We start from the raw sequence: 72,089 nt of genomic DNA on the forward strand, positions 1-72,089 counted from the left end.
GTGTATTTAACATAGAAGAGTATGTTGACTCGCTATTTGACCCCTTAGAGATCAACTCTACTGCATGCGCTAATTCTAATTTTCTTAAAGTATCACACACTTCGTTCAAGCTATTTCTAGAGGTCTTATTTGAATGATAGATATACTGATGTGTAAAGCCACGTATGTAAGATTTCATTGTGTCCCATATAATAAATGGAGAGGCAGTATTGATATTAAATTGTAGAAATTCATTAAGAGCCACTTGATTATATGAAATGTATTGAGGGTCAGACAGAAAGTGCCTTGGGAACGAAAATGGCCGACAGCTCTTCTCCTCAGTAGAAAGCTGAAAGCTAATCAAGGGCGGATTGTGATCGGATGTTATCCGTGGGCAAACCTCTATTCGTGATCTATCTAAAAAACTCACAAAAATAAGATCTATTCTTGAATAATGTCGATGGGGTGCACAGTAGTAAGTAAAACCCGGTAAAGTAGGATGTAGTATCTGCCATAAATCTGAAAGCCCATGAAGTCGAGCTAATTCAAAAATTGGCTATTGGACCTTGCCCATTCTAGGGGAAGCAAATCAATTTGTTGAATCAATTGTATAGTTCAAGGTACTGTTTAAATCCCCCATAATAATTATTTCTTCCTGCCATTCAAGCAGCTCCAACATTAAACTTTACTTTTGGGCAGAATTTTCTGGGTGCTTGCAAAGTTTATTAACTGACAAACAACCATATCACGGACTTGTATTAGCACTCGGTGCAGACAGCAAAATGTTTTTGTATAGGATTAATGATCCTAATTATTATAAGAGAGTCCGTTTTAAGACTGTAAAAGATATGGTTGCATATGGTATGAAATTGTGGATTATGCATCACTTACATTTGAAGATACTATCAATCATGAACACCTTAAACTATGGAATAATCCATCTCTCCCGAGTATATTCCACTATTCTATTGCTTGTAGTTGGGCAGGATTTGGAATTGAAAGATTGGGCCAACTGTACAATCACGGCGGTTTCTCTACATTTGCATCTTTGCAAAGCTCTTTTGAGATACCGCAACAGTCATTTTTTAAATACTTACAAATTAGAGACTATTTTCTAAATCGGCAATTGTAACAGTTTCCACATGCCCATGTATTGATAGCATACTTTTTTAATCTGGCTCTTAAAGCTAGAATCTGCACAATATATCCACAACTATGTCATCCGAAAGGTGCTGATATGAATCATCTAGCTGATAAGTGGAGCCGGACATTAGGTCTGGCTTCAGATACTACCGAAATTGAGTCGGCTTTGGATACATTAAACAATTCTATCCATTCTCCTAATTTAAAACTGCAATAGTTTCGTACTATCTACATGTTATACTATACTCCTGAGAAAATTAGTAAATGGCTACAATTATCACAGGGATCTGGTCGAGTGGGCTGGATAAAACAAGATGTCCTAAGTGTGGCAAAATGGCGGCTGACATTCTTCACATGTTCTATACTTGTCCTGAGTTATCAGATTTTTGGGGTGAATGTTATGCAATATTTAGGCCAACGCTTGGGATATAATATATCATTTACTGCTAAAGAAGTTTTTTTTAGGATTTAAGGTATTTGATAACCTTGCTATTAGGAGTTTTCGTTCTATTGTCTTAGTTGTGGCCTGTCTTTGTATAGCAAGAGAGTGGATTACGCCTAATTCTCCTACTTTATTTCAATGGCTGACTCTTATGAAAGATATTTATGAAAGAGAGCGTGCATTTGCTAAAACTAGAACTATTCGCTCAATGAAAAAATTCGAACATATATGGAAATATTTTGAATGAACAAGGATGTTCTTTGGAGATAGCTGATAAAAATATATATATATATATATATATCTTCTATACTAATATAATAAAGAGAGAGCCCAAACCTTTGAGGCGGGTAATCTCAGGAACCACAGCACCAATCACAACACCCAATACAGCGTTGGAAAGGGCAGTTGCAGCAGAAGGACATAGGCTATGCAGACGCCCACTATATATATTTAAAAGGTAAAAGAATTGTGCCAGCAAAGTAGTCCCTTGTGGGCGTGCCTGCGTTGTGCTGTGGGCGTGGCTGGGGGCGTGACAAATACTGGGGGCGTGTGGTACGTTCCGCCCTTCATGCCATGTCTCATATCGTGTGCTAATCCCACCCTGCTCCCTTTAAATACCCCTGCACCCCACAATCATAACCCACCCTTACTACTTAAAATACCCTAACACCCTTAAACACTAACCAATCTTAACCCTATAAATATACCCTGTACCCTGTACCCCAAAACCCAAACCTATCCCTAAACCATAAAAATACCCCTGTACTTCAAAACCCAAAACTAGCCCTGGACCCTATAAATACCCCTGTACCTCAAAACCCAAACCTACCCCTGAACCCTAAAAATACCCCTGTACTCCAAAGCCCAAACCTAGCCCTGAACCCTAAAAATACCACTGTACCCCAAAACCACCCCTGAACCCTAAAATAACCCTGTACCCCAAAACCCAAACCTAGCCCTGAACCCTTAAAATACACCTGTACCCCAAAACCCAAACCTACCCTTGAACCCTAAAAATACCCCTATACCCCAAAACCCAAACCTAGCCCTGAACCCTAAAAATACCCCTGTACCCCAAAACCCATACCTATCCCTAAACCCTAAAACTACCCCTGTACCCCATAACCCAAAACTATATCTGAACCCTTAGAAATACGCAAACACCCCAAAACATATACCTCAATACCCCAAAACATATACCCCTATACTTACCTTATCCAAACATTTAAAAAAACATGCTTTTACCATTCATGCATTTACAACGAATTTCGTTGTAAATGTATGCGTGGTAAAAGTATATAAAATGTAATGCCATGCGTTATAATGGCATTGCGAGTCATGGTACTTTCGTAATGAAAGTATGCGGAGTGATGGTATGCGGAAAGAAAGTTGCGGAATAATGGGTGTTTACCCTCCCCCGGTAAGTACATTGGTGGCACGGCGGCCCACATCTCCAGCAACATACTCATATTTTTTCACCACCCATTCGAAAAATGCACAGGTCTCTCTCATTGATGGCCAGCACCGACATACACTTATAGACACACCTCCCGCCACAAGTTCTAGAATTGCGAACTTTAGAGCTGGGGAGCTACGTTCGAATCTCTGCATCAGTTCAACATCCTGTGATTCCAGGCAAATCGCTTTGTCTCCACTGTCTTCACACAGTTTAGTCACTATCCAATATATTTAGACACTTTAAATTAGTCAAGTAAACAGTCAATCACACTGCTACTAAATCCTCCATCCAGATATTTATATTTATATATCCACTCATTCTTCAATGCAAATTGCTATATATATAATACATATTTAAATAACAAAGCAAACCACATTCACTGGATGATGTCATCAGTGATGTCATTTGAGATGTCATCAGTGATGTCACTGACCATGTCATGAATTATGTAATATATGACATCATCAGCAGTGGATTGCGGGCGCGCGAGATATATTTAGTACAACTAACTATATCGGAGGAATTTCAATGGTTTTGTATGAGTGAAATGTCCAGCTAACTATAACACCCCTAAAATCTACAGTTTTTCAGTGAATTTCTAAGGTTTTTTAAATGCTAATTCCTAACTATATCAGGCCTGAAACCTATGGTTTTTTCAGTGAATTTGCAAGGTTTTTTAAATGCTAATTCCTAACTATATCAGGCCTGAAACCTATGGTTGTTTATGTGAATTTGCAAGGTTTTTTAAATGCTAATTCCTAACTATATCAGGCCTGAAACCTATGGTTTTTCTGTGAATTTCTAATGTTTTTTCAATGCTAATTCCTAACTATAACGTGTGTGAAATCTATGTTTTTTTCAGTGATTTTACAAAGTTTTTTAAGTGCTAATTCCTAAATATAACATGTGTGAAACCTATGGTTTTTTCAGTGAATTTCCAAGGTTTTTAAAGTGCTAATTTCTGTATCAATTTTAATATTTTTTATATATTTATTTTCCAAAAAACTGCCTTTGTATATTGTAATACATTGACTGTATCCTGTAATATGCAACGGCACAGCTAGTTTTTATGATTTGGATAAAGTTAAACAGTATAGTCTACATCTTCAATCAAAATATAAACAGTCAAATTTGTCAATTTTTTTTTCTTCAATATGCGCGCACCTCGACCGCCAGTAGGTAATATATATATGTATTAACTGACCTATTAACTGTCTTTTGTGTAATCAAGTTATCGTACTTATACGGATAGAAAATGAGACAGTGACATTTGATTTTAGTAACGGTGTTCATACTGTTAGTATTTCTTCTATGTCCAATTAGACATGGGATGCACTTGCACTTTAAAATGGGCTGAGCATATTGCATTGTCATGTGACCCAGGCCGCAGGGACGGCCGAAACGCGTCATGACTAGCTGTTTGTTGGGTGAATAAACTGTATGCTGCAACAAGTTGGTCCATGCCTTGTATTTCACCTGAATGGTGGAGCGCTGCGAGGTATTGCAGATATATATATATATATATATATATATATATATATATATATATATATATATATATATATATATATATATATATATATATATATATATATATATATATATATTTTTTTTTTTTTTTTTGTTTATCTATATGAGTCCAGTAATGTGTCTGGGAACTGACGGCGCAAAATGGCGGATCGCGAACGGAGCCACCATTTTTGTTGTTTCTTGTCCTCTCCCTCGGTCAGTTGGACTTCATCCTGCCGACCCTCAGACATTACTCCTCGGCTGGACGGCCTTATCTCTTTCTTCCACCCCCCCAGGCTCCCATCTCTCCTGTCACCTATCTCCTCTCCCTCCCTCCCTCTCTCTACCCCCTTGGTTGTCTTATTTCTCTGTTCACTCTGTTGAAAAGTAATATATAATCGTTTTTAGCCTAATCATTGTGAAATTGGAACCCTGAGTGAATTTACTATTTTGCATAGTTACAACTCTTAACCGCTAGTATATGTAGTAGTTCTTTGTACTTTCCAGCTTGCATCTCACTCCTGAGTGACTCTATAACTTATGCATTTCCTTTTCTGCTATCCGTATTTCTTCCTTGTGGGACTCTTCAACTCGCTGACTCCCTCCCTTTGTCCTCCCTGACCCTTGGCTTTCGTGGATCCTGTCTTTTTCTGGATCGATAATTTACCCTGGTATTGAATGTGTTATCTTTCTGTAATTAATGTGATTTTCTTTTGCCGTTTGTTGCCCTTCTGTTGACCTGCCAATTCCGACCCGCCTCCTAGCCCCCTGTCCCTTGTTGCCCTTTGACTAAGTACTCCTTCTCCCCTTGTTGGGGAAAGATCCAATATTCTTACTATGGAGTCTCAGTGACCCCTATGAGAGAGTCCACAGCGTCAAGGGAACCATGCCCAGCTGAGGCATGGAATTCCCCCTTACCAATACACTCCCTCTCGCCTTGTTGGGGAAGGATCCAGCAGGTAGGCCTTGGAGTCTCAGAGACCCCTCTGAGAGAGTCAACTGCGTAAATGGAGCCTCACGCAGCGGAGATGTGGGAATGATACCACTTCCCCTGGGATCACAGTTTACCGGACCTTGGATGAGGTTTTTACCCGTTTACCGGTTTGTGCCCCCTTCAACCCCCCCCCTTTCATGCTCTCTGTCACCCTCCCCTACCGCTTTCCCTCTTTCTTTCTTTGTCTACTTCCTCTGCCCCTATCCCCTCTCCCCTTAATCTCTCCCCTTGCCTGCTATGCCGCCTAGCCCCCTAACCCTTGTGCCCTTTGACTAAGCACTCCTTCTCCCTTTGTTGGGAAAAGATCCAAATACTTAAACTCTGGAGTCTCAGTGATCTCTGAGAGAGTCCGCAGCGCCAAGGGAGCCACTCACAGTTGAGGTATGGTATGGCTCCCCTTGCCAAAGCACTCCCTCTCCACTTTTTGGGGAAGGATCCAGTAGGTAGGCCTTAGAGTCTTAGAGACCCCTCTGAGAGAGTCCACTGCGTAAAGAAGCCTCTCGCAACGGAGTTGGGGGAATGATATCACTTCCCCTGGGATCACAGCTTACTGGACTTTGGGCGTAGCTATCACTCGTCTGCCGTTTTGTGCCCCCGTTACCCTACCCCTCATCGTTCATGCTGTGTCTCTCACCATCCCCCTCCTCTTTCCCTCCTTCATTCGCTGCCTCTTCCCCTGCTCGTACCCCCTCTCCCCTGAATCTCTCCCCCTACCTGCTTTTTCCCTTAAGCATATTGACCTTATTGCTTGTCTTGACCTAACATGTAACTATGTAGCTATGCTCTAATAACTGTGTAACCTTTGTAACGATGTAACCTGCAACTATGGTCTGATACTCATTCAAAGCGCTCTGATACCCCCGAGTCTAGCTAGCGCTATATAAAACCTTTCAAATAAATAAAGTAAATAAAGATGAGTATATGTATAGGTATTTATGTTTATTCATGTGTTAAGTATGAATACTCCTCTTTAAGATATTTTGTATTGCTTTTACCTTCTTGATGAGATCTGAATCCTCTATTAAAAGAATAAAAATATATATATTAAAAAAAAAAAGAAATTAGAGGAAGAACTGGGAATGTATGAAACAGTCCCAGAGGCTAAGGACAACACAGAGCATCTATCACCTTATGCTTCCTGTAGGGAAGACCAGTGAGGTCTTGAGAAGTGAATTTTAGAGGAGCGCACATTGGGCCACTGATAAAACTGGTGGGCTCACCTACTAAGGGCAATCGTTAAGTGTACATTCATTACTGTAAGGATTAATGAAATATTACACAACAGCTGGCAGCAATCTTTTGGCCCAATTTTTTTTGGTCTTTCCAGTTTATCTTTTCTTAGTTTGCGTCCTTCTGTTGTCCTTGGGTTCCTTTTTGCTGTGTGCCTTACTTGCGGACATTCTCTGAGAAGGTTTTTTCCTGTCACTGTTTTGTTTTCTCTCTTGTTGACAGTTTTCTTTGAGGGCAGCCTCCAGCTCCATATAGCAAGTTCCAGGATGGAAAGTGGCTACCGCAAAGGGCCATCCCACCTTCAAATCTAGGCCTTTTTTTTAACCAAAAACATTGCTGTCTCAAACAGACTTACAGAGATTGCAAAGCCAACTTAGTCTGTTAAGAATGGATAAAACCTGAAGTCTACAGGATACTATTCAGGAACAAAATGCAGATTTGGAATCTCTTCACGATAAAAACACCATTCTGCTGAAAGCACTTGCAGCCAGAATGACCTCTAAACTGCAGCTCTTTTCTGCTGGAGCTTTGCATTGAAGGTGTTTTTAGTCTCCCTGACGCTCCATCTTATATTTCAACCTATTCAATTTTTGGAAGAGAGAACCAAGGTTGAATATTTAATCCGCTTTTACTTGGATTACCCTGTTGGTTACATCTGCAGACTCCAGCCTAAATGTTTATTCTGCCTTCTTAGTGGCCTTTCGTCACAATTTTCACTGACCAGGTATCAAAAATTCTGAAGTAGAAGCTCTCTGTGAGATACAACAGGGTACATAAGATGTATTAACATACAATACCGCTTTAAACGCCTAGCTGCAGAAATGTCATGGATTGAGTGAACCTTGCTCACCTTGGTCCTTTTTTGATTAAAAGAAATAAAGGACAAATTAATTCATGCCCGTCGTCCCATATCACTAACAGAAGTCATTGAATCTTCCTTATAAATCAAAGATCGAATAAATGAAAGAGAAAGAGGGGGCGGTGGCCAGCTACAATGTCGTGAGGACACACAGCTCAGAGCTCTGACCCCCAGGCCCAACACCCGTCCACAAATCTATTTCTAACCTAGAGTGAGCGGATTTACAGGAGGGAGGCCCTTGCTCTGCTGTTGAACCTGTATCTCGTCTGTAGCAAGCCGTGCAACACCAGCAGATGGGTCCAGTGTGGCCACGACCCAGGGCAGGGTGCGGCCTAGCTGCTGTGGGAGTGAAACTGCTCTAGCGCCTGGGCTGCAATACCCCCATTGAGAACTCAGGGACCCACTACACTGCCCCAGGGAATCCAAGAGAGACACATGGAGAAGGTCAGGCAGAGAGTGCTTCCCTTCCACCCACTGTACAATGGAGAGAGGCCCGAAGAACCAGCTTGCAGGTGACTAGTGATTGCAAGGCGGGAACCAGCGACCCCCACCCCCCTCTCCACTGAAAGGGAACACAACTCAGGGGCAAAAATAGGTGCCAATGGACCGCCTATAACGCTCACATCACTTCCAGTGACAGAGAGTGGCCACTATGCAAACCAGCCTAGACAGATACACCAGGGCTGTGGTGCTCCTTGGAGCAGATGAGCAGGAGGACGGTTTGCAGATCCAAGACCCAATACTGCAGGCCATCATGAGGACGAGTCAAGAAACCAGAACCTCGCTGAAATCTAAGGTAGATGAGTTGGCAGTGACCCTGAGCCAGATGTGCAAACCTGCAGACGGTCACAGAGAGATTTGCACAGGTGGAGAAACTAGAGGAGGAGATGAGCCAGAAGGTGACATGGCTGCACAGGAACATGAAACAGTTACTCCGTCGGACAACAGGATTGAACGCCTGAGCGGAAGACGCTGAGGGGTGCTCTCACAGGAACATTATACAATTTGGTAAGCCTCCCAGAAAAAGGAGAGGGGGAATGCCTAGAGTAAAACCTAGAGAAATGGATAATGACCGAACCGACACCAGAACTAACACAACTGGCACTGGATACCAGCAGTGCCCCCCCGCCAGTAGCACCACCTAGGACCCCTATATTTCGTCTCCTCAGCTACAGGGACAAAGATGCCGTCCTGCAGGTAGTGCAAGCCCACAAAGAAATGCGCAGTGGAAACATTTCAGTGATGCTGTTCCCAGATTACACAATACAAGTGCAAAAGCAACACGGATCCTTCAAATGTGCCAAAACAAAGATGCAGGGAACTGAACTTAAAATATATAATGTTTTTTTCAGTGAGAGTAACGTTATTGCAGGGAACAGCTCACATTTATTCACAGATACGCAACCGGCTTGGAATTGGCTGGAGACATTGGGTACACACAGAACTGCACAACGAAACCATGTTGGCATCCAGAGGACATAGAAAGACGAAAACAATGTGGAGTCGGTCGGAATCCAGCAAGTGGCACAGCAAATAAGGGATGAACTTTAAGGGTACTGGGCCCGGGAAGGAGTGAACAAAACTCACTTTCTGCACCTGGGTGACCTTAAAGGAACCTACATCATGTGACTCTTCCATCGGGGGGGCCCAAGTATGTTGGGTCAGTGAAAGCAGGAATTGAGCCCGAACACTCTACCGTTTTTTTTCATGGTTGAATAGACCAGAGTATCTTAGCCCAGTGCAGCATTGATTGGACATGGTGTGCCAGGAAATGTTGCGCCGATCATGAGTGTTTGGGCGCGTGTGTAGGAGCCAGGGTGAGATACAGCTTATGGTTAACTTTGTTATAATTATCAAGGTCGTGGTAGTTCCTCATCTGCCTGGTGGTCACCAAGGGTTGAACCAGGTGGCTGTTACTTCTGTCATAGAGAGACCTGAAGGTCAGATCTTGGTTCCCTCACACACCTGTTAGGGTGTCATGCTTCTTCATTAGGCGCTCGTCATCAGGCCAGTGCTGCAATGCCTGACTGGCCTGAGGGCTCTTTGTCAGAGATCTTTTGATCCAAAAACCCTGTTAAGATGAGTGCAAGTGAGAGGGCTTGACGAGGGTGTAATAATGTGAAAAGTGAGTGGTGTCTACAGTAGGCTTTGGTATCCTAAGGGGAAAGATTTATAAGAAAAGGGTACCAGGACTAAGTAAAAACAGTGGTGCTATTGTATGGTCTTCAAGTACCAAGACAGCTACTAACAAAGTGTGGTCAACATGTTTCGTGCCATGTGAACCCAAGGTTTGGACGGCACTTCGCCGGGACCAAAAATAACAACTTTGTGCCCCTGTCAGGGGCTTAGCGTCTCATTTCTAATAAAGGAAGACCGTACAATGTTCCTACGCCTGTACCAGAATGGTTGTAGGCCAACAATTCCACCCCGAGATCAGAACAATAATGCTCCTTATGCAAGATGGAGGGTCCCGGTCAAAACTGCGGGACACTTGTTAGGCGATCGGGACACTGACGTCTGACCTACTCGCCTCCATGCAGCCATATGCAGCAAATGTATTGTTGTTTATGTAATGTCTGAAAACGTAATAAATACAACTGAAAAAAAAATGAAACCGAAAATGAAACTAGAAGAGTGCAGCCTCAAACTGCTACTATTAGATTGGTTCCTTGTAGATTGGTGGTTCCTCCTCGAAAAACCTATGCAAATTGATGTCACCCGTAGGTGGTTGTCTGGAGTAGAAAAGCAAAGGTGATCATTGATGGTACATAGTTTATATTGTGTACTTGATGGTCACGAGTTATACCTGATGCCCAGTCAGACCAAATAAATCTCCAGGAAATAAGTAAGCCAATGCTTTGAGAAGAAGGAAAGACTTGTCTTCAACACCATAAAATTAACTCCGAGACTGTTCTAGAGATTTGAGACAAAGTGGCAGTATCTCGCGGTCCGACTACTTTCCCCTCACCCAATACTCCCATTGTGCGTAATCCCATGTGCCCCCTGTATTTCAGTCCCGGGCGTTTGGCGCGTGGTCTGATGGGGAATGCCAGGTTGTTCAAGATTTGTGTCAAGTCGACACATTTCTCTCTTTTGATCAATGCAAACGGTCCTTCCATCTTACTGGAAAGAGTCAAATTTAAAGCACTCTGTACAGCCCACAAAATCCTCCTGGGGAAGGGCCCCCCAATACTGAGGAATTTAGTGGTCCCATATAAAGCGAGCAGAACGCTGCGCTCTGATCAAAAACACTTTCTCTTAGTCCCCAGAGTTAAAAGGGCCCGTACCGGTGGGAGAAGGTTTTCAGTTAACACAGCGAAGCTGTGGAACTCGCTTCCTTTTGAATTGCGTGCCGAGACTTGCACTTTGCGAGTCCGCAAATGTCTTAAAACTCACTTGTTTCCTGCTTGACTGCACTAATCTTGCCATTTTTATTATCTGATGGTGTCTGGAAAAGCGCTGGGATGCCCAAGGGTAACTGCGCGCTATATAAAATTTTAAATAAATAAAATAAATTACAGAGAGTGCCTGGATGCAATATTGTCAGTTACGGCATTGGCTGCTTGCTGCGGCCTATGTTCAAGGAGCCACTAGAAAACACACAGAATTTAAAACTCTAGTGCGTCAATTTGCTGGGTCAAGGGGATTGATCTCTTGCACTTACACCGTCATGCAACATTCCCACCAGCCCCTACCTCACACTTACCAAAAGCAATGGAATACTGACTTAGGGGAATACATAACTCCCGAATGTTGGGCCCAGTTATGGCAGGATATCCCGAAAATATACCATAGAATACCCCAGCGTGAATCAGCATATAAGCTTATGTCTTGCTGGTATTTCACCCCGGTGCGACTACACCAGATGCTACAAAACTTCCCCCTGACTTGTTGGAGATGTCAGGCTGATAGAGGAGACTTCCTTCATATTTGGTGGTCCTGTCCGAGCCTTGAAATGTTTTGGAAAGAGATCCTCAGTCATATAAAGGACGTGGTGGGTGACTCGACGGTCACTGTTAGGTTTGGGGGTCTCTAGTTGGCACAGGTAGGTACTTGTGACAAATAGGGACCCTTGCCTCTAGTCTGGGTAAGGGGGTACAATCCTAAAATAACCCCTGCTCACACCCTCGGTAGCTTGGCATGAGCAGACAGGCTTATCTCAGAGGCAGTGTGTAAAACGTTTGTGAACACATACAGTAATCCAGCGACAACACTACAGATGGACACCACACAGGTTTTATATAAAAAATAAGTATTCTTTATATAGACTTAACACAAGAACACAAACAACAAAAATCCACAAAACTGTACTTAAAATGGTAGGTTTAGCTAAATTCTGTTCAGATCTTAAAATGCAACACTTTGAGTCAATGTACCTTACGATGCGTTACACTTCCACAACAAACGTGTTGCAGCGATGAAAATGCGGCAAAGTTTCGGTGCAAAGAAATAAAGACGTGAAGATCTTCCAGATGCGGCACACTTCTCCGATGATGCAAGAAGTCTCGATTCGATGCGTCAGCTGCAGCTGCAACACCCTTTTTCCACAATGCAACGACAACAGCTTTGGCTGCAACACTCTTCTCGGACGTTGCGAGACGCTTCCACACAATGCGACAACTACAGCGGCGACATTTAAGATGCGACGACAGCAGCTCCGACAGCGGCACGCTTCTCTATGGATGCGAGGTGCTTTTCTTGATGCGGTGTAATACGACAGCTACATCGGCGACATCCAAGATGCGACGGCAGCAGCAGCGACACGCTTCCTCTTTGTTGCAAGACGCTTCTCGATGCGATGCAATACGACAGCTACAGCGGCGACATCCAAGATGCGCCAACGGCGACACGCTTCCTCTTTGTTGCGAGACGCTTCTCTCAATGCAGTGAATACGACCGCTACAGCGGCGACACCCAAGATGCGATGGCTGCAGCAGCGACACGCTTCTTCCTCTTGAGACGCGCTTCCAGCTCCTTGCAACACGCAGTCCCTCAGAAGGCCCACAACAGCAGCAGGCGCTTCCCAAGGAACTCTGGGGAGCTGGGGGTTGAAGTCTGTTGTCCCTGAGACTTCAGCAGGAGGCAAGCTCTGTTCCAAGCCCTTGGAGATCCTTATAAGTTGATGAAAGTACATAAAGTCCTTTTTTTCTCTCGTTGGCAGTGAGGCAACCACTGCAGGCCAATCCCCCAAGCAGCACTTCAGCTTAGGGATAGGCTCTCCTCAGTTTCTTCAGGTTCCTCTCCTCAGCAAAGGTTTCTTCTAGTTTGTCCAAAAGTGATCTAATTTCTTGGGATCAGGGTCCCAATATTTATACCCCAAAATCCTTTGTCCTCTGAGGGCAGAAGGGCCTTTGCCCAGTCCAAACCAGTTCTGGAGCACTTTGTTTACATGACTCCGTCTTTCCTTTTGCAGGGCAGAAACATCAGACGCCCCACAGGAGGTGTAGCCAGCATTGTGGAGGAAAGGCACAGCCCTGGGGAACTCTGTTAACATGATTCCTTCTCTCTTTTCACAGTGCAGGGCAGAGACATCAGACGCACCACAGGGGGTGGAGCCAGCACTGTGGGGGGCAGGCACAGTCCTATTCAGGTCCCAGGTGAAACTCCTCCCTCCCATCTAGATGCAGATCTCTCTATTCACCACTGGGCGGACTCACCCTGTCTCCTGGAATCCCCCAGCCCTCTCACTAAAACTCCAGACAAGGAATACACAACCTAGCAGAGGCAGGCTTGGATAGTTGGACAAGAAAATACCTACTTTCTAAAAGTGGTATTTTCAAACACAGAATGTTAAAACCAACTTCACATTAGGCATATTAAACTCTAATTTCTACCATGTTCCCTGAGTCATTTAGGATTATAAAATGTAATAATCTAACTGCCCATTCTGGCCTATGAAGAACAAGTAGCCTTGCAATAGTGAAAAATGAAAATGGCTGTAATTCACTATTAGGACATGCCACACACACCAGGGCATGGCCTACCTTATACTTACAATGCACCCTGCCCTTGGTCCTACCATAGGGGTGTCTGATATGAAGAAAAGGGAAGGTTTAGGGACTGGCAAGTGGGTGCACTTGCCCAGTCAGCATGGCAATACCAGACTGCCCCCAGGCTCTGCAATGGCAGGCCTGAGACACACTTTTAGAGGCTGCTTCTGTGGGTGACACAACAAGTGCTGCAAGCCCACTAGCAGCATTTGGATTACCAGCCCTGGGCACTCCTGGTGCACTGTACTAGGGTCTGACAGGTAAACCAAACCAGCCTATCATGGAATCACTAATTCATATATTTTTATATAATAGGGAGAGCATATGAATTTTAGCACTGATCAGCAGTGGTAAAGTGCCCAGAGTCATAAAATAGCCAACAACAGGTCAGAAAAAATATAGGAGGAAGGCAAACTGTTCAGGAATGACCCTGCAAAAAGGGCCTAGTCCAACAGTCACTATTCTGAGCATTAGACCCCCGACAATGACGGCCATGAAGTATGCAGACTGGAGGTTGATACTGCAGATGGTGGGCGCAGCCAGGCAATCCATTGCTTTGTTTTTGAAGAACCCTCCCCCACCCACCCACAATGGCCACTTGGTTTCTACGCTTGTGGCACGTTTTAGCCCTTGAATTGCTCACTGCACATTTCGATCATGCTGATAGCAAATTCACCCGGGTTTGGCAGCCCCTAATACGACATCTTTTTAATATGGAATATTCTCGATTAGTTCCCCCTAGGTTACGTGCCCTGCAGCTGTTTGAAGACTCTCTTAAACCTTATGTGAGGGGCCAATGCTGTTGGCTGGCGAAAATCTCCATTAGACCTTAGTGTTGTCTATTGCCTCCCCTATGTCTACCCCAAACTCCGGGAGAAGTTATATAATTGTGATGGGATCAGGGGTATAGTGTTGCTTTACGCTTTTCTTCCTCTCTCTTTTCTGAGACCGTGGGCCAGGGAACGTAGTTACTAACTTCTTTATTTCCGTTTTATCTGAAATGCTCTGACACCCAAATTAAGTGATGATGTTCTTTTTATGCCTTTTTGGTGGGGCTACATATATTTCACTGTTGCCTTTTCAATAAAAAGATTTGAAACAAAAAAAATGAACTCAGAGAACAATTATTTATTTCTCTTGCCTGTAACTATCTTTTCTAGAGAATCATCTCCAATATATAATGGCGTTATTAGACTACAAAGCCAGGGAAATATTCATGTAAAAAGATTGGTCCCTAAAGAATAAACTTCCCAGACAAACTAAGAGCAAGGTTTATATAATTCATATGGTTGATGCTACTCCATTTGTTTCTGATCCTGTTACAGATTGTGCTGTTCCCTTGCTGGTTATCTTATTTGATAACCAGGAAGACTTATCATTCGACTTAATAACTACTCCAAATTATGATATGATTTTTGGTGTTCCTTTGTTGATCTGTCACAATCCATGCCTAAATTGGTCTACAAGAATCAGCACTGAATACTGTCTGCAAAGTTAATTATAATCCGGACAGTCTAGGGTTTTAGGGAGATATAATCCATCAGCTACTGTAGGATCTGTGACATGTAATATTTCATTAATCCTAAACCAGTATCATGATTTTTGCTTGGTTTTGAAAAGGTGCGATCAAAGATACTGCCCATCATCCATCTCATTAACCTTGCATGTGGAGCTGATGGTCTGTATGGGATAACATAGGATTTCTCTGAATTGGACAAGAAGGTGCATAGGCAATACTTGGATGACAATTTGAAAAATGGCCTAATCATTCCATCTACCTGCCTGGCTGGCACACCTCTTGTCAAGTGCCCCACAAGCCTTACCTTTGCTTGTGACGCAATTCCGCAGAGACGACAAGAGCACCCGTCCCTGTACCCACCTGACCCTCGTGGAAGGCAATACCCATCAGGGATGAGATGGACGCAGGGATGGGAGCCAGGGTGTAGAACTAAAGAATAGCGTGGAGCTGGTAGGCGTTCCGGTGTCAACTATAACCAAGAAAGAGTGAGATCAGAAGGGGTCAAAACAGAAAAAGAACCACCCCACACATGCACACACAGACCTAGTCACCCTCTGAGGACTCACCAAGGTTTCCGGGAATCGGGTCCACTGACAGGTTCAGCTCCGGAATACAAAAGCTCAGGTAAGGCGCTCCTGCGCGATTTCACCCAAGTCCAAACCAAAAAGAAACGCTCCTGCTCAGTGGCAAATGAACTAATTCAAAACAGGAACACAAGCGCTCTGGCACATGTATCCGGTAATAGTGCGTAGTCCAGCAACACTTGTCTGTTAGCTGAGCTGTTTCCCCAGTAGTGCTCCTGCGCGGTGGGAAACCGAAATGTACAAGACCCAAAAAACAAAACACTCCTGGTAAGGTCTATAAACACCCTCAAGGCGCTCCTGCGCGGAAAGGGTAAAAGAAATACTAACAGGCACTTCCCTGGATCACCCAGGAGGAACTACAAGCAAGCGTGAGGACAGAACAGCGCTCCAGCGCGGTGACTCTGAAGTGACAGGTGAGCCTCAGCAAGCGCTCCAGCGCGAGTAGCTGACGTAACAGCTGAGCAGCGCTCCAGCGCGGCTTGACTCGGAGAGAGACTGGCAGGTCTCGGCAAAAGGCGAAAGCAGTCCGTCTCACGGAAACCTCCAGCACGGAATCCAAAGCACAGAGCCGGCGGGAAACAGATGTCGCGAAGTGTCTCATGATAAGACCGCACAGTGGGCAGTGGGCTATCCAGAGGCTCCTCCCAGGCAGTGGTGCGAGGGTGATGTCCTTGGAGGCAAAAGAAAGGGGACATGCCGATGGCTGAATGCTTGCTGTTATTGTACGCATACTCCGCCATCCATAGCACTTCGGACCATTCCTTTTCGACCGGAAGCAGCAAACAGCGGAGATACTGCTCCATGGTGTGGTTTGTTCGTTCAGCCTGGCCGTCGGTCTGGGGGTGGTACGCTGAGGAGAGGCGTACGTCCATCTCGAGTATCCTGCATACCTCCTTCCAGAAGCGGGACACGAATTGCGATCCCCGATCCGTTATGACCACAGACGGAATGCCATGGAGGCAAACCACCTCTTGTACGAAGATCAAGGCCAGTTCGGCCGCCGTGGGCAATTTCATCAAGGGTACGAAATGCGCCATCTTAGAGAGGTGGTCCACTATGGTGAGAACTGTGGTGTGACCAGCCTTGGTGAGCGGGAGCTCAACCACGAAATCCATGGAGATGGTATGCCATGGAAAAGGTGGTACAGGAATGGAACGCAACAGGCCAACCGATGGTTCGAATCTGTTCTTGCCGAGCAGGCAAACAGCGCAGTTCGTCACATGGTTCCTAGTATCGGTCACCATCGTTGGCCACCAAAACCGCCTTCGCACGAGATCGAGCATTTTGTGGTAACCAGGATGGCCGGAGAGGACATGATCGTGACACGAGAAAAGGGCCTTCTTCTGTTCAGGAAGGAGTTTTTGATCTCCTAAGCGCCGTGACCCGCTCCCACTTGCCCCACCTTCTTCGTCTCCTGTCGGGACCACGGGTTTGGACCGTTTCCTGTCTGTTTTTTCCTGGCAGACGGGATCCACAGAAGCGACTAGGCCCTGGAAGTGTGTCTCCGGTATGATGGAGACACGCTCGTGGTCTTCGGCATCTTCATCGGATTCGGCCAGCCGCGAAAGCGCGTCTGCCTTGGCATTGTCTTTCCCTGGCCGGAACGTGATCACGAAGTTATACTCGTTGAAGAATAGGGTCCATCGAAGCTGTCGGGCTGTGAGGGCACGTGCTGATCGGAGGAACTGTAAGTTTCTGTGGTCTGTGTAGATGGTTACAGTGTGTTTCGAGTCCTTCAAGAAGTGGCGCCATTCCTCGAACGCGGTCTTGATGGCTAAGAGTTCCCGATCAGACACGGTGTAGTTGCGTTCAGCGGGTTGGAGCTTCTTGGAGTAAAAGGCCACAGGATGCAGTTGTCCCGTATCGATGTTTCGTTGTGATAGCACTCCGCCTATGGCGTCCCTAGAGGCGTCTGCCTCCACTATGAAGGGTTGCTCGGTGTCGGGGTGCACCAGGACCGGGGCTACGGTAAACCGTCTTTTTAGTTCCTGGAAGGCGTCGTCTGCCTTTTGGTCCTAACCAAAACGTACTCCCTTGCGCAACAAGCGCGTGATGGGGGCCACCATCTCGGAGAATCCGGTGATGAAACGTCGGTAATAGTTGGAAAAATCGAGGAACCTTTGGACCCCTTTCACGGACTCCGGGGTAGGCCAAGACAGGATGGCTTCTACTTTTTTGTTGTCCATTTGGATGCCCGCCGGAGTGATGATGTGCCCCAGGAACTCAACAGATGTGACGTGAAACACGCTCTTCTCCAACTTCACGTACAGCCGGTGTTTCTCCAACTGTTGCAGGACGGAACGCACGTGTTGAACGTGCTCTCCGGTGGTCTGAGAGTAGATCAAGATGTCGTCTATGTAGACGTTACAAAAGACGTCGATGAAGTCCCTCAACACTTCATCGATGAAGAACTGGAACGCGGCGGGGGCGTTGCAGAGTCCGAAAGGCATGACCTGGTATTCGAACAGGCCGAACTTCGTCCGGAAAGCGGTCTTCCATTCGTCACCCTTCCGGACTCTGACAAGGTGGTAAGCACCCCGTAGGTCCAGTTTCGTGTAGATGGAGGCGTTCTTGACTTGGTCCAGGAGATTGGAGATCAACGGGAGCGGGTACCGTTTTTTTATGGTGATGGTGTTCATTGCACAAAAGTCAATGCAGGTCCTCAGATCCCCTTCCTTCTTCGACACGAAGAAAAGAGGAGAGGAAACCGGTGATCTGGAGTGACGTATAAACCCGTTGTCCAGGTATTCGTCCAGATACGAGCGAAGGTGGATGTTTTCCTTTTCCGTGAGCGAGTATATCCTGCTGCATGGCAACGTGGAGCCGGGAATCAGGTCAATGCGGCAGTCGAATGACCGGTGTGGTGGCAGAGTGTTGGCTCCCTTCTTGTCGAACACTCCCGCTAGGTCCAGATATTCTTTCGGTATGGTTCCTTGGGAAACCATTCCCATGCCTACTACAGGCAACGAGTGTGCCTGTATGAAACGAGGGCCTGACAGGTCGTCCTTTGCATAACAGGTGCTGCGGCAGTGTTCCGACTCAAGGTGGATGGTTCTGGTCACCCAATCGATGCGGGGATTGTGCTTCACCAACCACGGCAAACCCAAGATCACCTTAAATTGAGGGGCGTCGATAACGTCGAAAGTAATTGGCTCGGCGTGGTTGTTTGAGAAGGACATCGTCATGTTCTCTGTTCGGTGTCTGATAGGGCCGGAAGTTAGGTCCGTTCCATCAACAGCCTTGACGGGTTCTGGTTGGGCCTTCGTCACTGTGTCAATGCCCAAGGCGCGGGAAAACGCTGTATCTATGAAGCAACCTGTCGCCCCGGAATCCAACATGACGGTCACCACCCAGGTTCTGCCCGCCAGATTCCGTAAGGACACGTCCATGCTGACGTGATGACTACCGTCGTATACCACAGGGATCGCTGATGTACAAGACGAAGAACCCAGAGGACGGATCCCCATGTCTACTGGGTTGTCTCGTTTCCCGTCTTGTCGCCCTTGCTGATGGGCAACGCGTACGGCCTCCTGCCTCGTGGTTTGGAGGGCTTAGCAGGGCATTCCCTCTCGAAGTGTCCGCTTTTGCCGCAATATAGGCACTGGTTCTGCTTCCTCCTTTTCTCCCTTTCTTGACTGGTCAGGGGTCCTCTTATGCCTCCGATCTGCATGGGTTCGGACGCTTCTCCCTGGGGAGTGGAGTCCTCTTTGGCTTTCTCGACGCCCTTGTCCCCAATGGGCAAGAAACGGTTGTCGTTGCCTTTTCCCCTGTCGGTCTTTCTTTCTTGAAGACGGAAGTTCATTTTCACCACCATGTCGATGAAAGGGCCTATAGCTTCGGGCGGATCGGGATACTGCGAGATAAGGTCCTTCAGGTCATCCCGTAAACCCCGATAGAACACCTACACCTTCTTATCCTCTGGCCAGTGGGCCTCGATGACAAGCCTGTTGAACATGGTGATGTAATGGAGTAAGTCCTGGTTGCCTTGTTTGAGGCTGAGCCACTCGTTGTCTGCGGCCTGCACGAAGGTATGGCGACCGAACATACGCCGCATGGCTTCCTTAAATGTTGGCAGGTGGTTAAGCATGGGATCGTCGTCTTCTACCAAGGAAATGGACCACTGAGCGGCATCCCCGCCCATTTAAGACAGTATGTAGGCGACCTTGGAAGCATCATCTGGAAAGGCCGCGAGTCTAGCCATGAAATGCAGTTGACATTGATGAATGAATATTCCGTACTTAGTGCTATCACCATAGAAGCGTTCGGGTGGTGCCAACTGCACAGGATGAGGAGTGACAACCTAGATAGCTGTGTCTTGGTTGGTGGCGGCGGAGGGCCCCCCAAAGGTAAACATAGGCTGTCTCAACAGGCCTTCTTGTCTGGCTCTAGGACTAGGAGTGGTACCCCAAGGATTAGTGACCCCGGCTGCCATCTGGCCCTGTAGGGCCGTTATGTCATGGCGCAACGCAAGGTTCTCTGTCTGCATGGCAGCCAGCATAACTGCAATATCCTGCAGAGTGACCTCCGGGTCGCCCATGTCCTCTGGGCGGAATGGTTACCGTGGGCTTTGGATTCTGTCAAGTGCCCCACAAGTCTTACCTTTGCTTGTGACGCAATTCCGCAGAGACGACAAGAGCACCCGTCCCTGTACCCACCTGACCCTCGTGGAAGGCAATACCCAGCAGGGATGAGATGGACGCAGGGATGGGAGCCAGGGTGTAGAACTAAAGAATAGCGTGGAGCTGGTGGGCGTTCCGGTGTCAACTATAACCAAGAAAGAGTGAGATCGGAAGGGGTCAGAACAGAAAAAGAACCACCCCACACATGCACACACAGACCTAGTCACCCTCTGAGGACTCACCAAGGTTTCCGGGAATCAGGTCCACTGACAGGTTCAGCTCCGGAATACAAAAGCTCAGGTAAGGCGCTCCTGCGCGATTTCACCCAAGTCCAAACCAAAAAGAAGCGCTCCTGCGCAGTGGCAAATGAACTAACTCAAAACAGGAACACAAGCGCTCTGGCACATGTATCCGGTAATAGTGCGTAGTCCAGCAACACTTGTCTGTTAGCTGAGCTGTTTCCCCAGTAGCGCTCCTGCGCGGTGGGAAACCGAAATGTACAAGACCCAAAAAACAAAACACTCCTGGTAAGGTCTATAAACACCCTCAAGGCGCTCCTGCGCGGCAAGGGTAAAAGAAATACTAACAGGCACTTCCCTGGATCACCCAGGAGGAACTACAAGCAAGCGTGAGGACAGAACAGCGCTCCAGCGCGGTGACTCTGAAGTGACAGGTGAGCCTCAGCAAGCGCTCCAGCGCGAGTAGCTGACGTAACAGCTGAGCAGCGCTCCAGCGCGGCTTGACTCGGAGAGAGACTGGCAGGTCTCGGCAAAAGGCGAAAGCAGTCCGCCTCACGGAAACCTCCAGCACGGAATCCAAAGCACAGAGCCGGCGGGAAACGCGATGTTTAAGCGTTTCCCCCGGAAGTGCTTCTGTGCTCCCATGTTGCTGCCCGGGACTAGACCGGGGACTCAACTTCCGGCCGGAAGTGAGTATCCGGCGTTCTATGTGCATGCGGAGGTGGCCGGCCGCGGTATCGCCGCGAACTGTGACACCTCTCTTCTTTGTCTCAAGAAATCAAATAAGTTGAGACTCTGTATAGATTAGTGGGGACTGAATAAGTTCTCTGTTAAAGACCACCACCCCTAGCCATTGATCAAGGACATCATAGAGTCTATTAAAGATGTACAAATATTTACTAAACACGATCTCATGGGAATCAATCTGTTAAGAATTCAAACCAGGGATGATTGGAAGAATGCTTTCACAAACACTGGGCATTTCAAATACCAGGTCAATACCTTTGGCTTGGGAAATGATCTCTGTGTTTCTAGAGCTTTATGGATAGCATCTTTCCCAACTTTGTTAACCTTCATGTAATAGTATATTTAGACTACATCCAATTTTCCCCGAATCAGTCGGATCAGCTCATAAAGTTATTCAGCTAGTTGAAACAGCCATAAAATAGTCCCAATAAAAATGACATAGCGATAAAACAAATCCATTTTATATCCAATAGATAAAATCCATACAAAAGACAATTGGAAATCAAGGACTAGCTAATACAAAAGGCTTTTCTTTACAAGGATGGCTTTCAGAATATAAAGGGTCACACTGTAACACATAAAGTGTTAAAATGTAAAATCTGATTATACTTGACACCGCATCTGTATAAACACGAGTAAAGAAACTAGATTGGGGCATTGTAGGCTGTGTAAACATGCAGAGTCAGCGCAAAAAAAATCTGGCGTCTGCTCGAGGGTTTTCAGATAATGGTAAAGCCTTAACTAAAGTTAACCCAGATAGCATATCTTGTTGTGCAGCTTCAGGGCGCGACAATTGCACAAGGCACCAAGGCTGTCGATTCTTACTGTTAAAAATATGAAAGATTACCAAATTGAACAGTTGTTATTTACTTTTTTGAGGTATGTGTTCTAAATGACCATGTTGATGGATCTCTAATGTTACAATAGATGAAGTTGTTCCCCCCCCCCTTTTTTACCTTTTACCTTTTTTGTGAATCTTTGTGCTGGTTATGGGTTCAATGTTAATGTAACAATATACGATAATGAAATTGGATAAAATCATAAAAAGCCTGTCTTATAAAGAAAGAAATCTGGTAGTAAATATAGACTAACTTGATATTTTTGCAAAAGTCGATGTGTGTCTTTTTGTTTTTTGTGTAAAACTGTGATGTATAAATTGTAAATAGCCTTTTTTTTATATGTACTTTTGTAGCCCTGAAGAAGTCCCAGGATGGGACGAAACGCGTTGGCGGTTTCAAAAGTGGTGCTCTCAAAAGTTTTTAAAGAATTAAAAATAAAGAATAAATGAAAACGAACATCGACTCGTCTATGGAACTAGATCCTTTTGAACTGTTTTTGATCTACTACAAATTGTGTATAAAGTGTGCCGGGCTATCATGTGTTTGTAGATTGATGAATGCTAGGTTCTTTGAATCAGCTTCTAATTTAATGGAAGTATAGGGAATTGTGCTTCCAGCCCGTTGTTTGCACCTTTCTTTCATTAATACTGACAGGGACTTTAAGACTAGTGCTGGCTAAGTATGCTTTGATTCCAAGTTCTTTGTTTTTGATTCTTACTGTTACCTCCTTTGTGTGTTTTTCCCAAAGCTCTATTTAACTCTGGGCGTCCCTTGTTTGTGATCTTTTGCTATATAAACCCATGTAACCATCGTTCGGTATGCTTTCTCCTTGAGTATCTCTATTGTGCTTGTCGGATGAGGCCCCATTCATGAATGCTAATAAATGACCTATGGTTTGTACTTCGCTCCAGTGTCGATTCTTCCTTACTTGTTAAGAACCCCTGGACTAAAGGGTGAACCTGCACCAGTGGATTATTAATAATCTACTTCCACAAAAGGGTTCGCTTAGTGCAGTCAAATATTTCATAGCAGCTTTATATGATCTAATGTTATGTCTAACAAAGATAGGTTTAGATAAAAACTCCTAAAATTCTGATAAAACTGACAAAACAATAAAAAGTGCATTGTGCCTTGCTTACTTCGTCCATCACTTGGGCATGGGGTCTAATCAGAACGACAAGACTTCATAATGGGAAAGGACATTAAATGATGCACATTGACACTTCTCAGTCTCACCAAAACAAAGTGGTGTTGCATACTTGTTACATCAGATAGAGGAGGGTGGTTACCACTATCTATCTCATATGACATGTATAAAATGACTGAGGATTTTGTATTCTTAGCAGCCAATCTCTGTCCAGATGTATGCTGAAAAAAAGTATATTTGATCATCTTCTTAGTTAATGATAGCACCTGTGCAGGGTCTGACCATATGGGCAAATTAAACAACATACTATAGTAATAGTTAATATACGATAAACATGGGATACTTGAAGCCTCATCCAAGGCTAAACAATTTAAAATAATAAATCTAGTAAAATGAGTATCCTCTTTTTCCCTTAGTGATAGCCGTAATAGCAAAGGTCTTACCAAAAGTATATCTTCTAGGTACTGCAGACCGACCTCCTGATGGACAATCATAGTTGAGACAGAACTAGGTAAGCAAAGTCGCCAATTAAAAAAGTGTTTTCCTCCACTTGTAAGTCAGTGCAATTGGCATAGCCCCAGAGACCAGTCCCATATGTGGCAGTGGACACCCCTCTAGCCTTGTAAATTTCAACCATTTCCTTGCTGGGACGGCTACGTAATTTAGATGAAAATTTATAAATCCCTTGAGAAACCCTTCTCATTTTAGCTATAGTGTTTAAAATCTGTTGCCCCCAAGATCCGTTACCTGTGAATACGACACCCAGATAACAAAATTAATTTACTGTAACAATTGGGGCAGCGTCGATATGAAACGTTCTGCATTGTTTATGCTTCGGCCCACAAACCATGGTAAATGTTTTAGAATTATTCATCTCCATTTTCTTAGATGACATATTAACCCCAAAAGCCTTAATTAATCTTTGTAAGCCAAAGAGGTTCCTTGATAACAAAACAGCATCGTCAGCATATAACAATACTGGAATAAGATACCCAACAGCCCTGGGAGCATCAGCTTGCAGGGCCTGCAAATGAGTATCCACCCCATTAATAAATAACGAAAACAATAGACGAGCTAGCACACAACCTTGGTGAATGACTCTCCCTACTTTAAACGTAGGTGAGCACTCACTAGAGGCCTAAAGTGAACTTTACTAGATAGATTCCCATACAAACGAGAGAGAAACAATATAATTGGCCTGGGTTCACCTAATGAAATCAGTGTTGACCAAAGCAGATTATAGTTAACCAAATCAAAAGCGCTGCTTAAATCTGCAGGACAAAGATATATAGGGCTCCCAACTTGACTCTAGTGTATTTCCCAATTAGCAGCTCTAAATGTATACATTGTTCAATAGTCCCCATCTGCTTTCTTAAACCATACCCTAAACCAACTGCATGTTTGTGAAGCCCTCCAATGACTCGCAGATAATGAATTAATCTGCAAACCAGAAAACTGCCTATTAGAACACTCTAAAGGTGAGTTTCTAGTGTAAGCAGCACTGCAATGATTTTCTCCTTCTTTAGTTAAATAGATCGATTTTTTATGGGGCATACCAATTTATATAATCAGTTTGTTCAGGACTATGACTATTTGTATACCATTTATTGCCATCTTAAGATGAAGAATTTGAAAGTAGGGTTTCACTTGGATGACTCTGCTGAGTTAGCCTTTCAAAGCATTACAACAAGCTTTTACGTTGGCACTATTGCTTCAACATCCAGACCTCATCTAGAACTGTACTGTAATGACATATGCCACTGAAAGAGCTACTGGGGCAGCACTGTTACAGTTACAAGAAGATGATAACATGAAATAATTGTTATCATTTGAAGGGCCGATTGGAAAGATAGGGGCCTTATGTGAGTCCCAAAGGGAAAGGGCCCTAGGCATAAAATACAAAATGACATGAAAACCCAAAGAAACTCCACGGAGGACAATCCCAATGGGACAAGGTTCAAATGTTCAAACCATGAAGATTTATTTAAGATTTAGAAATCATTACAGAAGGAAAAAACAAATGGTTAGTTAATTCACATCAAAATATTCATAATACAAACAAATGTGAATTAGCATAGGCAACATAAGCTGAGCACTATTCTAGTTTATAACCAGAACCAAATATAGTCTAGCACAATAAGCAAATTGTCATAGGGAATACTCAGTTTTACAAACACAAGAGCATCATGAAACATTTCTAAGTAAATGGACCAACATGGAGCATGTCTTCAAGGAGAGCAATGGAAATACCTTAGTACTGTGTAAATAAACAGACTAACTTGTAACGTGGTGTATGATCTCTAACAGAAGCCAAGAAGGTCCGTTGAATTTTCTAAGGACATGGTTAAAGAATAGTCTATCTAAGGAAATGCTCAATAGGAGTACCAGAAAAGCCTACCTCTTACCAGGGGCATCATGGTATACAGTTTTTCAAGCTAAGAAATCTTACTGTCACTTTTGGGTGAAACAAAATATATATAAAAACATTCAATGATAAAATAAAAGAACACATATGATAGCAATACCATCCTAAATGAATAACAAGTAGTGATTTTTACCCAAAAAACAAATAAATAGCAAGCAATGGCAAATATGAAATTACATATGCAACCTCGGTTAGCCCAAGGTAGTGGCATTGTAAAGATATAGTAAAGCTCTGCTCTTTCCTTTAGTAACATCATGAATGAGAAGAAGAATGCAAATTATAATACAACAGAACAGGACCATAAATTGAATTAACAATATTTATTACAAAATGCCAAAAACATCATGCCAAGTAGGGCCCTTTGGTCAGCTGAGGCATGTAATTTGGTCTGTCCCCGGTTCAACCTTGCATTTATGGGTGGTAGAGCTTTCTCCAGCACTATCCCTCAGGCTTGGAACCGCCTTCCAGTTAAACTCCGGAAGGAAACTAATCTGCTCCCTTTTAGGAAGAATCTGAAGACTGTGCTTTTCCTGGAGGCATCGGGGCCCCTCTGAGCTGGTGGTTCTGCGTCTCTCGCTGGTGTTGCATGTCCGCTGATAGCGCTTAGATACCCCTGGGTGATAATGCGCTCTACAAGTGTATAATAACATAACATAACATATTTTAACTCGAGCTGCACATACAGAGATACAAGAAACTACATTTTAATTGTGTACAGTACAAAACATGCAAATGAATTTGAGGTTTAGGTATGACAAATTTAAAGGCTCCATTATCTCAAATACAGTATATTTACAATATATGCGATTTATTTATGTTAATTAGAGACACAAAATGTATTAATTTTAAATTCTCTCCCACAATCTCTCTCACTGATGACATAAATCATCACAGACAACACTATGCTACAAATCTTCATCTATGACCCTATTTTTATTACTCATTTCTTACAGGGCTTTCAACTCATCAAACATTTCTTATTTATTTAAAATCTTCCAATTCAATCCTGCTTCTCTTTATTTTCTTTGTTGGTGTTTTTCTTTCTTACACACAAACACAATTCAATTTAACGTTCTACTTCAAATAACGTAAAGATAAGTATTAAACCAATTATGCACAATAGGATTATGATTAGTGGCGTTTAAAAGTTTTCGTATTATTTCTCCACCCACATCACCAAACCCTTCATCAACTTTTGCAATCCCATTTTCAATTGCATTAAACCATGAGCCAACAGATTCCCACATCCCAATCTCTTCAAGAGACACTAAATATTAGTAATGTTATTTATATATTGATTAATAAGCTTGCTATTATTTAGAACATACATGCAACACTGCTGTACCCTTATTAAACGACACTCACTACCTTTGTTTACAAAAATATCCGTGCGGAGGAGCGTTGCCCCACTGCTTTCTCGCACTGCGAGAAAGCAGAAGGGTTTTATTGGGGGCGGGTGTGCTGTAGGGCAGGGGAGGAGTGGCTTGTCCACTGTTGTGGGTGCTGACTGGTCCGCCCTCTGGGGTCGACCAGACCAGTCATGCACACTCTGCATTTTCTCCATGTAGGCTGTGATGCAGCACATTTACTACATAACCCTCTATCTATATCACCAATCAAGGAGCAACTTATTTTTACTCATGGGTGGAGCCCATAGCACAGACACACCAACACACACACCAACATACACACCAAACACACACCAACACACACACACACACACACTGAATCAGTGACAAGTAGACGAGCTGCAAGACATGTGGGTACCTTATTAACCTATACAATAACTTTATACATTATATACATTAAAATGTTAAATGTCCAACAGTCATAAAAACAAGCATCAAGGTACTCCGCTATTTGGTCGATGGACCAACTAGTAGGAATCAGTTGATGCCGATTAAGTCCAACTCAATCACAATATTCATATAACTTTTAACATTTGATCGTCATGACTTTACTTTAATGAACGCAGACTCGAGTTTATATTTTATAGAATTTTATCTAAATTCCTTAGGCAAGAAATTTATATTGCGAAAATGTTGTTATACAAGTACATTCTAAAACACTATTCAATACATTTAAGCAAAGAAAATGAAAAGTACTCATTACCCCTTGGCCAAAAGGCGATGATAGAACCACAGAACATATAATAGGTTCCCTCCCGACATAGAATCTTCCAAGGAAGATCTCGTTCTTTTCCCCATCAAAGTTTAAAGACAAAAAATGTCAAAGTCTCTTGCACCATAAAAAAAATCGTCCCAAACGACAGCATGTCGTGGTGCGAAAATAACAGCCACACTGAGATAATTTGCACAAGCTATTTTATACCCTTTCACTATCTAAACCCAACACTGAAACTTTTAGGGGCTTCACTCATTTCTCATTGGTCCATTGGAGGGGTGGCGATGATCACCTCATGTCATCCTTGCTTAAACCAGTTCGTAAAAGTGCAAAATCATACCACAGTTTCTCATGACTTCATCAAATGTTCACATTTGTACTTGTCTAGCGTATTGTATCCTTTCTTTGCATTCAAGTTTCAAAGTCAATTCTTTCCCAGACTTTTAAATGCAGGCAACTTTGGCACAACTCCCGTTTGTAGGCCAGGCTGGCCTTGACATGTCTTGCCCCGGGCATGGGCCAGACACTCGTGACTGATCGTCTTCTCTTTTGCTCATGCGTGGGGGCCATCTTTAATATCATTTCCACCATCGCGTTTTAACAGCCACTTTTCAGACTAGGCCGATCAGGCTAAAATGGGAACTAATATGAAAACATACACAACAGAAATTAGATATAGTAAATAAGCCCTTCTGTTTACCTCCCGCCATTCTAATTTCCCATGTTAGGTGTTACTTGGCGAAGTAATACATACGCAATTTTACTTACAATCTGCATTATTTTGTCATGGTACAATTCTGCCATAAGCACAAATAAATGTGTTTACCTTTTTTTTCTTTTATTTTACGTCATCCCAGTTCTATATTAGTTTGACTCATATTTCATTAGTAAAACATTTTTTTGCAAACAGCAGTTAGTTTTCCCACGTAATATTAAAGTTATGAGGAAACAATAGTGTAGGGGGTACCAACATTTTTGTTTCTCCCCTTCTCCATCAACTCTCCCCTTTGGTGATTTTATCACCACAAAACCATCCCTACTACATTTTCTAAGAACATGTTTCTAGTACTTTCTCTTTTGTTTTAGCTCAAACCTTAGTATCTTTCATACTTTGTCTTTTAGAGTTGTACATTTTCTCTTTATATTCTTCTAACTCAATTTTTCACATTTCTCTCTGCTTATTTTTCTCAATTTTTACTTTTGTTTGTTTTTCAGCTTTTCTTTTTCTAATACATATGCCCACTAATCTTAATATTAATGCCATTAAGATCACTATTGTTACTGGTATTAGTATCTTCCCTACCAATGAACTACCTATTTCTGCAAACCATTTCTTTACAGCAGAAAAACTCTTACCAAGTTTCTCTAGAACACCATCAACCTCCAGTGGAGCAATTTCTTTATGTAATTCAGTAATATTGTTAATGTATCTTTGAATGTTTTTACTTTTATCCGGGATATAGGTGCAACAATGCTGCACTTTCAATACTCCACAGACTCCTCCCTTTTTTGCTACTAGAATATCAAGAGCAAGTCGATTTTGCATGACCATAGCTCTCATGGCAACCATTTCGGTATTGACCATTAAAAATCCTCCGGCAGTATTAGTTGAAAAACGATCTACTATCGTAGACCGTTTCCGAATTTTATTTGCGTTAAATGATATACCCACTGCTGGTATCAATGCTCCAAAAATGTCATCTATTATTTCTGCAAAACTTTCTCTTCTTCTAAGTGTTAGTGGTTTACCTATCTCAAGAGTTCCTTTAGGTTCCTTATCTACATGAAATATCTTTGGAAAGACCTAGATAACATGTTCCGTACCAGTGGTCCGGCAACCTGTAATAAGCTTTGTTTCCACATATAAAATAGATCCCTGGAAATACTGGATCATTTCCTCTTTTAAATCCCCATCCCCCTATAATTCTGTATGTGTCTTTACATTCACTGGCACCCACAAAATAGTTGTCATACATAGTGTTATCTCTACGAATACACAATTTCCCTTGTTGTGGCAAATCTAATCCTATTGCTACATTAGTATCACTCTTCTCATAATTTCCTTCATCATAATTCCACAGTGGTATTTTCAATTTACTTTCAGTTGCCTTTCTTTGGTATTTAATTCTCCTGTCCTCAATCATATCTAAACATATTTTCTCCTATTTTCTCAATTTACATGTTAAATTATATCTAAAAGCATATTCTTAAGTCGGTTCTTTTGTTTTAAGAAAAAATTCACCAAAAACTTTTCCAGGCTTCACTTTGTTCAGTCCATGTACTATAGAAAGTTTAGCAAAAACATCATCTACATCTGAATAATACTATTCTAATTTGCCTGTTCTATAAAATAAACTAGCTTATACACTACAAGATATTTCATACTTTAAAGAAAGGTGATGATAGGTTACACCCTCTGATACAGACGCAGGTAATTGCTCCATACATAGCAGTCTCGTATATCCATCGTCTCTACATATTCATAAAGCAATCTTGTAAAAACATTCTTTGAAAAATCATTAATTGATCTATCTCTATGAAGCTCAGGATTATCTATTATTTTTACATCATTCTTCATGATGTGTCTTATCACTATTTGTTTTGTTATTCTGTTCCGATAAATGTTCTGAATTCGGTCTAAATGGAATAATTATTGCTAAAATGAACCATATATGCATTAATAAACCTGTACAATAAAACCACATTCTACACCATTTACGCAAAAAGCCACATCTAGCTCTTCTATTTTCGTTTTCAGGCATTATGAACCCTTTTTTTTCCACTTTGGAATTATGTCTTTTGAGCCAACTGCTCTTTAAATTCTTTCTTTTCAGTTCCTCTTCTTTTGATTTTATCAACTTTCTTCAATTTTCCCTCCTTTAGTCTTTCAGTATGAACCCCGTTTATTTACAGTGACTTTTATTCACAGTTTTCACCTTGGTTCTCTTGACTGCTCTCCACTTCCTCAATATCAGGCAGTGCCATATAAGTCCATTCAGGTGATTTAGATTTCAGATTAGGTTTCTTGACTCTTTTTGATCTTTGCAAATGTTCTTTATTCTCTTTTATTTGATCCTTTTGACTTATCTCATTCACTTGTTCCTCTTGGTTTTTATTCACATTTATTATTTTGAATTTGAGTTCTTTAATTTCTGTAGGCCAATTGTCTCTTTTTCTTGGCTTTTTATTTTCAGGCTCTATTATCTCACGTTCAACTTTCCAAGCTCTTTTCCTTGGACTTTTTCTTTGATTAATTTCTCCTTCACTTTCACCAGACTGGTTCAGATCTTATTTCACTTCCTCTTATCTTGAACCTTATGATTTCAGGTTCTACAGCTGAATCTTGATCCTCTTTTGTTAATTCCGTTCTCTCTGGAGGAATTTTTCCATAGCTGGTGCTTGGAGTCTCATCCTCACCATGAATTATTTCTGTTCACCAGTCTGAATGTCAATATTTTGTCTCACAGAACTTTCTATTTGATTTGCAGTGTTCTCAATTTCACCAGTTTTACTTTTTTTCTTTCTCAGGTTCTAAACTGGTGTCCAATATTTCCAGATGTCGACTTACAGGTCGAGCTTCCGAATCTGGAATTCTGTTTGTTTCACTTTCTGTGTCAGAATCTGAACTAGTATTTGCTTCTTCCAGATGTTGATCTACAGGTTCTGGAACTTTGATTGTGTGGCTGGCATGGATCCACTTTTTCACTCCTGCACATTTCACTGCTGTGGTGGTAACCAGAATCACTTGGCGTGGTTTATCCCAACGTGGAACCAAGCAATTTCTTCTTCTGTGAATCTTGATGCGTACGCAATCTCCAGGACTCAGAGCATGAGCTGGGTGTCTTTAAAGAGTACTCGCATCAGTTCCAACCTGGTGAAATACAGAATGTACCGCATCAGCCAATCCTTTACAATAGTCCAGAATAAGATCATCAGTTATAGTCTGCCGTTTGTTGACAGGTACAAATGCTTGTCTCATTACTCGTCCCGTCAGTATTTCATGAGGACTCAACCCTGTTTTCCTGTCTGGTATGCTTCTTAAGGTCATTAGGACAAGTGGCAAAGCATCTGGCCATTTGAGCCCTGTGGCCGAACACATTTTTCCAAGTCTGTTTTTAATTGTTCCATTTACTTATTAAACCACCCCAGAAGCCTCTGGTCTGCAGGCACAGTGCAACTTCTGTTGAATGTCCAATGCCTCACATATCAACTGAATAATCTCATTTTGAAAGTGACTTCCTCTGTCTGTTTCAATCGTCACTAGAAACCCGTACCTGGGAATAAGAGTTTTACTACTGTAAATCCATCATTTCTCCTGGTTGGAGACACCTCCACCCAGCGAGAGAATAAGCAAACAATCACTAAAACATAACGTAATCTGTTACATGGTGGCATTTTGATAAAGTCGAGTTGCATTCTGGTAAAAGGACCTCCCTCCCGTCCTATGGCTCCCAGACTTGCAACTGTTTTTCTTCCTGGATTCAACTGTTGACATATAAGACATCTTTGACAAAGACTCTCGGCGATGATGCAAAACTTAGGATTATACCAAGTTTGTTTGAAAAGTCTGATCATTGCATCTCTGCCAATGTGTGCCTGTCCATGGTACATCCGTACCATATTAGAGATCATGCTATCAGGCATGACTGGTCTTTCATCCCTGTAAACCCAAACTTCATATTCTTCTCTTTGTCTGCAACCTGCTTTTATCCATCTATCTTTTTCCTCATCACTCGCTTCTTCCTGTAATTGTCTCACTTCCTGCCAAGTTTCCACTACGTTAGTAAGCATTAGAGGACAAGAAACATGTTCTTTTTCCCTCTCCTGATTCATGGATGTCGTGCCTAGCACAATATTGAGCCATCACGTCTGCGAACTTATTTCCTTCAGTGATGTAATCATCTCCATTTTGGTGAGCAGCACACTTTACAACCTAAATCATTTTATGTTTAAATTTATTTTATTGGTTTCAAAGAAAATCACAGGCATTACAAAGTAATATGGAAGCCACCAAAGTGAGCGGCAGGCGTTCTGGGCGAACCTTTCCGACAGGCTAAACATAAAACTCTCGTATTTCGTAGGCCCCCGGGTGGCAGTGGGAGCGAAAAGCTATCATGCAGCCTGTTTATCAGGAACAGCCATAATAAGGAAAACCAAACTTGCCCCCCACCCCCAAACTTCCCCTGCCCCAACCAGTGTGTCGGATTCTCAAGATGTAGGTATTAGCATGCACAACGCTGTCATCGCGGCCCTTCTGCGGGCTCAGGAGGGTCATTCTTGGCATCTGTTAGACGTAACAAACAAAGGTATCTGGGGCATGAGATTTCGTTGAATTCTTTGGAAAGAAGTGCAAGCAGCAGCTGCCAAACTGTTTGGAATGATGCCGCCGACTATGTGAGAGTGGATTGGATGCGTTCCATTCCCAGAGTGAACCAAAGTTTATGCAGCCACCCCATGTGAGTGGGTCGGGTGTTCGTCCCCCAAAGGGATAAGATGTGTTGGGATGCCGCCTGCATCGCAATGCCCATCCGTCACCCTCGTGCCGATTTCAAAGGGAAGGTGAGTGTGTTTGGAAGACCAAGGAGGGTGTAAGCAGGAAATCTTGGGATCTCAGTGTCAAATGAGCTATCTAGGTTGTTGAGTACTGCTGTCCAGTACTCCTTAACTTCTGTGCAGCCCCAGAGTAGGTGAATCAAGGTGCCCATTTCCCCACAGCCCCTCCAACAGGATGCGCTGCGGGTCGGATTGCCTCTGTTCAGCCTCACTGGGGTGAGATACCAGTATGTAACTAGTTTCACCGCCATTTCTCTGCCTGCGACATTTCGCGCTGTGTGGCTGGCCCTGTAATAGACCGAACTCCATTCCCGATGTGTCAATGTCCTCCCCAGCTCCTCTTCCCAGCGTCTATGTCCCGCTGTGTGGCGTAGCTCGGGAGGGGTGCGGAGGGGGGGGGGGTTAGCATCTTATATAGCTCTGTGATAAGGCCCTTATCTGAGTCTTTCGTAACCAGCCATTTTTCAAAAACAGTCAGGTGCCTACCAACTAATGGGGCCTGTTCGGGGTGTGTGAGCCAATGTCTGAGCTGGAAGTACTGAAAGAGCCGCGGTGAATGATATATCCCCGGGTCAGCTCCGATAACGGAAGAAAGCCTTGTAAATCGAAGAGATGACCAGCCGATCTACAGCTAGACCTCCGCCATTGTGGAAATGCTTGAGGTTCATTGCCAGGCGGGAACTCAGGGTTGTCCCAGAGAGGGGTGAGCGGGGAAGGGAATGTTGTGAGGGCCCGTTTAACAGCAACCGTGTCCCATGTTCTCAGGATGGTGCGGGTAATAGGTGAATTCTGAAGGTAACGTGGCCTATGAGATCGATGTAGGAACGGTATCCTCCATAGAGACGTCTGAGCCATGGCCCTATCTTGGAAGAGCCACCTCTTCTCCGACTCTGGCCTTTACCACTCTACCAAATAGCGCAGTTGTGTTGCTTGAAAATATTGTTGGAGATTGGGATCCCCAGGCCTCCCTCGTCCATCCCTCTGTACGCCAGTTGCTTGTGTAAGCATGGTCTCTTCCCCCCCATATAAAATTCTGGAGAGCTGATTGTAGGTTCGCGATAGTCCCGGTCGGCGGAGATACCGGAATAGTTTGAAAAATATATAGAATCTTGGGAAGGGCCGACATTTTCACCGCTGCAATCCTCCCTAGCAAGGAGAGCGGTTGTTTGGTCCAGCGCGCCAGGTCTTTATGGATCTGCGATGCGAGGTTGGTGTAATTGAGGGCAACCGTCTTCTCCGTGGACGAAGTGAGGGTGATACCCAAATACGGAAGTTGTGGCTGCGTCAATAAACCCCCCCATATCCCGGTGTGTCATGGGTAGAGCGTGCATTCTTGCCCAACGGAAGAATCCGTGATTTCCCTCTATTCATCCAGAAGCCGGACACCCTTCCGAATGAGTCCACTTCTTCCAGAAACGCTGGTACAGAACTCTCTGGATGATCAAGAGCTGCCAGGATGTTGTCCGCATATAGGCCTACAGAGTGTGGTTCCCCACCGAACATTATGCCCCGTATGGCCGGGTTGTCACGCACCTTTTGCGCCAGCGATTCGACGTAAAGCGCGAACACCCCTGACGTGTACCGCATTGAATTTCAAAAGGGCTGGGTCGTAGGCCGCCCAGGCGGACCCGCGCCCGGGGGCGATGATAGCAACTCACAACCCATGCTTGGAAGCGTTCACCCATTCCAAAATGCGTCAGAACCTTCTGCAGGAAACCCCAATCGACACGGTCAAATGCTTTTTCAGCGTCGATTGCCAATAAGACCGAGTTTGATTGCTGAAAGTGGGTTTTATCCATAAGATGTAGGAATCGCTTAGTATTGTCACTACATTGCCGACCCGGGACGAAGCCCGACTGGTCCGGCTCAATAATTCCAGGTAAACAGGATCCAAGCCGTGCCGCTAGGACGCCCGTAAACAGCTTGAGATCTGTGTTAGCAAGGAGATGGGTCGAAAAGTCGAACACTGTCTAGCGTCTTTGCCCGGTTTGGGCAGCACTATGATCTCCGCGTCCAGCATGTCCGATGGTATGGAACCCGGGCCTTGGAATGAATTAAAAAGCAGAGTGAGTATCGGGGCCAGTAGCATACAGTAAGTCTTATAAAACCCAGCGGAGAAGCCGTCCGGGCCAGGCGATTTTAGGGGTTTGAGGCGGGATATTGCCTCTATTACCTCGTCAAGTCAAATGGGAGTGTCCAGCTCTTGCACGCTCGCTGAGGTTAGCGCCGCGGTGGCAATACCTCTCAAATAGTCGTCAGCGTCCACTCCCGGGACTGTTTCGGCACTATATAGTGAAGCGTAGTAATTGCGAAATGCCTCTGCGATCTGTGCTTCATCCCGAATTTCATCCCCGTTCTCGTCGCGCAAGGCCAGGATTTTCGAGCGTTGGACCTTTGCCTTCAGTGCACTGGCAAGGAGGCGACAAGTCTTGTTCCCTCCTATGTAATAAGTATGTCGCAGGCGGAGGGCCGCATATTCGGCTCTATCGATGTCTAATCCCGCCAGTTGGGCTCTAGCCGCCTTTAATTGCTTCCAGACCCTGGGACCCAAGTGTGACTGTGGACCTGCTCTAGCTCTACGACTTGGGCTGTTAGGGCCTCTCGTTTCACTTTGCGGTCCTTGGACTCCGCCGCCGCCACCGCAATAAGTTCGCCGCGTACCACCGCCTTCAGGGCCCCCCACAGTGCCGACACTGGCGTCTCGGGGTTATCGTTGATTGCTAAATACTCAGTGATGCGCATATGGAGTTGTCGAGCTACGTCTGCACGTTGCAGGAGGGGTTCTCTTAATCTCCACCCACCCGGGGGCCTCCCAACCTTGGGGACTCTAAGTGTAAGCTCCACCGCGTCATGATCTGAAATCACTACCGGGGTGATGCACACGTCTACTACCCGGGCTTCCAGCTCCGAAGAAGCTATAAAGTGATCTAATTTAGCATAGGTGCCTTGTACATGAGAATAGAAAGTGTATTGTGACGTGCCTGGGTGTTTAACTCTCCACAAGTCCACTAACCCTCTTTGCTGCAGCCATTCTTTGCCTGCCCCGGAGATAGCGCCAGCACTACCGTACCTGTGCCCTGACCTATCTTTATCAGTGGCCATTACTAAATTAAGGTCCCCCTTAGAAGTAAAATAGGGTCTGAGGAGCGCAGCGCTTCCGAGTGGGCGTTCCGTAAGAATGGCTCTTGCCCCGTGTTTGGTGTATACAGAGACCCCACCGTTATCTGCTGCCCCCCCACCAGTATGCTGTGAGCTAACAGTCTACCTTTGATCTCCCCCACCTTATCCTTGATCTGCCCTTGAAATCGTTTAGACACCAGATCACAACCCCTGCTTTTTTCTCCGGTGTAGAGGAGAAGAATTGGTGGGGAAATGCGTGGGACCTCATCCTATGCCTGTCTTTCGAAAGTAAGTGAGTTTCTTGGATCAGACAAATCTCGGCCCCTGAGTTTTCTAGATACGAGAGCACGCCCTCCACTTAATGGGATTGTTTAGGCCTATTACATTCAGAGTCAGAATTTTTAAGGTGGTCTCTGTCATCCTGAAAGTAATGTGTAGTCCGTGCTAGGTGAATCTAGTGACAATCCGTCCTGTCGCATGCTTGAGCCCTGTGGCAGTGGCGACCTTGTTGGCCCCCTGCCCGTCTCCCCCCATGACCCGCGTGGTCTCAGTGCAAAGAAAAAAACCCTTATTGTCACTGCATCAGTTCAACGCCGCTGTGTCCTTAGACACTTCCTGGATGGCCGATGCCTGTTCCTGTGCCATTGTCGCCGGGTCTGGTTTAAGATTAGCCTTGGGCGAACGTCTGCTTCCCACTCGCTGCCATCCATCTCGCGAGGTTTGCGGTGACTTATCCTGTGAGGGTCGTAAAGCTGCGTCTTCCGTCTTTGAGTCCTCGTCTAGGTCAATGCCCAGCAGGGCACATGTGTCCCGTAGAGATCTGAGCTGCTGCAGGGCTCCTTTCCATTTAAAGATTAGCCTGAAAGGGTGACCCCAGGAATAAGGAATCCCTTTGTCGTGCAAGAACGTTGTGGCCATTCTAAAGGCTTTCCTCTTTTGCAGGGTGATGGCCGAGAGGTCCTGGTACAGTGACACTGGGTTGCCTTGATATTGGAGAGGCTGTTTCTGGCGTGCCTCTCTTAGGATTCGTTCTTTCAAGGGAAAGTCAGGTAGGAAAGCCAGGATATCAGGTGAAGGAGCAGGTGATCGGCGCGCCAGGCCTACCCTGTGCGCCCTGTCGATGCAGATTTCAAAGTCATCAGTTTCCCCCAAGATCTCCCGGAACATTCCCTGCAAAAAGTGAGTGACACTGTTCCCCTCTGCTTTGGATGGAACGCCTCGGACCCTTATGTTGTTCCTCCGAGAGCGGTTCTTGAGGTCCTCCACGTGCGCCTGGTGATCGACTTGTTGCTCACGGAGGCGGATGACTTCTTGCTGCAATTGTTCTACCTCCTCGCTCCTAGTCTGGTCCGCTTCCTCCACCGCCGCCACTCGTTCCCCCAAGCCGTCCACATCCCGGCGCAGTTCACGGTACTCTCCAGCCATGTCCTGCTTTAGTGTCTGGAAATCCTCTCGCAAGGAGTTTAATAGAGTCTCCAAAAACTATTTAGGGATGGGGGCCCCTCCGTCCTCCTGCCCCATGGTGTCCTTCGCAGCTGCTGGGGACGGCGGGCCCTTCTCTCCCTTAGGGGTACCCTTTACCAGCATGTCCGTTATAGTGTGTCCGCCCCTGCGTCCCACTGCGGCCATGATGCGCCAGTCGCTATAGCCCTGGAAAGCCTCGAAAGTTCGACTGCTTGAATGGGGTCTACTCCTATGAGTGCGTGCTCACTTGATGCCCATGCAACGTGGGCCGAGATTCAGGCCCATAAATCGTCTTCTGCGCCGCACCGGCCAAGCGCTCCGTCTATCGTTGCGTTCCGGGTATTGTGGAGGTCAAGCTCTGCGGGTATCCACATCAAGCCCCACTTGCAGCCATGCAGCACAGGCTGAACCTCACCCTCACAGAGTCCCCCTGGGCCAAGTCCGGCGCAGGCCCCAGCGTGTCCAACCTGGCCCAGTCACCACGCTGATTGAACGCTATGAACGCCGGGCAAGCAACACCGTTCCTTTCGCTGCAGTCCTCACCCTCTGGGCAGCGGCCCCTTCTCGCCTGGTAATCACGCAAAGTCAGCGGCTCTGCTCTCCAGGCCGTGCCCAGATGCGTCCTTACCGGTTTCAGTACTGCAGGCTGACTAGTCCTTGTAGGCTCCAAAGCCTGGAGCTCGATTTTCGCGCTGCCCGGCGGGCTTTCCCTCCACCGCCGGCCAGTCCTCCCTCGGCTCGCCTAGCCGGCAATACGCCACTGCCTCTTGTCTCCCCGTCGGCCCCTGTCCGCTGCTGTCAGCGTGGGCAACTCCTGGCGCCCCACCTCACCGGCTCCCCCGCGGCGGGCCGGCGGGCTTCTACTGGGTGTAGGCCCCGAGTCCTGGGGCTCGAGTTTGCGCCTCCTGAGGTGGTGCCGCCGCTGTCTTCGGCTGTGCGCTTCGCAGCTCACCTCGCTCTCCAAGCGCTGCAGTCACCGGTTTCCCCACCGGCTCTTATCTTCGGCCCCAGCCGGCGCCCACACGGTGGGCGTCTTCTCGATGAGCCCCCTCTGCTGAGACTCGTTGCGGATCACTCCGTGTTCCTGGCTGCCATTACACCTCGGTGCCAGGCGGGATCCCGCTCCGCACAGGAAGGGTGTCTTCTCTCGCTGCCCTAAAGGATGGGCACCAGTTGCCCCGCTCTCCTGGGGGCTGGAATGCTAATTAAGGGTCACAACGGGGATTCGGGCCAGGGAGCCTCACGAACTAGGGTCTGCTCAGGCTGCCATCTTAGCCACGCCCCCCTAAATCATTTTAAGCCGCTGTATCGCCTCAAGCAACATTTTCACAAACCCACCATTTCTTATTGGAGATCCCAAAGAGGTCATGTATCCCCTCTGGGACCAAATCTGCCCAAAATCATGTACTACTCCGAATCCGTACTGGCTATCAGTAATTACGGTAATTCGGACATTCTTTCCAAATTTACAAGCTCGAATCAAAGCAATCAGCTCAGCAACTTGGGCTGAACGTATTCCTTTCAAACAAGATGCCTCCATTATAGTTGCCACTGTGCATACAGCATACGCAGCACTCAAAACTCCTTCGTCTGTTCTCAAACATGATCCATCCACAAACATCACATAATCTGATTCTTCAATGTCAGGTCTTGGTTTTGTGCAGTACTCAAGTACATCCAAACATTTATGATCAACGTCATTTTTTACTTCAGCATCCAAAGCATCAGGCAATAAAGTTGAAGGATTCACATTTATACATCTTGCAATCGTCTCATTATCTGCACCCAAAATCACTTTCTCATATCTGGTCAAACAACTATTGGTCATGAGCTGGGTTTTAGTACGGGTCAAAAGTATTTCAACTGAATGCGGCACATAGACCTTAACAGGATATCCCATCACAATGACTTCACTCTGTTCCAAACTCACACTCGTAGCAGCTTCAGCTTTCAAACATCCAGGCAATGCTTTTGCTACTCTGGATCTAAAACAGCTGAAAAGTATGCTATTGGTCGTTTCATTCTTCCATGCCTTTGTATTAGAACTGATAATGCACACTCATCTCTTTCACTGCAATACAGTTCAAATTCTTTCTCGTAATCAGGCATGCCTAGCACTGGCGCTTCACATAGACTGTTTTTCAATTGTTCAAAAGCTTCCATTTCCTTTTCATTCAGCACTATAGGGTCTTTCACATCCCCTTTTTTGGTTTTGCAATCAATGAAAATCCACTTATTCACTGTCGGCAATAACCAACCATTCCAAGAAACATTCTTACCTGTTTCTGTGTCTTGGGGGGACTCATTTCTTTAATAATCCTGATTCTTTCGGTGGTCACTTTTCTCATCCCTTTTTTTCAATCTTATGACCTAGATACTGTACTTCTTGCTGACAAAACGGTAATTTTGACGGTGACACTTTAAGTCCTCCTTCTGCCAAGTGGTTCAGTAATGCAATAGTATCAGAAATGCAAGCTTATTTGGTCCTTGTTGCCACTAATAGGTCATCAATATATTGAACCAAAACAGATTTTTCAGGCATTTTAAAATCTTCTAGAGATTTCTTCAGTATCTGATTAAAAATGGAAGGACTTTCAGTATACCCTTGAGGAATTCGGCACCATGCCAAAATACGCTCTCCAAACCTAAAAGCAAAATTTGGTTGGCTATCAGGGTGTAATGGAATTATAAAAAATGCATTACACAAATTAATGACTGTGTACCATTCTGCATCATGCGGAATTTGGTATAATATTACAGCTGGATTTGGCACAATTGGACAGCAGGGAACAAAACATTTATTTACCTTTCTTAAATCTTGCACTATTCTAAAAGTTCCATTTGGCTCTTTCAGTCCCATTATAGGTGAATTACATGGACTACTCATTATTCCTTTTAAAATTCATTGCTAAATCATTTTAATGATTACTGGGGTTACTCCTTCAATGATTTCTGGTGTTAATTTATATTGTGGGATATTTGGGTAAGATGCTTCTTTTTTATTTATTTTTTTTATTTTCAAAAACCTTTATTGAGACTTGGTACGGTACATCTGTGCAATAACATTCTGGCGGATCAAGAAATTGAATGATATAACAATGTTGTACACCTTCCCGTATCTACAAAGTTCAGCAACATTATTCCTCTTTTCGATTTCCCCATGTGACAGTTCGTTCTGGGAAAGTACAGTCAATGGTATTCATCTTCAAGTACAATAACAGACAGTATATACAACGATAGCTCACCATACTAGCCACCATTTACCACTCTCGCCTAGTAGAGTCATCTCAGTTCATGACCAATGAGGGGGGGCTCAGACAGCATTACCATCAGTCCTCTTTCTCTACCGGACTTTCTTACGCTGCCTGTCCAGTTCATCCATTGTGCCTTGAGCCTCTATGAGCATGAGCTGCACTATCAGTTTCTCTCCCCTTTTCTGTGTCCCTTTGACTTTGTTCAGTAGTGTCTCCTTGTGCTAGCAGATAACTAGTCAATGGGCCCCAAATGTCCTTCGGGCGGGACTTCAGAGGTAGTAAGTCTGCATAATGATCTAAATTTTCTTGCCATATGGTCATGATTTGTATCCAGCCTTTAAACTGAGGAGCTTTCCCTCTCCCCCAGCGGCACGCAATCTGCGTTTTCGCCAGAAGCAGTCCCACAGCAAGGAATTTTGTATGCAGAGTTTTGATGTCTTGCGAGATGCCCAATAGGCCCACCAATGGGCAAGGGTTAAGCTCGATTCCTAACATGGTGGACAGGCCCTCAAATGTTTGCCTCCAAAATAATGCAACTTGTGGGCAAGTCCACGCCAGGTGGAGAAAATCCACGCCTTCTCCACCACATCTGATGCACCTATCATTACTTCGGAGGTGGAATCTGTGTAGCCCTGCAGGGGTATGATATAGCCTGTGCAGATATTTATAGTGTATCAGCCGCAGTCTACTGTTCCCTGTGACAGCTTCCGTGTGAGTGCAGCTGCGCTCCCATTGCTCATCAGAAAGTGTGATCTCTAAATCTCTGTCCCAGTCCTGCCTGGCTTTGCTCATGTTAGATGGCTGCGCTGTTTGAGTATGTCTGTAAAGCAGGGACACCGCATGTTTGGGGGGTGTCTTCTGCAAGAACATCTGTAATGCTTCTAATGTGGGTGGTTCCTCCGGAAAGGCCAGAGTCGCCGCTTTCACACTGAGTCGGAGTCTGGTGTAAAGGAATTTGTCCATTATCGTGGGTATGTGTTGATTAAAGAATTGATCTGAGGTGCGAAATCTTCCTCCGATATTAAGGTCCCCCCAGGTAAGATATTTCAAGTTGTCCAGCATCTTACAACAGATCCCTTCCATTGTGACGGCTAGCAACAGATTGCGTTTCAAAGGCATATTAGGAGAGTACAATATCGGGGCATTCAGCTTCTGGGCTATTTTCTGCCAGGCTCTCACCGTACAGTCTACCGTAGACTGATCTCGTCCGCGTTCATTAACTTGTGTAAAGAGGTAGTTCGACGGGGGAGGGAGTCGGCGCCATGTAGCCGTCCTCCTCGGCAACGGCAAGATGAGGCATATAGGGCGGAGGGTGGAACCAGTATGTTGCGAAATGGGCCTGCGCACAATAGTAATAGTACTCAAAATTGGGCACGTCGAACCCTCCCTGACAGTAAGGTAACATCAGAGTGTTAAGGCTTAGACGCGGCTGCTTCCCTCCCCATATGAGTGTGGAAAGTTGAGTTCTAAGTGTTTTTTAAAAAAAACTGCCGGGGTGGTACGGGATATTGGTGAATAAGTATAGAAGTTTGGGCAGTAGAACCATTTGATCAGTGAGATCCTGCCATAGATAGGGGCAGATTTAACCATTTAGTAATATTATCGGTAATTTTATCCATGGCTGTGCCGTAATTAGCCCTCATTAAAGCATCTTTGTCTCTAGTGACGTAGATGCCAAGGTATTTGACTTCTTCCATCTCCCAAATCAATGGGTACTCCAATTGATTTTGTTTGAATATGTTTATTTGCATTTTGTCATAGTACATCAGTATCCATATACATACAGAAATAATAGATGTCACTGTAACGTGAGGCATTGTGTACAAGCCGTCGCGAGCATCTACTCTTGTGCGAAAACATGGCAACAAGGAATACGAGCAGAGAAGGAGTGCACAATTAAACAGCGTGACAGTTTCTCATTACATCGTTCAGTAATGTTAGTGCTCCACTACTGAGAAAAGCAACATCCGCAGTGGGGCTGCATAACATAGATTTGTTCAGTACGGTGCATAGGCTATGCTATGGCTGGAAAACCAAAGGAGTTAGTCACAACGACAGTATATCACATATCCAAAGCTGTTTCCAAAAAACAATCGAAGTTAAAAAACAATCTAAAGTATACAGAAAACAAGGGATTTGGTGGTGGCTAACAGTAATCGTGTGGGTGTGTGTGAAGACATCGATGTGGACAGAGAGCAGGTCCATAGTGCTCCGTGACAGTGGTATGGTGTACGTCGTGGGGTTCATCTCGCGTGCGGAATAGCGCAGGGGGGGGGGTCTCACAGAAAAAGAGAAGGAGGAGGGCACATAGGGAGGGAGGGAAAAGAGGAAGGGGGGAGAGAGCGGCAGTAGAAGTGGGAGTGGAATGGGTACTCCAATTGATGTTGCGGAGTAGCATCTGTTAGGGGGAAAATTGCCGATTTAGACCAGTTGATTTGAATGCCAGATATGGATCCGAATTTGGTGATCTCTCTGAGAACAGGGTTCAGATTTTCGTGAGGCTTGTGAATATAAAGGGTCATGTCATCCACGTAAAGGGAGACAAGCAATTGCCTGACTGGGTAAATCAATGCCTTATCGTTGTGGTGTTGGGGTAGCTTTGCAGCAAGGGGTTCAATTGCCAGGGCACATAAGATTGGAGATAAGGGGCACCCTTGGCGCGTTCCCCTGGAGATGGGAAAGGGGGGGGATCGTGCCCCGTTTAGAAGCACTGATGCCATTGGCTGGTGGTACAAAAGTTGGATCCATTGGAGGAAACAAGTAGGGAAGCCCATGCGGCCCAATATACCAAGCAGATAGTCCCATTCCAGGGATTCGAACGCCTTAGTAGCGTCTAAAAATGCCGCCAATGCGGAGGTAGTAGGGTCTATATCCTGTATAACTGAGGCCAGGGTTCTGAGGTTATGAGCTGTAGCTTGATTCGGTACAAACCCCGCTTGATCAGGCAGTACTAATCTTTGCATGAGAAGATTCAGTCTGGTCGCTATGACCTTTGCCAGGATTTTCATATCACCATTTAGTAGGGACAGTGGTCGGTATGAATCACAGCTAGATGGGGGTTTCCCTGGCATGAGCAAGGAGGTGATTATTGCTTCTCTCATAGATTGTGGCAAGCAGCCTTCTTCTCGCTCTGTGTAAAATACCTCCTTAAGGATCGGAGCAAGTATATGGACGTACATTTTATAAAATTCGATCGGCAACGAATCCAATCCTGGGGCTCGCCCCGATTTCATTTGCATTATACCCTCTGTTATTTCGTCTAATTCAAGCTCATGATCAAGAAATTTTCTTTGGGTGTCTCCCAGCCATGCCAGAGCCGTGTCATCCAGGTAGGACGACAGGTCCAGTGAGTCCCCCCTCTGGGTGGAATATAGTGTGCTGTAAAAGTCCCTGAAAGTATGGAGTAGGTCAGGGAGGTTTCTGCAAAGTGTGCCTTGAGCATCTATTACTGTGGTAACATAATTGGAGAATTTAGCAGGCCGGACTGCGGTGGCAAGGGCCTTCCCTGGTCGGTCACCCTCCCCGTATACCCTGGTCACATAGGGTTTACCACGGAACTTGCACTCTCTATGAGCAAACTCCTCATACTCAGACATAGTGTCGCGTATCTGAGCCTTTAGGGCGTGCTCTTTAGGGTTCGCGGCAATATTGTGTTCCAACTGTTTGAGTGTCTGTTCCAGCCGGTTTAGATCCTGTCGTAATGTCTTCAATACCCCTCCACCCCATGAGATGTACCATCCCCGGATCGTGACCTTGAAGGCTTCCCATACCGTTGTAATACTAGGGACCGAAGCAATGTTACGCTCAAAAAAGTCTTGGATATCCTGCTCTAGGTCCGCCTTAAAATCAGCGTCCTGTAAATGTAGGGGATTGAGGCGCCAGCTTCTATAAGGGGATTGCTGCATCGGGATTTGCAGGTCAACTAGTACAGGGAAGTGGTCGGAATACATACGTGCCAAGTGTGTCGCCCGCTCAACCCAGTGTACAATTCCAGCTGATAAGAAAATGTAGTCTAGTCGTGCCCACGATGAGTGCACCGCTGAGCAGTGTGTACCTTCCTTCCCAGTGGAGTGCATGTGCCTCCAAGAGTCTTTCGTGAGATCTTGTAGGACATTGTAGGTGTTGGTGTAATGGGCAGGGGATGTATTAGATCTATCTTGGTGTGGATGCATCACAGTATTGAAATCTCCCCCAAAATGTGGTATTCAACTCCTGAATCTTACTCCAGAGCTACAGCAGTATATGGGGTTCATCATAATTGGGGCCGTAATAGTTGGCGAAGGTCACATCATATGAATTTAGCCTCCCCATAGCAGACAATAACGGCCTCCAGCGTCCGACTCTGTTCCTCTCGACTCAAAAGATAGACCTTTTTTAGTTAAAATGGTAACTCCCCTGGCGTAAGTAGAGTAAGAAGCAAAGGAGTGGTAAGTCGACCATCGTGACGCGAACTGAGGCACGGGTTCAGGGCTTAAGTGTGTTTCCTGGAACATGGCGATTGAGATGTGATGGCGATCTAGGTAGCCTAGTACTTGTCTCTTTTTCCTCGGGTTATTAAGCCTGCGGACATTCCACGATAGTATTGTAACACTATGCTTATCACACGTACTGTCTGTCATTCCTACCATATATACAATCCATTCTCCTTTCTGCTGTTGTGAACTCTGTACGAGAATAGGTAGTCCTACATTCATATAAAAAAATCTGCATCCCACTCACTCCGGCCTCCCCAACTCGCCAGGTATAACACTTCCCACCCTCCCCCAGAATCCCCCTATCAAAAGTCTTACTACTCAATGGGCCCATACCAGTTTCCTCACTCCAGCTCCCCTCTCTCTCCCCCATCCCTCCCACACCGGCATCCCCAACTCACCAGGGACATACTGCCCACCCCCCATTCTCATCCGCCCCAACAAATGGTGTCTGCATTCTCAACGTACAAGCCAACTCAAAACAAAGAAGAATAGGGGGAATGTCCTCAACTGGGGACCGCTAGGGGCCTCCGTCACACCCACTCAGCCTCCTTATTTCACCCATCCGCAACCACCTGTACAACAGGGGTCGGTCTGACGGGACGGCGCGACTGTCCGGGCGGCAAAATGTACATTCACTTTATAAGCTGTATTTATTCATCCAAAGAAAATGTATACATCACCAATCCGCATAGTGTCCATTATGGCCAAGGCGACAGTATGGCCCAGCGCTGCCCCCCATGCAGCACCCCAGTGTCAGCCTGGCTCCGACAGTGGCGAGTGGGATCTCGAGCGCCTTCTCTCTGCTTCCTCTCGCGAAGCCGACCGCTGGTCATGTTTAAGGTACTCCTCTGCCTGTTGTGGTGTGCCAAAGATGTGCGGTATACCGCGATGATGGATCCTTAACCTCGCGGGGTATAGCATTGCATACTGGATGCCTTGTGCTTGCAATTTTTTCTTTACCGCCATGAATTTGCATCGGGCCTCCTGTACGTTTTGGGTGAAATCGGGATAAAAAGACAGGGTGGTGTTCTCATACTTTACTTAGCCTTTTTCCCGCGCCAGGCGCAGCACTGTGTCTCTATCGCGGTAATTGAGGAACCGCATGATTACTGGGCGCGGCGGGGTCCTGGGGGGGGGACGTACTGCCTGCGATCTATGAGCCCTTTCGATGACCATGTGTGCAGAAAAGGAGTCTTTACCAAACAGATCAGCCAGCAAGCGCTCCAAAAAATCTTCCAACCTCCCAGTATTGGTAGATTCTGCCAGGCCTATAATGCGTACATTATTCCGTCGGGAGCGAGCTTCCAACTCCTCATTCTTGTCTGCGATGACCTTTATCAATTTATCCATTTGCTGCACTTGTTGCTATCTGGTCCCCGCACCATCTTCCAAATCTGACACTCTATGTTCCACCTCCTTCGCACACTCGTCATGTTAATCCAGTTTCGCCACTACTGCCTCAAGCCTGTTATTCATAGCGTCCATTTTGGAGTCGATGGAAGCAAGACTCTGTTGCATCCCGTCCAAGAGTGCTTTCCACCTTCCCCTCTAGTCTCCGGTGGGTCATCATCTTCTCGCTCTCTGGAGCTGGAGCTGGACGCCTTTCGCGCGTCGAAAGTCAACTGCGCTTGCCTAGGTTCCGTCCTTCCCATAGTTGCTCTCGGCAGTATGGTCGAGGCTAGGGTCTGCGCCTTAGGGGATCTCTCAAAATGGCACCCCTCTCTCTCACCGCAGCGCCCCCCCAAGCCTCTCAATATATCCGTCAAGAAGATCGGAACAGGTGCAGGGTCGTAGCTCACAAAGATAGAGGGTTAGGTACGGATGTTTCCCCAGGTGGCCCTGTGCCGGGCAAAGAGGAGCAGGCAGAACACAGCGTCCGTCGCAGCTTATGTCCACAGAAACTCCGTTAGGGAGAGCGCACTTCCACCCTGCATAGAAAATGGCAGACTGTGGCCTGTGATGTGTTGATGGAAGCTGCCTCCCGCCGTTACTCAGCGCGCCGTCTGCTCCCCACAAATTTCGCAACGGTACCTGCGTCACAATTGGGTGTCCCCTCCAACTTGTTCGGCGGCCTCCACTCCTCCGTTCAGCAATGCTCGAGGTCTAGGCTTCCCCGGTGGCCGCGTTCAGCGCTGTACTCCGGCGCCGAGCACTTCGTATATAGTCTGCAGCGCACCACATCTTCCAGCCGCCTAGCCTCTCTGGGGGTGTCCGCGTTCGTCTCGATCTCTTCTAAGCGCCCGGCATTTGTGGGCAAACTCCACCTATGGCCCCAAGCAGGGCAACGCTCAGGAGTCCGGCCCACGCAACCGCGGCCTCACGTGACTACCTCTCCCAGCGGGACGCTCCAGGTTTTCGCCACCCGTTCCGCAGCAGATCTCTGATGCAAGTATCGGCAGTTGTGGGACACTTCTAGCCTTGAAACTCAGGCAGGGCAGGCAGCACTACCTTCGCATCCAAATGGTGAAGTTTTAAAGGTCCATTACAGAAAAAGGATCTGGTTTATAGGGTGTAATCCGCCGGGATCGGCGGCAGCCTCACATGAGCACGGCCATCACGGTCCGGCGCCACCTAGCGCCCCCCCCTAAGATGCTTCCTCTTTTACAGTAATCTTAACAGGATTTACTCCTTTCATTAGACCTATATCTTCACCTGTAAAATCCCACACCTCATTTTTAACTGTTCCTTTCAATTCAATGGGAATCTTTTCTTTGTCAAACTTAGAAAACGTTTCACTTTTCTCTGAATCAATTATCGACATGGTCATTTTATACAAAACTTTATCTGCTGTCTGGAAGGCAATGCCATCTGTAGTACAGTCAATGGCACAATTCATCTTGAAGAGTATAACGCGTCCAAGCAAAATTACAGAACTGCTATCGCACACCACAAAATTATGCAAAGAACCGATATCCACTTCTACTGGTTGGGTGAGAGGGGGTTTAATCTGTCTATTTGCTACACCTACACCTACAACTTAGATGTATTCTCCCGAGAGAAGAATGTTTGGATCTAACTGTATAACGGGTAGCACCAGTGTCCACTAGGAAAGTAACATTTACACCATTCACCTCTCCATCCACAAAAGGACCAGACTGATCTACCTCTAGAGTTGCGCCAAGCACGCACTCCACTTCCTCTCCTAGGCCCCGTCAGTAACTCTCATCTGATTCATCTCCATCCGGTCGCAACCAATACTGTGAAACAGCAGCTGCACGCGGCAAACTCTTTACCTGCTCTCCTCCATGGAATCCTGTTTCTGCATTGTATCTCTGAGGATTTACATTCTGTGGGAAAGATGGTTGTGGCACCTGCCTCTGCTGAGTGACTACCTGCTGTTGTGGCGGTGATTGCTGATTCACCTCGTTCTGCACCTGTGGATTCAATAATTTATTTTCGGTATTAACTTTGAGGTAACTTACACTTGTTCTTCCACTGCCCTATCTTTCCGCAATTATGACATGGCCATTTCTTTTTAGCCTCATCAATATTCATTTGACCTTTTCCCTTATCTATATTAAATTTAATTTTTGTCTGACCGTTTTCATTAGCCTGATTAATTAACTGCGCTTCTTGTCGTTCAGCAACCTTCACCTGTGCCCACATAGCTTTTTATTTAAGCTTACGCTGCCTAGCTTCAATGTCATCACTACAATATTTTGCATACCTTAATACCTCATCCACTGAACTGGACTGCCAACACATAATGTGCTGTTTTATCATGTCACCTATCTCAGGTCTCAATCCAAACACAAATCGATTTACAATGTGACTCATATCCTTCTCACTAGAAGTAATCTTTCATAATAAGCATGTACAGATTATTTAGCTTCTTGAGTTGTTCTATCCATTTTTACCTAATCTGTTTCTTTCGGAGGAATTATTATTATTTTTTTAAAGGTATGACCTGTACATATTTTCTCATTACTTCTGAACCTGGTGCTCCTGTTTTTGCATCTCTTCGATATTCGTCCTTTGGCCAATCAATTGTAATTTTACATTCTGTCCACAAATCTGCAGGTAAAACTATGTCAAACAATCCATCTAAATCTTCCCACAACACCTTTGAAACCTTTACAAACCTATCTGCTTGTCGGAGGGGCGTGGTTTGGCGCCGACTGGGATGGCCGTGTGAGCGTGTAGCTCCGCGCCGAGTCCCGTAATTTATCCTGTGAGTACAGCCTGCGGGACCTCTAGACGCATAAAATTCGCCTTGTAAGGTGAATACAGATCAGGGCTGAGAGTCTGGCTGCTGGCGGTGCCCCGGGGGCCGAGCGGAGACGGCGATCCGTGACACGGAGGTGCCTGGCCGGGTACAAAGGCAAGATGGCGATGTGAGGAGCCGGAGTGGACCGAGGACTGTGGGCGCTTGTGGCTGGTGACCTGGTGGCTGCCGTGTGGAGCTTGGGTGCAGAGCAGCGCTTGGGGACACTTTCGGGTCCGAGTGAGGGGCCGGAGCATTGTCCCCCCCGACTTGCGGTTCGTGTGCTCCTCGCGCCCTCCCCCCTCCCCCTCCCGCTTGCTGTCCTGAAAGCTGGCGCAGGACGGACTGACCTGGGGCTGCGGCGCCTGTGGCGGGCGGAGGGCGCATTTATTGAGCGCTGACCTGAGACGCCTGGAGGGACCCGCGCTGGCAGGCGGACCCGACCACCTGAGGACAAGCTGTTGCAGGCGGGCAGTGGACACTGGAGCCGCGGTTGCAGGTTGCAAGCTGTTGCAGGTCACGCAGCTGGGGACCCGGGCGCTCGGGAGGTGTTGCATTGCCTGTGAGCTCCTGAGAACGGGAGGCGCCCTGCATTTGGCCCGGGACCACAGGGGCTTACTCTATTAGCGGGATTCGTCCGCCTGTATTGCTAGGATTACGGAGGTGGGACGCATCTGGAGCGGGGTCTATGGATGCTTTGTTGACCTGCTGCAGAGTCCTGGTCAGGTGGCTGGCGTGAGTGGCCCCGGGGGGCTCCCGCCTCCTTGCCTGGAGGAACGTTGCTGCCCGGGAGGCTGGATTTGGGTGGTGACCCAGGGCCTTAATGGTGGCACTGGACTATATATTGCTGGTAGGGGCTGGAGCCTGAAGGTGCGTTCTGGGGTCACGGCTGGCATAGAGCGGACGCCGGAACTGACTTTGCCGAGGTGTGGGGTACCCTGTGGTGTGTCACCGCTATCTTCCCCGGGTAGGCGCAACTGGTGGTGTGACAGGAAGGGGTGCTGTGGTTGGAGGGGCCGCAACTGGTAGACTGGAGGGGGCATCCTCCGAGCGCAAGATGGCCGCTGCAGGCGGGGTTCTGGGCGCGCCCCCGGACCAAGATGACGCGTCCACTTCGACTCCACATGGAGGTGCCCAGGCCCTACAGGATGATACTACGCCGGAACAGAGGCTGAACTCGCGTCTCGACGCTATCCTGGCTGCGATCACCACGACGAAGGAAACGCTGCACGATGATATTGCGCAGGTTGCCACGGGGCTAGGTCTCCTGAGGGCTGACCACACCAAGCTCTCGGATAAGGTGAAGGAACATGAACAATTACTCCTGGACTTGAAACCTGCTGTGGTGACGGCGGAACATAAACTAACGGATATTCTTGGTCGTTTGGCGATTCTGGAACGACGGGCGGAAGATGCGGAAAGTCGTAACAGAAGGAACAACGTGAGGGTGGTGGGCCTTCCGGAAAAGGTCGAGAAGGACGACGCAGTGGCGTACATGGAGGACTGGTTTAAGACGGTGGTAGCGCCGGAGGGGCTTTCTCCTTTCTTCTCCCTGGAGAGGGCACATAGGGTCCCGGCTAGGCCGCCTCTGGAGGGCCGTCCACCCCGACCGATGGTGGTGAAACTGCTGCACTACAAAGACCGCGACCTTTTGATACAAAGAGCGCGATCCCAGGGTCCCTTCCAAGTGGATAATAGCAAGGTCACCATCTTTCCGGACTATACGCAGGAAGTGCAGAGACACAGGGCATCCTTTCTGTCAGTTAAGAAAGAGCTGAGGGAAGAGGGGATTCAGTATTCCTTGCTCTTCCCTGCCAAATTACGGATTATCCTTGATGGCAGGACACACTTCTTCCAAACTCCGGACGAGGCCTGGTCGTGGCTAGAACTATACCGTGCTGGAACGGACCGCACGAATAAGAGCGGAAGGGAAAGACCAAAACCGATCAGGATCAGGAAGTCGCAGCGCATTCGTTCACGGAATAAACTCCAGCGGGCCATGCGAGATGCCCAGATGGCGGAGGACAGAAAGGGGGCTGTGGCTGCAACGGCAAGCATTACGGGTTCACAGCAGGAAAGAACGTCGGAGGGGTCGGCCTCGGAGGGGGAGGGTGAGAAATCTGGAGGCGATGACTCGGAAACGGGGAGTGCCAGGGGTCCGGTGGTTACCCCACAGACTTCAGATGGGATGTTTAACGAGTGATGTTTCGGTGACTCTGGTAACCCTGGGGTGCCTGCTGGGACTGACTCTCCAGACTTTTGGTTTGCGGTCAGGTATGGGGCTGAGCAAACAGCATGGGACTGGGGCGCGGGGTGGGAGCTCTGTCTGCCCTGGTTCGGTGCCTTATCACCCTCTTTTGGCCATTAAGGCCTTCTGTGGTGGCGACCACAGATTAGTGTGAGTGTGTGGTTTTGATGGTTTGGAACGGGACTGAAGCTGGGTTATTAGGTCCTGTCCTGGGGAGTGGGGTTTGGGGTGTTTTGTGGGGGGGTTGGGAAGGGGGGCGCAACTGCTGCAATGCGGGATACAACTGTTTCATGGTGATACTGTGCAGAACTGTCTATTATGGGGTCGTTACCTAATGTGAAATGTATTACGTGGAATGTCCGGGGACTTCAGACAATGGTGAAACGTCATAAGGTGCATGCATACTTGGTGAGGCGGGGAGTGCAGATAGCAATGCTTCAAGAGACTCACTTAACTAAGAAAGAATGTGGGGCCTTGCAAAGGAGGTGGCGGGGTCAAGTGTTTGGCACAACCTATTCAGCATTTGCCAGAGGGGCCCTAATATGGGTGAGAGCGGGAACTCCGTTCCAGGTCACGACACAGCGGGTGGACCCCGAGGGTAGGTATGTGGCGGTGGAGGGACGACTTTACGGCGGAGAGGTGGTCCTGTGCAGTGTGTAGGCCCCCAATTCTGATCAGGCCCGTTTTTTTGATGGCCTAACGAGTTCGCTGGCTCACTTTTTAGCTGGCCCGGTCTTATTAGGGGGCGACTTTAACTCGATCACTGATGTGGTACTGGATAGGTCACATCCGCCGTTGGTCGACTCCCCAGTACGCAGGCTGGCGGCTCATAGGAAGGATTGGCAGGAGAAGTGGGGATTGCTTGATGTGTGGAGGGAGCAGCATCCGGAGATTAGGGACTACTCCTACTTCTCTACAGTGCACGAACTGCATGTTAGATTGGATGCAGTGCTGTGTAGTGGCACTTTGGCGACGCTGGTGTCCAATACTGAGTACCTGGCTAGGACCATATCGGATCATAACCCCCTATTGGTGACAGTGCAGTGGCAGCGGGCTAGGTCGGCGGTCCCATCTTGGAGGCTGAGGCCTGAGACACTGGAGGATCTGGTGTTCAGTGACATGGTTCAGCAGGGCGTTGACCGCTACTTTGTGGAGAATGAGGGCTCTGCCGCGTCTCGATCGGTGGAGTGGGATGCGATGAAAGTGGTCGTGAGAGGTGTGTGCATGGGTAGATTCTCGAATGCGCGGACGGCGGTCTTGAATGATTTGGCGAAAGCGGAAGGGGAGTTGCGTGGCCTGGAACAACAGAGGCCTGACCGGCCAGATCTACAGGAGAGATTGGCGGAGGCAAAGGAGGTGGTGGCGACGGAGACTGAACGGCTGCGGTGCTATGACTATAAGTTGTACAATCTTAAGGTGCATGAGGAACGTGATAAAGTGGGTGCACTCCTTGCCAAACTTGCAGATCCAGAGCCTAGGGGGTGCCCGGTCATGAGTATAAGAACAGAGGGAGGGGAGGTGGTCTACTCACAATCAGCTGTGCTGGCGCGCTTTCAGTCGTACTACACGGGTTTGTATGAATGCCACCTGGAGGTGGAGAGGGACGAGATAGGCGACCACTTGGCCTTGCTCCCACTGCCAGTGCTGGACAGTGAGGATGCCAAGGAACTGGGAGGTCCGATAACATTGGCTGAGGTGCGAGTGGCTATTAAACAGATGGCTCGGAATAAAACCCCAGGGGTGGATGGCCTGCCGATAGAATTCTATGCCAAATTTGTTGATTCCCTAGCGCCAAAATTAGTGGTGGTGTATGCGGAGGCCAAGCAACGAGGTTGCCTGCCTGAGTCAATGAGGGAGGCACTAGTGGTGCCACTGCTGAAGCCAGGCAAAGATGCGTTGAGTGTGACGTCTTACAGGCCGTTATCGATGTTGACGGTGGATTACAAGATTCTGAGCCGTATCCTGGCCACCAGGTTACTGCCGCACATGACAACACTGGTGCATAGGGACCAGGCGGGGTTTATTCCGACTAGGAATACCTCCATGAATATACGACGGCTGGTCCGAATTTTGGACAGTGCTGGGTCTTCGGCTCTTGATTCTGTGGTGTTGGCGGTTGATATCGAAAAAGCTTTTGATAGCCTGGAATGGAGGTATTTAGACGAGGTACTGCTGAAGTTTGGAGTTGGGGAGGGATTCCGGAGTTGGACGAGGGTACTTTACACGTCGGCTAGGGCGAGGGTGCGCCTGGGCCCGTTGATTTCTTCGGCCTATCCTGTTTGCAGAGGGACGAGACAGGGCTGCTCATTGTCGCCCCTGCTGTTCGCATTGGCGATGGAACCGCTGGCGGCGCAGGCGCGGACAGGTGCCATGTATGGAGGGGTCGTGCAAGGGCCGGAGTCGCATTATATATCGTTATACGCTGACGATTTGCTTCTGTATTTGGCGGACGCTGAGCGATCTTTGGAGGGGGCTGTGGATATGCTGGATGGATTCGGTCGGTTGTCAGGCCTTAGGGTGAATTGGACTAAGACCTGTATATTCCCACTGCGGGCGGGCACACCCTGCCCCCTATTAGCAAGGGAGGTGGTATGGGAGCCCTTGGGCTTCACCTACCTCGGGGTGCGCATTTTCCACGAGGCGGCTGACCTGCTGGAGGGGAATGTAGGGCGTTGCATACGTGCACTAAGGGGCAGCATGACTTTCTGGGCCTCGCTCCCCCTGTCGGTACTGGGCCGAGTAGCGCTGCTAAAGATGGTGGCGCTCCCGCGGCTGCTTTATTATTTTCGAACATTGCCGGTATGGATTCCGCAGCGGGTCTTTAAGGAACTGAGGACGCTGGTGACTGGCTTCCTTTGGGGCCAGGGCCGGCGGAGGGTGGCGCTGGAAACTCTGATCAGGCCTAAGTCTGAGGGGGGAATGGCAGTCCCCGATTTTGAACTGTATTACTTGGCGGCACAACTGCAGATCCTAACACAGAATGTTGCTCGAGAATTCAGGGGTCCTGAGATTGACCGTGGTGCTGGTATTCCAAGGTGCGTCCTTTCTTATATAGTCATGCAACAGAAACTAGATTTGAGGGAGCTTACGGTGGAGGAAAGGACGCTTAGGTTATGCTGGCAAAGGAGCTTGAAACGGGCGAGGAAAGTCCGGCCGTATGCACCGGAGATGCCGCTGGGGATGTTAACAGCGCTACCGCATGGGGGTGACTGGTCTAGGCTTCTGGAATGGGAGGAGTTGGGGCTACAGATGGTGGGGGACCTGTACGTTGATGGAGCATTGGTTCCCTATCAGGTGCTCCAGGAGCAGTTTGGTTTACCGGACGGCACCTTTCTATTGCACGCGGCAGTGGTGGCGGCGCTGCAAAAGCATTGGGGGGTGGGGCTCGCTGAGCCGGAGGTGACCATGGCGTGTCAGTATGTGGTGATGGCCGCGGGCACGGTTAAGGCGGTGACGTGTCTCCACATGAGAATGTTGACCGAGGGGCTGACACCGATGCTGGCATTGAAATCGCGATGGGAAGATAGCATAGGCAAGCCCATTCCGGACACGGTCTGGAGTCAGATCCTGAGGCGGACGTGGAAGGGCACGAGGAACGCACGATTTCAGCAGGTGCATTTCTTTATATTACATAGGGCGTACCTGACTCCGGAGAGGTTAAGGCGGTACTTCCAAGTGCTTGACGCAGTGTGCCCGAGGTGCTTGGCTCCCGAGGTTGACTTGGATCACCTGTTATGGGGGTGTCCGAAATTGGGGACGTATTGGCCGGAAGTGGGGATACTCTTGAATGCGGTGACAGATAGGGAAGTGGACTTTGATATGGCGGCGTGTCTCCTGCTTTGGTTCCCGCATACTAAAAAAACGAGAATCACGAGTAAATTCATTGATTTGGGACTTATGTTGGCGCAGAGGGAGATAACCTGGCATTGGAAGTCTAGGGAGGGCCCTTCAGTGAGGAGGTGGATGAACGAGCTATTGAAATGGGCGGGCTGTGAAAGCATTATTAGAATGCGGCAGGCTACTAGACTTGGCAAGGAGAGCTGTTTGGACATGGCGAGAGCCTGGGAGTTGGTGGTGCAAGCGTTGCGTGATTACATGGTGGGAGAGGATGAGGAGGAATGATAGTCCAAGCGGATTCCATGCACTCTTAGCGATTGCGAACGGCTCCTGGTATGTGGCGAGCCCCTGAGATGGTACGGATTTGGACGGCCCGCATTAGCAGCAGCAGCAGTAGTAGTAGTTGGGGGGGCGGGGAGGGGAGGGAATGGGGGTCTTGAGGGGGGTTGCTCGACATAGCGGCCTGGATTAATCTCGGTAGATAGTGTGTGTGTCAGCCCAGGTACCGGGGGGCTCCTGAGATGGTGGGTAGGCGCTCTGGCAGTCATACTGGGGAGACCTGGGAAGGGGAATGTGGTACGGGGTGGTCTGAGCTATGTTGGACGAGGAATGGGCTGATGACGGTGTTTCCTGGAGCATTTTGAGTTCGTTTGTTGATGCATGGGGGGGGGGGGGAGTTTTAGGGGGGTAAAAGCAGATACTAAAAAGTGATGCTGATCGGACCCAGGGGACGGGGTACACAGAAACATCTTCCTGGGAAGGATAGCCCTGGAGTGCCGCCCAACCTCCGGGTTGTGGGCTAAATGGCTGTGTATGGTATCTCTGTCATCTTTAAGGCTGTGATGCTGTAAGTGTAATGATTGGCCTATGTTGTGGTCTTGTTTCTAATTCTGCAATAAAAACACATTTAAAAAAAAAAAATACAAACCTATCTGCTTGTCTATACCATTCTACAGGTTTTTCTCGTAATCTTGGGAAATCATTTGTAAATGACAATATATCGTGTCTACTCCATGGCACGTGTACATAACCTCCTCTCGGTATTTCTCTCTTCGGATATTCTGATACCACTGGTTCCTTTTTTTTAACAGGGAAAACTAACGATGCTTCATCAATTGTCTCTTCCTTTTTCTTTATCCACCTACTTCTCCATACTTCTACGTCTCCCCATTTTATCAGTAATACAATTAATTCTTTTATCTGTGTCAATCGTCCTGATGTATTCAGATTCTCTATATCTTTCTCAGTGAAATCTACTCTGTAGGGTTTCTGTAATATTTGAATTTTTGCAAATTCTACTCCTCATTCATTTGCTGTTTCTTCTAATTTATCGTGCAGATTTTTTGCTCCCCAAGTTATACTTTTGCACATAAACATCAACTCATCATCTTGATATGATCAATACCAATTGTTCCGATTATCAGTTCTTCCATGTCTATTTTTAGTCTAACCACATCCAAAAGTTTCGGTTCGGTATCCTTCTTTTGTAAAGTTTTAACCCAATCATTTAAGTCTTCTGCTGTTGGTCCTACTGGAGTTTTAGATACGTCTATTCTATCTACACTTCTTTCTGGAGTTTTAATGGCTGATTCTGGTGCCATAGGAACTCTATATATTGGGCTTTGATTTATTGTTAAATCAACAGGTGGTGTTGTTCTAATTGTACTTTTTGTTTCATTAAGGTCAGGATAATTTTTTTCTCATTGGCGGTGCATTTGGTGTCACCACTGCAGAAGTCTGTTGATATGGAAGGGGTCTCCTATTTAAAATGTCCTCCAACACCTCGTCTTCTGTATCAGTAATTCCACATTCACTCTTCTCTGGTATTCCATGTTTTCTTTTCTCTGTACATTTTCTTCCCACTATCTCATCCACGTTCTGACAGGATACATACCATCCCACATATCAGCACACCTCCATCTTTGTATATTATTCTTGTGAGTGGATGCCATTATTTTCCTGGACTATATCGGTTTTCTCTTGTATCTCGTAATCTCTCTCATACATCTCATCTTCCCATTCCATCAAAGCTTCGAATTGTGTTGGTCTAGGTCTACGGTTCAAGTTTCATCATTTTCTCTTAAATTCCGTAACACCGCTGTGCTAAATGAACCTATTTCTGGAAATGCCAATACTCCATCATGCTTAGGATACGTCACCCAATTTTCGAGCCAAATACAAGTATGATAGCCATATTTTGTCATCATATATGACGCAGGCGTTTTCGGCGGAGGAAGCACTTTTCCCTCTTTCGTGACTATTTCTTTGTCTTTCTTAAAAAGATTCTTGATCTTCTTAAACCATGAAGGTTTCTCTTTTTCTTGCTCATAATAATAAGCCATTTTCACAGATTTTTCTTCAAAACAAAATCGTACGCTTCCCTTTAATCTACTCTGATATTCTGTCCTATCTCAGCGCGGAGCACACTAACGCACAAATTATTAGAGTTCATGTCACATTCACACGGACCTATCCCAGCGCGATTCATACTAACGCACCAATCAGAATAGCTTGCGTCGTCCGCAACTAGCTCTTGCTGATGTCCGCTCTACTTTTGCTTCTGCTGACCTCTCCTTTACAAAATTTATCGGCACTGTATACATATGCTTTTTCTTAAGAAATTCAGTTAATTACAACACAAAACACATTTCCATTGTCTGTTTCACTAAACTTAAAGAGATCGTTTGTCCAAGCATACAAGAATTCTGTATTTTCGGTAGGCAGCGCTTACCTCTACCCTACCACAGAATTTCGTTTCGCCGATAAAGTAGCACTTTCCTCTACCTTACCCTTCTAACAAACAAAAGGCAAACCTGTTTCTCTGGGGATAAAACACATGTGCAGACTCAATCAATCAGGGAATTTGTAAAGCGCACTGCTTACCCGCTAGGGTCTCAAGGCGCTGGGGTGGGGTGGGGGGAGCTGCAGTTAGTGGTCGAAGAGCCAGGTCTTGAGCAGTCCTCTGAATGCTGGGAGGTCTGCGGTCTGGGGGAGGGGGAGGGCGTTCCAGGACTTGGCGGCGCGGTGGAAGAAGGATCTGCCCCCGGAGGTGGTTGTGTGGATGCGCGGGACGGCGGCCAGGGACAGGTCGGCGGAGCGGAGTTTCCTGTTGGGTACGTAGAAGGAGAGTCTGTCGTTGAGGTAGGCTGGGCCGGTGTTGTGGAGTGCCTTGTGTGCGAGGATCATGAGTTTGAATGTGATTCTTTTGTCGACGGGGAGCCAGTGCAATTCTCTCAGGTGCGGGGTGATGTGGTCCCGGCGTGGGACGTTGAGGATCAGGCGTGCTGAGGCGTTCTGGATTCTTCGGAGTCTGTTGATGAGTTTGGACGGGGCTCCGGCGTAGAGGGCGTTTCCGTAGTCGAGTTGGCTGCTGACGAGGGCGTGGGTGACGGTTTTCCGAGTGTCCGTCGGGATCCATCTGTAGATCTTGCGGAGGGTGTGGAAGCAGGAGGAGGAGACAGCGTTGACTTGGTTGGTCATGCTAGGCTTGGAGTCCAGGATGACCCCTAGGTTGCGTGCGTGGTTGGTTGGTGCTGGGGGTGTTCCCAGTGATGCTGGCCACCAGGAGTCGTCCCACGCTGAGGGATTTGGCCCGAGGATGAGGACCTCCGTCTTGTCCGTGTTCAGTTTGAGTCGGCTTGCCTCCATCCACTCGGCGACGGCCTTCATGCCCTGGTGTAGGTTGGATTTGGTGGTGAGGGGGTCTTTGGTGAGGGAGAGGATCAGTTGGGTGTCGTCGGCGTAGGAGATAATGTTGAGGTCGTGTAGTATGGCAATGCGAGCGAGGGGGGCCATGTAGATGTTGAACAGTCGGGCTGAGTGAGGATCCCTGGGGGACGCCGCAGATGGTAGTTGTGGTTCCGGAGTGAACGGGGGGAGGCGGACTCCCTGGGTTCTGTCGGTGAGGAAGGAGGTGGTCCAGTCCAGGGACTTGTCTCAGATCCCTGCATCGTAGAGGCCTGTGTGCAGTGTGTGGTGGCAGACGGTGTCGAAGGCGGCAGAGAGTTCCAGGAGGATGAGGGCCGCTGTCTCGCCGTTGTTGAGTAGGATTCTGATGTCATCTGTGGCAGCGATGAGGGCGGTCTCTGTGCTGTAGTTGCTGCGGAAGCCTGACTGGGAGGGGTCCAGGATGCTGTTGTCTTCTAGGTAGTGGGTGAGCTGGGTGTTGACGATCTTTTCCATGACTTTCGCAGGGAGCGGAAGCAGGGAGATGGGCCGGAAATTCTTGAGGTCGCTCTGGTCAGCCTTGGGTTTCTTCAGGAGGGCGTTGATCTCGGCGTGTTTCCAGCTCTTCGGGAAGGTAGCGGTCTCGAAGGAGAGGTTGATGATGTTACGCAGGTGGGGTGCGATGATGCTGACGGCTTTGTTGGCGATGTGGTGGGGGAGCGGGTCAGACGGGGAGCATGAGCGGATAGTGCTCATGGACCTAGTTATGTCATCGGTGCTCACGTTGGTCCAGGTAGTTAGTTGTTCATGGTCGGTGGGGCTCGGGGTGTTCGTCGTGGCGGGGTCTGTGGGGTGCGTCCGGGGGGTGAAGCTGCTGTGGATGTCGGTGATCTTGCGGTGGAAGAAGGCAGCGAGGGTGTCGCACAGGGCTTGTGATGGCGGAATGTCGTTGGTGCAGGAGCTGGGAGTGGAGAGCTCGTTCACGATGTTGAATAGCTCTTTGCTGTTGTGTGCGTTGTTGTCGAGGCGGTCTTTGCATGAGGATTTTTTGGTGGTCCTGATGAGGTGGTGATGCCTGCGGATGGCATCTTTGTGGGCTGTGCGGTTGGTGGGTGTTCTGTCGTTGAGCCAGATGTTCTCCAGTTTCCGGCAGGTGCGCTTGGAGGCTAGGAGCTCCCGGGTGAACCAGCTGGCTCTCTGGCTGGTGTCTCTGTCGGTGGGTTGTTTCATGAGTGCTACGGTGTTGGCGCAGTCCTCCATCCAGAGTCTGAGGGTGTGGGCCCCCTCCTCGGGGTCGGTGGGGCTGGTTGGTGGGTGGAGTGCGAGGTGTTTTTCTAGTCGTTCCTTGGTGACTTTTCGCCAGCGTCTGCGGGGGATCTGTAGAGTGCGGTGGTGGGAGACGGGTTTCTCGAAGGTGAAGTGGACGCAGTGGTGGTCGGTCCAGGTGAGCTCGGAAGTGTGGCTGAAGGCAACATGAGGGCTGGCGGTGAAGATGGCGTCGGGGTAGTGACGATCTGTCTCAGTCCGAGGGTGGCGAGGTTGTCGATTAGGGTGGAGGAATTGCTGTCGTTGTTGTTTTCTAAGTGGTAGTTCAGGTCATCGAGCAGGATGTAGTTGGTGGAGGTCAGGGCGTGCGTGCTGATGAAGTCTGCGATGGAGTTGCAGAATTGGGGACGTGGGCCTGGTGGTCTGTAGATGAGGGTGCCTCTGAGGGTGGTCTTGGGGTCGGTGTTGATCCTGAAGTGCATGTGTTCGGCGGTGGCGAGGGTGTCGTCGGTGTTTGTGGAGACGTTGATGGTGTTCTTGTGGATTATGGCGATTCCTCCCCCGGCTCCATTGGTGGGGTCTCTGCGCGAGATCTTGTATCCATCGGGATGGCCACTGCAATGTCTGGGATGGAGGCATCGTTCATCCAGGTCTCGGTCAAGAAGGCGACGTCTGGTGAAGTGGTGGTGAGTAGGTCCCAGAGCTCGACGGCGTGCTTGCTTGCGGAGCGGGTGTTGAGCAGAATGCATCGTAGTTGGTTGGGTTCCGCTGCTGTGGTGGTCTTGGCGTTGTTGTTGCAGGAGAAGTTGCAGTTCTGGCAGGTGAAGGGGCCGTGGGTGCGCTTGGGGGTGGCCTTGTAGCAGTTGGGGGTGCATCCGTGGTTGAGTGCGATGAGGGTGTTGGCATCGTAGCGGTGTTGTGAGGGCCTGGGTGTCTGGCCCTGGGTGCGGTCCAGGCGCGGACGGAGGTAGACAGGCTTGTCTTAGGCGAGTCTTCGGCGCGCCAGCGGCGTGCACGCTGCGCGCGGCCACCATTTAAGGGGAGGGAGGACCAGCTAGGAGGCGGAAGGCGGGAATGCGGGCAGCGAATGGGCACGGGGGCGGGGCCGCAGGGGGGGCAGCGGCGGGAAAACTCGGCGGGAAAAGGGCACGAAGCAGTCCCAAAAATAAAGGGCAGGGGCACAGGCACACAGGGTACAAAAAAAGAAGGATGGGGGCACAGGCACACTGGGTACAAAAACAGAACGGAAGGGGCACAGGCACACACAGGGAACAAAGATGAGAGAGGGCAGGGGCGCAGGCATATGGCAGAGGGGAGAGCGTCAGGCACGGGGGCAGCAAGCATGAGTCAGCAGGCAGGAGGCGGCAGCAGGAAGGCAGAGTCACTGGTGGTGCTGCAGCGGAGGGGGAGCGACCTACCAGAATTAAGGCCATAGTTTCATGAGAATACCTGTCATGAGAATACCTGTCACTATTCACTTAACTCACACAAGAATTCCCTAACATAACACCTTCCTGTGTTATCACAATATTGAAACTAGACAATGCACAATTCCATGTGACTACCTTGTCACACATATCCACTCCCTACTTCCCAGAAGCTTCTAAATTTCCGACTACATTTAACTTGATACAGACTCAACATGGAGTGTTAAACATAAAAACATCAATAATCATTAATCTCCAAACTGACCTATAGAAACCATAACTCTGCTACCAAGAAATCTGATGCAGCGCGTTTACAACATAACCCTCTATCTATATCACCAATCCAGGAGCAACTTATTTTTACTCATCGGTGGGGCCCATAGCACCGTGAGACACACACACAGCCCCTGAATGTCCAACAGTCATAAAAACAAGCATCAAGGTACTCCGCTACTTGGTCGATGGACCAACTAGAAGGTATCAGTTGATGGCGAATAAGTCTATCTCAATCACAATATTCTTATAACTTTTAACATTTGATCATCATGACTTTACTTTAATGAACAAAGACTCAAGTTTATATTTTATAGAATTTTATGTAAATTCCTTAAACGAGAAATTTATATTGCGAACATTTTATTATACAAGTACATTCTAAAACACTATTCAACACATTTAGGCAAAGAAAATGAAAAGTACTTATTACCCCTTGGCCATAGGGCAATGATAGAACCACAGAACAGGTTTCCAAGCTGACTCTCCTTCTAACCTCCTTGATGTCTCCCTCCCGACATAGAATCTTCCACGACAGATCTCGTTCTTTTCCCCATCAAAGTTTAAAGACCAAAAATTTCAAAGTCTCTTGCACCATAAAAAAAATTGTCCCAACCGACAGCATGTTGTGGTGCGAAAATTACGGCCACACCGATATCATTTGCACAAGCTATTTCATACCCTTTCACTAACTATCTGAACCCAAAATTGAAACTTTTAGGGGCTTCACTCTTTTCTCATTGGTCCATCGGAGGGGTTGCGATGTACACCTCATGTCCTCCTTGCTTAAACCAGTTAGTAAAAGTGCAAAATCATACCACAGTTTCTCATGACTTCATCAAATGTTCATATTTGTACTTGTCTAGCATGTTGTATCATTTCTTTGCATTCAAGTTTTAAAGTCTATTCTTTCCCAGACTTCTAAATGCAGGCAACTTTGGCACAACTCCCGTTTATAGGCCAGGCTGGCCTTGACATCTCTTGCTCCGGGAATAGGCCACACTCGTGACTGATCATCTTCTCTTTTGCGCATGCGTGGGGGCCATCTTTAATATAATTTCCACCATCGCGTTTTAACAGCCACTTTTCAGACTACACCGATCAGGCCAAAATGGGAACTAATATGAAAACAAACACAACAGAAATTAGATATAGTAAATAAGCCCTTCTGTTTACCTCCCACCATTCTAATATCACATGTTAGGTGTTACCTAGCGAAGCAATAAATACGCAATTTTACATACCATCCGCATTCTTCTGCCACGGTACAATTCTATCATAAGCACAAATTCACGCGTTTACCTTTATTTTTTATATTTTACGTCATCACAGTTCTATATTAGTTCGACTCATATTTCATTAGTGAATTAAAAATTTTGCAGACAGCAGTTAGTTTTCCAACGTGTTGTCTAAATAATGTGGATTTTGTTGTATTTTACATGCTTTACACAATTATTATTATTAAAGTTATGAGGGAACAATATTGTAGGGGGTACAAACATTTTTGTTTCTCCTCTGCTCCATCAGCTGCATGCAGCCTACATGGAGAAAATGGCCTCCCCATAGATGTCTGGGTGGTCGGTGTCCCAACCAATCATAACGCTGCCATTGCAGCGTTGTGATTGACTTAGGGAAGGGAGGCTGCCTGCGGCTGCTTCCTGTTGCAGAGAAGATGATGCAGGATCGGGCCTGCGAAGGTAAGCTAACTGTTATTTTAATTTAAATAAAACCTCCTACCCGCGAGTAATGCCAGCGGCAACTGCAAAGCAGGCCTGTTTTGCTAGATCACAGCACATATGGCTACCATCTTTTTATTTATTTTTGTTAGTGCACCAAAAGTATTAGATGCTAGACAGTCTACCAGAGTAGATAACATTCTTTTTCATTCAAAGCAACACCAATCGGAGGAATCAGTGCACTAGAAATATCCATAAGCACGTCTCCAAATCCATGTTTGACCCTTCTAACACCAGTTTCACTAATTTCATTCACATGATACACTCTATGGAAAACTAAAGCTAATTAGTAGTTGCTCACACAATAGCATGGAAGGTTAAAATAGGCTGTCTTTCAACAAACATAATAAATGCCTCTATATGTCGGCTCTTCAACCATCAAACATTCAACCATAAAATTAAAACTACTCTCATTCTTTCCAGTCATCTCAAGCGTTTCAGATTTCTCATGCATCAGATACACAATTACTTTCCTCTCCTGTTCAAGTCTAGTATGTATCTTTGAATTTCTAAAACATCCAAATTCCAACAAATTTTCACTCTCCTTTCATTAAAATCTCTAATAATTTTGTCCCATATCACTCAAATTTCACACACTCTTCCTGTTAATCAAATTGCCCATGTTAGTATGCATAATTAATTACATAATTATGTAAATACAATTTGAAACAGAAGCTAACTCCCAACATTAGGAAGATTAGGAAGATCCTCTAATGGAAGATCAAAATTGATACGAAGGCACTGAAGGGAAAACTATAGGAAAGTGGAAGTTGACTGTCATGAGTGCTGTCTCTCACAAAGTTGTGTTGCTGATACAGCTGTGACTCTGATGGTGGGTTCCAGCGCCTTGGAGGCGTTCTAGTCTTTTTGACCTTATCTTGTGCGTCTGCATGACACGGCCGGAAGCCTGCATATGCTGAAGATCATGATTGTTGAACATGGCAGATTACAAAAGCTGCATCTGGGAACACCAAGGTGCCTGCTTTTCTTTGATTTACCTGATGGTCAGTGCTGCAGTTTCCCCACCATGACTAATCCTAGAAGTAGATGCTGGTGGTGATTCTTGACCTGATCTCCTGCTGTCTTTTGTCCACACATCTCTGGAGTCCTGGATAATGCCACGGGAACATGTGGAAACCATATTTAAAGAATCCTTACCAACAGAGGACTGCTATATTAAGTTGGTAAGGCATACAGTAGAAGTGTTGAATGGATTTGTACTTACCTTATTGGATACTCTCTGAGTGCTCACCTGAACCTCGATTTTGTAGTCCATGAAAATAAAGACAATATGTAGTTTAATATGGAAAATTGCACTTTCTACTCTCTAGAGAACTTTTTACTTAATTTTTCATTTTCAGACTCAAGAGACTTTAACATGCTTTTTTTCAGGATGGAAGATTACTGGGAACAATTCAATAATTCTTGAACGGATTATTTAGTATGACCTCCCTTAAGTATATATTGTTGGCTAATAAAAGGAATTCTTAGAGGGGATTATTTTTAAAAACATTGTTTTAGAAAGGGTTCATTTAAATCACATTAATCGTTTTCTTTTGTATGTGGTACATTTTGTTACCTCATCATTTACTGAATCCAAAGTGGGAAAGAAGGAAGTTTTAGGTAAGCAAGGTACAATGGGGGATGTCAGTGCAGTGTAAAACCTGTCAGGATTTTCTGAAACTTACACATTGCTCTCTTTGTTTTTTTATATATACATGTGTACATATTTGCTTTAGCGCATAGAATGGGGAATCAATTTGAAGATGGTATAGATATACCTAAGCTGAGAGGGACCAGGCTGAACAGAGGATATTGTTTTCTTTTAATGTACTTCTCCTTTCCTCCAGGGACTGGCTCAACCCGGATGGCAAGACTGTATTCAGGTTATTTGTGTACTGTTGGGAGTTAACACCTGTGATTGCATCCATCCCCTACAAGATCGCACGACTTAGTGCTCAAGTGTTACAAAATCGCTCTCTCTGAAAGAGAAGGTGACACGTACAGACATAACAATTTGAGACATTTGTTAGAATAAAATACTCATTTAATAAATTTGCACAAGTATTCTCATGAACACCATCCTTAGAAATACCTAAATGATCTAACGTTTTATCCTAAGTAATATCACTATTAATACATGATTCAATTTCACATTTAGGAGAAACCTATCTAACTGAGGTTGCTAAACAACAGCTCACCTTAATTTTGACCATTCTTCTGCTAGAACACGGGTACTCATAGTACGACCCGCGGGCCGCCAGACGCCCGGCAAGCCTTCCTTGGTGGCCCGCGGACCTTGCTTACATCATACCTGTGTTTAAACATTTTCTTTTAATTGTGTCAGCAAACGCCCAAACTCTCAGAGACTCTGCTCTGTGGGGGCCGGGGGATTCCAGTGATTGTCAGAGTGGAGATGCAGGGGTCTAAGAAGAGGTGAAATACATCAAAGCTTAATTAACATGTAAATGGTCTTTTAAAGACCTGTGAAGTACTCGGTGCAGCTGTGTGTGTGCGCCGGGGAAGCTGTCTCAGTCCAGGCTGAGGGCTGACACACACACGGGGTGAGATAACAGAAAGAGGCAGAGAGAGGCAGGCAGAGAGGGAGGGAGGGAGACAGGGAGAGAGACCGGGAGACAGGGAGACAGAGAGAGGGAGAGGGAGGGAGACAGAGGTTGACAGAGGGTGATAGAGAGAGGGAGACAGAGAGAGGCGGTCAGGGGGAGACAGAGGGAGGGAGGGTGACAGAGGGAGGGAGGGAGACAAGGGGGTGACAGAGGGAGGGAGAGGAAGGGAAACAAAGAGACAGAGAGAGGGAGGCAGAGAGGGAGACAGGGAGGCAGAGGGAGACAGAGGGAAGGAGGCAGGGAGGGAGAGACAGGGAGGGAGAGAGAGGGAGGGAGACAGGGAGAGAGACAGAGGGTGGGAGACAGAGGGTGGGAGACAGAGGGTGGGAGACAGTGGGAGGGAGGGAGACAGAGAGAGGGAGACAGAGACAGAGAGAGGGAGACAGGGAGGGAGACAGAGGGTGACGGAATCAGAGGGACACAGAGACAGGGAGACAGAGGGAGGAGGGCGACAGAGGGAGGAGGGCGACAGAGGAGGGAGACAGTGAAGGGAGACAAAGAGAGGGAGACAAAGAGTGGGAGAGAGAGAGGGAGACAGAGGGAGTAGGGCGACAGTGGGAGGGTGACGGAGGGAGACAGAGGGAGAGGGAGGGAGAGAGAGGGAGAGAGAGAGGGGGGAGGGAGAGAGAGATGTGTGTATGCCGGGTCTGGTGGCTCAGTGGACGAAGGCGTCTGCTGCAGGGACCTGTGTTCAACCTCATGGTCACATTTTTGTTGTTGTTTTAGCCCCGCCCCCTCTGACCCCGCCCCCACCGGTGCAGCCCTCAGCCACAAACCACACTGTAAATGTGGCCCGAGAGAAAGTTTGTGAGTATCCATGTTCTAGAACAATCCATCAAAAACAAAACCTAAACTACTGATATTTGGTGCAAAAATCAAAAACTTCAGGGTCTCCAAAATCTTCAAATTTATTATATCACTAATAAGTTAATTCCAATAGAAATGCTAATTGGAAAACCTAATATCTTGGACTGGATAACTATACTACAAAAAATAATCTTCTTTGAAAGTAAGGAAACCAAATTCCAACCACGAAAAATTGTGTAGGCACTTTTTTAAAAACTCAAAAACCCTGAATTAATTTCCAGCAATCCATCAAAAACTTTTTAACTTTGAATTTTCTCCAGTTTTATATTACTACAGGTGCATGGAGGTTCTTCAATAAAAAAGATCAATAGTCTTCCAAGTTAATGTCTGTTTGCTCTGGTTTGATCTTGATCAAGTATGCCCATTCAGGTGCTGCATACTCCTTGTTTTGTACTCTTATTCTTGTGGATCTTCTGACTGTCACTCAATACTGTTTATGTTCGTTCTGTCTCTACTTCAGCTGTGTCCAGTCTAAAATCTTCCCTTGATTCTCTTTTCCTTCCTCTTACGTTTTCAAGTCATCTATCTTGAATCCGGCTTTCATCTTCGGATCCACTTTTGACAACTTCTACATCTTCATCTTCCCTTGCCACTTTGATCTGTGTAGTTTTTGACTGGAACAGCTTGATTGGCTCTGGTGGTTTTTGAAATTTGAACTTTAGCTTTCTGATTTTCTTGTTCTTGAGTTCTTTATGCTTGTTCAACTCCCCTCCCCCCCGGATCCACATAACAAACTGTAGTTTGACTCTGTGAATCGCTCTATGTGTCACTATTTCTTCAACTGCAATTTTCACTGTCTTCATATGAGATGATTGGGTTCACTGTGGCAAGCCTTTACACTTCATAGCAGTATTTGTCACAAGTATGACTTGATGAGATGGGCAGACCTGTAATCATTGGGCAGCATTAGGGGGTCAGACTTGCAGATATCACTGCAGTGTGTTTTTAACTTACTTGCGTATAGTAGGCTTTACCCGTTTTGTGAATAACTGTTTTTAACTGGTTCTGAGGGAGCATTGTCTTTCACGCTGCTAAAGCATCTTTATTCCTTAATTAAACTTAACTTTTCTTGCCCGTCGTTCCCGTTCCGCGCGGCTTGTGCCGTTTGTAGCGGAGGGACTGTTTGGGCTCTCAGGTCTCTACCACTTCCAGCTGTTCCGGCTGGCTAGTTCGGTCGGTGGTCTGGTTGCGCGTCCTCCCGCACCTTTTAAACACGGCTGAGGTGCGGACGCGCAGCGGCGCGCCAAAGGCAAGCCCGTCTGCGCCAGTCCACGCCAGACCGCCGCCAGCCGCCAGAACTCCTGCCTGTCAGTGGTCTTGTTTTTGTAGGCATTGTAATTATGGCTAAAATCTGCTATACCAGGGGCGAGCTTGTGGCATTAAGCAACCTCTCCAGCACGGTTGAACTTACTGACAGCCTTTTAGGCAATGAGATCACCCTTACCCAGGATCACATCCCCCTCGAGCCATCCACTTTATACACAACAAAGGTTAGAGCTACAGGAGAAGCCCCCCTACCTCTGAAGGCTATGTATTTTAATGCACGGTCAATTCCTAAACATGCGTTAGATATTTGGACTCTCTTGGATCAAGAGAAACTGGAAGTTTGTTTCATTACTGAAACCTGGTTCCAAGAACAGTCCTCTCCAGATATAGCCATTGCCTTCCCTCCATATTATATGTTAGTAAGGCTGGACAGAGCACTCGGGAGAGGAGGGGGCTTAGGTATTGCGACAACAGGTTCATTAGATACCTTTATAATAGACTCTCTGCACCTAAATAAAGCAGAAATACTACTTTTCAAACTAACGTCGCAATATGTTAAGAAATGGACAGGAGCCTTAGTCTATAGACCGCCCGGCCATAAGGCCAATTTTGTAAACCAACTAGTCGAATTTATTGCTCCTTGTGTTATGGGTGCAGATAATTTCATTCTAATCGGCGATTTTAATTATCATGCCGAGCTGGCTCATGACCCAGACACCGACCAATTGATCACTTCTCTCCAGACCCTAGGCCTGGAGCAATTGGTAGTGGGACCCACCCACCAGGCTGGTCATATTCTTGACCTTCTGTTCACAAACTCCACCAGGATCATCTCGGATCAACCCGTACAGCTCCTGTGGACAGATCATTACTTAATACAGTTCAGTCTTCCTGCCAAGGAGCCGAACACAAGACCAGTCAATGAAAACGTCACGATTCGACCTTGGCGCAAAGTTTTTTTTATTTTTTTATTTTTTATTTATTTATTGGCATTTCAGAAAAAATAAACAAGCACAGAAGACATTGGCATCAGATCACGACATTGGATATTGCACACATTGTTTGAGAAACAGTCGGCAGAAAGCATTCAGTACCAGAACACAATAGAACTGTAGGCCCTCATAGCATGGCAATAAAAGATCCACCAAGATCAGAGTACCTCGGGCGATTAACCCCACCCGGGGCATGTACAGTCAGTCTTTATCTCTGCAGCCAGTCCACATGGCGTATGGAGCACTTGGTGTGGTCGCTCCTCTAAAGAACTAAAGCGCCCCCAGTCAAAACCTCCACCCGTGTATGTGTGTCCGCACCGTCCTCGTCTGAAGCGTCCTGTGTGGGCCTCTTGTCCAGGAACAGTGACCAAACGTTTTTCGGCCTATTACGTGGGGGTAACATTTCACTGTATAGCTCGGTTTGCGTGCTGCAATACAACATCTCGTTGGTCCATTGAGACAGTGTCGGTACCGGGCTTCGCATCCAGGAGAGGGCCACACATCTCCTGGCGAGGAGGAAGGCCATGTCAACAAGCCGTCTGTGTTCCTTCCGCAGAGGTTTGGAGTAACACAAAATTCCTAACATGGGATCCGGAGACAGAGTTAGATCTGTGACCCTGTTCACTTCCTCATATACCTTGCTCCAAAAGGATGAGATCCCCAGACAAGACCATGCCACATGTAGGAAATCCGCCACTTGCGCCCTGCATCTCTCACAGTGAGGGCTCTCCCGTAGACCGTATCTTGGGAGCCTTTCCGGGGTATAGTAAACCCTGTTTAGGAATTTAAAATGTATCAACCTGTGACGGCTGTTGAGTGATATTCTCTTCGTGCTAGAGCAGCAGTATTGCCACTTCTCGTCCGGCAGGTCTATAGCCAAATCAGTCTGCCATGCCAGGCGCGGTTTAGCATAGTCGGCCGTCCTTTCTGAGAGGGCAATGCGATACAAATTAGTTACGAATTTAGCGTGGGACTTGACATCAGTAATGTAAGCAAATGCCGTGACCACCGGGGGCTCAGTCATATCCTCCCCTAGAAGGTCCTTAAGTGCATGTCTCACCCTGTGGAACTGAAAGCGCGGTAACAGCGGGTGAGGAACATTTCCCGACTCTATCTCTTCCCAGGTGCGTGCAGTGCCCTCCGCAAACAGGTCTCCCATATTATGTATGTTCAGTGAACCCATCGCAGCCAGCACCCCCTTGTCCCTACATGGGGCCAGCCATGAGCACCAGGCGAGGGGGCCTTCGGGGCATACAACAGGCTGCAAGCTTGTACGTCCATCATATGGTGCCAGGCATGAGTAACTGTATTCAGCGAATCCAAAATACCCGTCCGGCGATCCCGAGGTCGTACTAGCAACGCAGGAAGGGGGACAGGGGCTGCAACTACGGTTTCTATGCGTATATGCGGGATGTCCTCTGGGCCATGAATCCAGTGGAAAGCATGTGCGCTTTGTGCAGACCGATAATAAAGTTCCAGGTCTGGAGCATTCAGGCCGCCTGCCGCATACGGACGAGTAAGAATTTTCCATGCCACCCTTGGCTGTTTTCCGGCCCAAGCCAGACGTATCATTAACGAGTGCAGGCGCTGGAAGAATGAATTGGATAGCACCATAGGGATATTGTTAAACAGGAACAGAAAGCGAGGTAATACAATCATTTTCATGAGAGAGACTCGCCCCATCAGTGACTGTGGCAGAGCAATCCACTTTTCAATATCATCCTCCAGTTTGGAGATGGCCACGCCAAGTTCTCTCTTAGGACTACCTCCTAGTCCGTGTGCAGGTGAATCCCTAGGTATCGCACCGATTCAGTAGTCCACTGAAGCGGGTATTCCGGATCCACCCTCCTTGTAGCCGGTGTCAGCGGGAACATAAGAGATTTGGTCCAATTCACATGGATACCCGAAAGAGGGCTGAACAAGACTACCTCACATAGCACCACCTACAGGTGCACCGCCAGGTCCC

Source organism: Lissotriton helveticus, chromosome 4_1 (genome assembly GCF_964261635.1).
Source record: "Lissotriton helveticus chromosome 4_1, aLisHel1.1, whole genome shotgun sequence".
Taxonomy (NCBI): Eukaryota; Metazoa; Chordata; class Amphibia; order Caudata; family Salamandridae; genus Lissotriton; species Lissotriton helveticus.